The sequence below is a fragment of the Ornithorhynchus anatinus genome, chromosome 3, assembly GCF_004115215.2.
Source record: "Ornithorhynchus anatinus isolate Pmale09 chromosome 3, mOrnAna1.pri.v4, whole genome shotgun sequence".
Lineage (NCBI taxonomy): Eukaryota > Metazoa > Chordata > Mammalia > Monotremata > Ornithorhynchidae > Ornithorhynchus > Ornithorhynchus anatinus.
In genome coordinates, this window is record NC_041730.1 from 140,094,542 (window position 1) to 140,166,630 (window position 72,089).

At 47.8% G+C, this 72,089-nt stretch overlaps 1 protein-coding gene across 1 annotated transcript; it reads left to right on the plus strand.

The window, feature by feature from the left end:
• The first annotated feature begins 9,547 nt into the window (after nucleotides 1–9,547).
• CLRN3 (clarin 3) lies at nucleotides 9,548–32,487 on the plus strand. The gene is made up of 3 exons (XM_029059068.2): nucleotides 9,548–9,971; nucleotides 29,660–29,839; nucleotides 32,038–32,487. Exons 1-3 carry the CDS (start codon nucleotides 9,743–9,745, stop codon nucleotides 32,307–32,309), a joined length of 681 nt encoding a protein of 226 aa, XP_028914901.1. The 5' UTR covers nucleotides 9,548–9,742; the 3' UTR covers nucleotides 32,310–32,487.
• The last annotated feature ends 39,602 nt before the right edge of the window (nucleotides 32,488–72,089 follow it).

A 72,089-nucleotide genomic window follows, 5' to 3' on the forward strand; every position in this document is an offset into this window, starting at 1 on the left:
TACTATGTGCCGAGCACTGTTCTAAGCGCTGGGGTAGACACAGGGGAATCAGGTTGTCCCACGTGAGGCTCACAGTCTTCATCCCCACTTTTCAGATGAGGTCACTGAGGCCCAGAAAAGTGAAGTGATTTGCCCAAAGTCACACAGCTGACAAGTCTAGAGGAGGGACAGACATTAATATTAAGCTCATCCTGGTCAGGGAATGTGTCCCCTAACTCTGTTGCATTGTACTTTCCCAAGCGCTTCGTACAGGGTCCCGCACACAGTAAGCACTCAATAAAGAGCCCTGATTGATTGATAAAGGCTTTAAGAAACTTAATGACTGTGGGAAAACCCTGATAAATTCAGGCTAATCTTCCTACCAAATGATACCAAAGCACTTAATGTTGGTATTTGTTAAGCGCTTACTATGTGCCGAGCACTGTAAAACTACCCGTCAGGAAGGATGCATGGTATATATTTATTTAATGTTGGTATTTGTTAAGTGCTTACTATGTGCAGAGCACTGTTCTAAGCGCTGGGGTAGACACAGGGGAATCAGGTGGTCCCACATGGGCCTCACAGTCTTAATCCCCATTTTGCAGATGAGGTAACTGAGGCACAGAGAAGTTAAATGACTTGCTCACAGTCACACAGCTGACAAGTGGCAGAGCTGGGATTCGAACTCATGACCTCTGACTCCAAAGCCCGTGCTCTTTCCACTGAGCCACGTTGCTTCTCTATTTAGCAGTATATATATATATATGTACATCCTGGGTACGAATGTATTTTTACTATAACCGCAATTAAAATAGCAATATTGCCCTTTTTTTCTCTCGCTCTGTGCTAATTGTTGGTGTGTGTCTATCAATCAACCACAGTGGTATTCACTACAACTCAAGGACACCCAGGTGGTTAATGGAGGAAGCCTCCAGCCTTTCACACAACGCAAGTGTCGGAATAATAACGTTGGTATTCATTAAGCGCTTACTATGTGCCGAGCACTGTTCTAAGCGCTGGGGTAGACACAGGGAAATCAGGTTGTCCCACATGGGGCTCACAGTCTTAATCCCCATTTTACAGATGAGGGAACTGAGGCACCGAGAAGTAAAGTGACTTGCCCAAAGTCACACAGCTGACAAGTGGCAGAGCCGGGGTTTGAACCCATGACCTAAACTGACCACATCCCATCGGTAACAGAGGGGCAGGGTCGGGGGGCGGTGAGGCTCGGGATTCCAGGGTTCTGGAGCTCCGATTCTAGCGGGAGGCCCGGCAAGGCCGGGAAAATGAAGCAGTTTCTAATTTGAGGAGAGGGCAACCCGCCCTCTTGATAGAACAGTTTCCGATCTTCGGGGCAGGGAAGGGGGAAAATTCAAAAAATAAAAAGAGCATCGCCCACCTGACAGAGGATCGTGGGATTTCAGAGGGTGGTTGTATCCGCCTCCTCCTTTTGTGCCTAGGATCCCTCTGGAAAGTGAACAGTGCATACTCTGTGTAGGCTGAATAATAATAATAATGTTGGTATTTGTTAAGCGCTTACTATGTGCCGAGCACCGTTCTAAGCGCTGGGGGAGATACAGGGTCATCAGGTCGTCCCACGTGAGGCTCACAGTTACTCCCCATTTTACAGATGAGGGAACTGAGGCACGGAGAAGTGAAGCGACTCGGCCACGGTCACACAGCTGACAAGTGGCAGAGCGGGGAGTCGAACTCATGACCTCTGACTCCGAAGCCCGGGCTCTTTCCACTGAGCCACGCTGCTTCGAACAGAGTCAGAATCAGTGCTTCGAAGTGACTCGGGGTCTACCGAGTGCTGGGAAGTACACTGCACTGTACTGATCGCTCGAGAAATACAACAGTAGCTCAGAACGTGGTCCCTGTCCCCAAAGAGCTTATGCTTTGCTATCTGCTGGGAGCAGAGAGCTGAACTGGGTGTCTACTAGCTACACAGCACTGTGCTGAGCACCAAACTATCTGTTGCTGAATTGTACATTCGAAGCGTACAGTGCTCTGCACATAGTAAGCGCTCAATAAATACTATTGAATGAATGAATGAATGAATGAATGAATGGGCATCTCTGGGTGAGGAGAGCTGAACTGGATGTCTACTCTATGCAGAGCACTGGACTGGGAGTCTTCTAGATGTAGGAAGCTGTGTTGAGCATCTACCGGAAGCAGCGTGGCTCAGTGGAAAGAGCCCGGGCTTGGGAGTCAGAAGTCATGGGTTCGTATCCCGACCCTGCCCCTTGTCGGCTGTGTGACTGTGGGCAAGTCACTTTACTTCTCTGGGCCTCAGTTCCCTCATCTGGAAAATGGGGATGAAGACTGTGAGCCTCACGTGGGACAGCCTCATTCCCCTGTATCTACCCAGCGCTTAGAACAGTGCTCTGCACGTAGTAAGCGCTTAACAAATACCAACATTATTATTATTATAGGGAGAAGCAGCTTGGCCTAGTGGAAAGAGCCCGGGCCTGGGAGTCGGAGCTGCTAGTCTGCTGCGCGACCCTGGGCGAGTCATTTCACTTCTCTGGGCCTCAGTTTCCTCATCTGTCAAATGAGGATGAAGACTGTGACCCCCGTGCGAGACAGGGATTGCGTCCAACCACATTAGCCTGTAGCTAAAAGGCACTTAAGACAGTCCTGGCAAGTTGTAAGCCCTTAATAAATACCATTAAAATAAGGCTGTCCCCATTACGTACTGTACTAAACATAGAGGAGAGTTCCACAGAGTAAAAGAGAAGCAGCGTGGCTTAGCGGAAAGAGCATGGTCTTAGGAGTCAAAGTCATGGGTTCTAATCCTGGCTCCCCCACCTGTCAGCTGTGTGACTTTGGGCAAGTCACTTAACTTCTCGGTGCTTCAGTTGCCTCATCTGTAAAAAAAAATGGAGATTAAGATTGTGAGCCCCATGAGGGACAACCTCATTCCCCTCTAACTACCCCAGCGCTTAGAACAGTGCTCGGCACATAGTAAGCGCTTAACAAATACCAACATTATTACTAAAAGCACCATCCCCACCCTCAAGTAGCTTACCGTGAAATGTCTTTAAAACACTTATATTCATCTCTTAGTTGACTTCTGGAAACTAAGTTTCAGGGATCTGATGAATTCCTCCGGGATAAAACGAGCAGAACCTTTTCTTAGTCATTGCTCTTTAGTGAGAACGATCCTAACGAGCTCAATTATCCTCATCTGAGGACTGGAGAGGCGTCTCCCCCTGGATCCAGAGAGAGAAGGCAAGGGAGAAGGGGTTGGCAACTGACACACCTGTGCCCACAAAACTAGAGAAGCAGCATGGCTCAGTGGAAAGAGCCCGGGCTTGGGAGTCAGAGGTCATGGGTTCAAATCCAGGCTCTGCCACTTGTCAGCTGTGTGACTGTGGGCAAGTCATTTCACTTCTCTGTGCCTCAGTTCCCTCATCTGTAAAATGGGGATGAAGACTGTGAGCCTCACATGGGACAACCTCATTCCCCTGTATCTACCCCAGCGCTTGGAACAGTGCTCTGCACGTAGTAAGCGCTTAACAAATACCAACATTATTATTAACTTCCACAAACGGTGTGCAAACCTGAGCCAGCTGGACCCACAAGACCAGAACCCAGGATGGGAAATGGGGAGATTAGACCGTAAGCTCGTCGTGGGCCCGGAACCCATCTGCCGTATCGTCCTCTCCCAAGCACTTAGTATGTCGCTCAGCACAGAATAAGCGCTCAGTAAATGTCCTTGATTAATCGATTAAGATGGGACGCTCAGAGAGGACATAAGCCATGGAAATCAAGGGGCTCCCTTAGATACAACTGTGTTAGACTGGGTTCAACCCAATTTGCTTGTTTCCACCCCAGCGCTTTCTACAGTGTCTGGCAACGAGAAGCAGCGTGGCTCAGTGGAAAAGAGCCTGGGCTTTGGAGTCAGAGGTCATGAGTTTGACTCCCCGCTCTGCCACTTGTCAGCTGTGTGACTGTGGGCAAGTCACTTAACTTCTCTGTGCTTCAGTTACCTCATCTGTAAAATGGGGATGAACTGTGAGCCTCACGTGGGACAACCTGATTACCCTGTATCTACCCCAGTGCTTAGAACAGTGCTCTGCACATAGTAAGCGCTTAACAAATACCAACATCATTATTATTATTATTAGTGGGAAGAGCCCAGGCTTGAGAGTCAAGATGTGGGTTCTAATCCTGGCTCCGCCACTTGTCTGCTGTGTGACCTCGGGCAAGCTGCTTAACTTCTCTGTGTCTCAATATCCTCGTCTGGAAAATGGGGATTGAGACTGTGAACCCCACATGAGAAAATCTGATTATCTTGTATCTATCCCAGTGCTTGGCACATAGTGAACACCATAAATGCCATAATAATAATACAGCTATTTATAACTATTTACAACTGTTTATTGTCGTAGCATCCTTTCCCAAGTGATTATGAGCCCGTCATTGGGCAGGGATTGTTTCTATCTGTTGCCGAATTGTCCATTCCAAGTGCTTTGTACAGTGCTCTGCACATAGTAAGCGCTCAATAAATACTATTGGATGAATGAATGAATGAATGAATGAGTAGTACAGTGCTCTGCACAGAGTAAGCACTCAATAAATACAATTGCAAGAATGAATGAAGACAACGGGTAGTAACCCAAGCTAGCCAACACAAATAAATAAAGAAGCAGAAGAATCAGAGGACCTGGGTTTTCATCCAGGCTCTGCTACCGGCTTGTTTTCTTTCAATAGTATTTATTGAGCGCTTACTATGTGCAGAGCACTGTACTAAACGCTTGGAATGTACAATTCGGCAACAGATAGAGAGAATCCCTGCCCATTGACGGGTTTACAGTCTAATCGGGGGAGACAGACGAACAAAAACAAGACATCAATCACCATAAATAGAATTAAGGGAATGTACATCTCACTAACAAAATAAATAGGGTAATAAAAATATATACAAATGAGCACAGTGCTGAGGGGAGGGGAAGAAAGGGAGAAGGAGCAGAGGGAGCTTCCTGGGAGCAATTGTGTGACCTTGGGCAGATCCTAACCTTTCTGAGCCTCAGTTTCTTTAACTGTAAACCCCATGTGGGACAGGGACTTTGTCCAACCTGATAAAACCTGTATCTACTCCAGTGGTTGGAACAGTGCTTGACACATGGTAAGGGCTTAACAAATACCGTAAAAAAAGTAATCGGTGCTTTGATTAGCCCAGTGCTCATTTGAGTGCTAAGGGGGCTGATGGGATGATCTGATTGAGGAGGTGAGGATCAATCAGGGAAGACCTTCGGGAGGAAGCATTTTTCAACATGAGCTGTAAGTGCTCTGAGCTGCAAATGCAGGGGCTTGGATAACTTCCCTCCTTCAGAAGGTCTTTCCTTTCCAGATGGAGAAGCAGCGTGGCTCGGTGGAAAGAGCCCGGGCTTGGGAGTCAGAGGTCATGGGTTCGAATCCCAGCTCTGCCACTTGTCAGCTGTGTGACTGTGGGCAAGTCACTTTACTTCTCTGTGCCTCAGTTACCTCATCTGTAAAATGAGGAATAACTGTGAGCCTCATGTGGGACAAACTGATGACCCTGTATCTACCCCAGCGCTTAGGATGGTGCTCTGCACATAGTAAGCACTTAACACATACCAACCTTATTATTATTATTATTATTGTTATCTGCTCCAACTGTGTGGAGCAGCGAGATTTGGTGGAAGGCCTCCAGGGCCAGGAGTCAGAGGACCTGGGTTCTAATTCCGGCCCTGCCACTTTTCATTTCTTCTTTTTTTTTAATGATAAAGCTACGTTCTAAGCGCTGGGGCAGATGTAAGTCAGTCAGGCGGGATGCAGTCCCTGTCCCACATAGGGCTCATGGGCCAAGTTAATAGCAATAATAATTATGGTAATTGTAAGTACTTATTTTGTGCCAGGCACTGTACTAAATGCTGGGGTTGATAGAAGCTAATTGGGTTGCACAGAGTCTCTGCCCGACGTGGGACTCACAGTCTCGATCCTCATTGTGCAGATGAGGTAAATGAGGCCCAGAGAAGTGAGGTGACTTGCCCAAGGTCACACAGCAGACAAGTGGCAGAGCCCATGATCTTTCTAGTAGACCATGCTGCATTCATTTGCCTGCTGGGTGAACTGGTCCAGGTCCCTTGACTTTGCAAGTATAATGGGGATTTAATACCTGTTGTCCCTTTGAGCCCAACATGAGATAAGGACTGTATGCAACCTGATATTCTTGCATATAATAATAATAATCTATCCGAGTGCTCAGTACGGTGCTTGGCACGCAGTAAGCTCTTAACAAATACCACAATCATCATTATTACTATTATTATTGTTACTGATGGTCTTCAGCATTTCCACACCAACTATATACTGAGAAGGGGTATATCTACAGAGAAACAGCATAGCTTAGTAGAAAGAGCCGGGGCTCGATAGTCAGAGGTGGTGGGTTCTAATCCTGACTCCACCGCTTGTCAGATGTGTGACTTGGGGCAAGTCACTTCACTTCTCTGTGCCTCAGTTACCGCATCTGTAAAATGGGGATGAAGACTGTGAGCTCCACGTGGGACAACCCGATAAACCCTCTATCTATTCCAGCGCTGAGAACAGTGCTCGGCACATAGAAAGCGATTAACAAATACAGTCATTATTATATACTGCTGTAGTCAGCTCCTCCAGGAGCCTTATGTAACACACTTTAGCCACCCAATAATTCAAGCACTAACTCACATTCCTGTCCCTGTTCCTTCTTTCCCTTCTAGTAATTTATTTTCTGCCTGTCTCCCCTGCCAGACTGATCCCTGAAGGGCAGGGATCGTGTCTACCAACTCGAATTGCCCTCCTCCAAGCATTTAGTGTGGTGCTCTGCACTCAGTAGACTAGACTGGAAGCTCCTCTAGGACAGGGATCGTGTCTACCAGTTCTACTGTGCTCTCCCAAGCGCTCAGCACTGCGCTCTGCATTCAGTTAGACTGTAAGGGGCTAAAGGACAGGAATCATGTCTACTAGCTCCACTGTACTCTTTGAAGTGCTCTGGACAGCGCTCTGCACGCCGCAGGGCTCGATCAATACTGTTGATTGATCGGCTTGCATTAGGTGAGAGGTTCAGGGGTGAGACCCAGAGAAGAGAAGCCATCCCTGGGGTTGCTATGGAGACCACGGGCGTGTTTTCCAGGCCGGAGCGGCACGTCCGTGAGGGTTTCGCGTCCCTAACCGTGATATTCTGGGACCCGCCTGGCCGCCCGTCTCACGTGCTAGAGATTTAGTCTCCTCCTGTGACCCAAATAGCAGTGTCTCCTGCCCTGGGGGTTAATTAATATCAAAGCCATCCGAAGCAGGCCCCCTTAATCACTCTGGGAGATACACTCGACCCGAGCAGATGTGTGCGCGTGTGCGACTGTGGGTGTGGGGATGGGCGGGTGGGTGTGCGGCACAGGGGATTATCCATCTAAGTAAAGAGTCATTTCTCTTCCCGCGGACACGAATTAGAACATCAGCCCTTTACGTGGCAATTAAGAGCCCTCACTGTCTTTTCCCCACTGGGCAGCGGGCTCTTCCTGCTTTTCCCTGAAGCCTGGGAAATGCGGCATGGAAGGACGGGGAATTCGGAAAACCGGATTCCGGGCCCGGCTCCATCTATGGCCTGTTGGTGGACTTTGGGCAGGACAGGAAATCTCTCTGGGCCTCAGCAGCGTGGCCTAGTGGATAGAGCCCGGGCCTGGGAGTCAGAATGACCTGGGTTCTAATTCCACCACTTGTCTCCTGAGTGACCTTGGGCAAGTCACTTCTCTGAGCCTCAATTACCTCATAAGGAAAATGAGGATTAAGACCATGAGCCCCATGTGGGACAGGGACTGTAGCCAACTTGATGACCTTGTATCTACCCCAGTGCTTAATTCAGTGCCTGGCACCATGTTAGCACTTCCCAAATACCACAATTATAGTTATTATTATTATCTGTAAAGTGGAGATAAGAGACAGGCTCTCCCTCCCTCTTAGACTGAAAGCTCCATTCGCAAGGACTTGGACTGTGTCCAATCCGATTATCTCAGCCTCACCCCAGGACTCTCGGTTACCACTTGACAGTTAGCAAGTACTTCTATTGTCTTCTCCCAAGAGCTTAGTACAGTGCTTTGCACACGGAAAGTGCTCTATAAATACCATTGAATGATTGATTAATAAACACCAGAAATATCTTCTTCAGAGTGGAAACTCCTTGTGGGCAGGGAGGCACTTGCACCCAGGGTCACTCAATATATGCTGTTAAAAACTACTGGACTGGATTAGCCTGTATTATTCAATACTGTAAAGCACTAGGTTTTCCAGATGAGGTACCTGAGGCATAAAGAAGTGAAGTGACTCACCCAAGGTCACACAGCAGGTAAGTAGCGGAACTGGGATTCAGAACCCAGGTCCTGTGGACACCCAGACCCATGGCTAAATGGCAAGAGTACGAACTTGGGAGTCAGAGGACGTGGGTTCTAATCCCGGCTCAACCACTTGTCTGCTGTGTGACCTTGGGCAAGTCACTTCACTTTTCTGTGCCTCAGTTGCCTCACCTGTAAAATAATAATAATAATGTTGGTATTTGTTAAGCGCTTACTATGTGCAGAGGACTGTTCTAAGCACTGGGGTAGATACAGGGTAATCAGATTGTCCCACATAAGGCTCACAGTTAATCCCCATTTAACAGATGAGGTAACTGAGGCCCAGAGAAGTGAAGTGACTTGCCCACAGTCACACAGCTGACAAGTGGCAGGCCGGGTTTCGAACCCATGACCTCTGGCTCCCAAGCCCGGGCTCTTTCCACTGAGCCACGCTGCTTCTCTAATGGGGCTTAAGACCGTGAACCCCCATGTGGGACAGGGGTGGTGTCCAAACTGAATACTTTATATTTACTCCAGAGCATAGAACAGTGCTTGGCACATAGTAAGCACTTGACAAGTACCACAATTATATTATTATTATCCGCTAGGCTGTGCTGCTTCATCTTTGAGAGTGGATTTATTCATTCATTCAATCATATTGTGCGCTCACTGTGTGCAGAGCACTGTACTAAGCACTTGGAAAGTACAATTCGGCAACAGAGACAATCCCTATCCACCAATGGACTCACAGTCTAGAAGGGGGAGACAGACAACAAAACAAGTAGACAGGTTTCAGTAACATCAGTATAAATAAATAGAACTCTAGATATATACACATCAATAATGAAATAAATAGAATAATAGATATGTACAAATATACACAAGGGCTGTGAGCGGGGAGGGAGGTAGAGCAGAGGGAGGGAGGTGGGGTGATGGGGAGGGGGAGCAGAGGGAAAGGGGGGCTCAGTCTGGGAAGGCCTCCTGGAGGAGGTGAGCTTTCAGGAGGGATGGTTTCAGGGGATGGTTAACGTCGGCCCTGGTGGCTTCTCAAAAGGCCCAGTCCTTTGCAGCTGGGTGCTCTGCACGGGCTCCGAGCAGGTGATCCTCCAGGCCGGCACAGGAATGTCACCTCACCCTCCCACCTGCCCGGAAACAGGGCCTCGTCTGTCCCTCCTCTGTCCGTGACCATAGCAACGCCCGTCCGCCCGACCAAAGTCCAGACTCTCCCCGCCTTCATGGCCAGGCCGGGGGGTTCAGCGTTCAGGGTTCAGGGCGGCCACCAGCCCGCCGGGTCGGAGGACGCGCAGCTCGCCGGAGGCCCAAGGCCCGAGGGTCGAGGTGACACCGTAGGCCCGGGAGCCCGGACACAGCGAAGGAGCGGGAAGCGCAGGGGTCGGGCAGCCGTCCCGCGGCCCTGAGACGGCACGATGCCGTCGGTGGAGAAGAAGCTGTTGTTCTTGTCGGCCTTTCTCACCAGCTTGGCCGCCTTAGTCGTGGTCTGCTCCGTGCTCGGGACCCAGGCCTGGGTCACCAGCCGGATCGCCATGAGCAACTCAAACAGCAGCAGCACCATCGTCCTCACGTACGGCCTGCTCAGGGGCGTGAGCTCTCAAGAAGAGTTCAGCGGCCTCGGCCTGCCCACCCAGTACTTCGAAGGTAACAGCTGCCGCCATGGACCTCCCCAAGGGGCCGGACGGCCGGTGAGGGCGGCCCGGGACCGGGGAGGGGGCCGGATGGGGAGCTCGTGCCAAGATGGCCCATTCAGCCCCCACCTCCGGCGGGCTCGACTTCCTCAGTGAAAGAGAAACTTCCTCCCTCAGAGAAAAAGAAACATTCTGCCTCAGAGAAAGAAAAGAAAGAGAAACGAGGCCCCCTGAGGCAGAGGCGGGAGGGAAAAAGATGCGTGCAGTGGTAGCTGTCTCGGTCATCTGATGAGCAGGGAAGGTTCTTTGACTCCTTTTCTCCCGGCTTTTCAGGAAGTGAAATAATCTGGGCCCAAGTTTAAATGGAACAGCGGCCGTATCTCTCCTCTCTTCTGAAACCCTCTCCGGTCTCCCGAGGGCTCTCCACATCAAATACGATCTTTTCCCTGTCGGTTTCCAGGCTTTCTGCCAACTGTCACCCCCGTCTCTCTCTCTGTGTTCTCCTCTCTGTTGGAGCCACAGTCTTGGCTCCTCCCAGGCGCCCCCTCCTAGCCGTGCTCTCCCCTCTTCTGCCTCGATCTCCTCACTACCCTCCGACCTGGAACTCCCTCCTCCTCTCCCCTCATCAAACAGATTCCCGCTGTCCCCTTCTCCAAACCTCTCCTCCCATCCCACCTCCTCCACCGAGCCTTCCCTGATTGATCTCCCGACCCCTGAGCCGATCCCTGACCCCTTCAGTCAACTCTGACTCTTATGGACTTAATTTACACCCTCCATCACTCGTGCATCTGTGCCTGCTCGAATTATTTATTTTGACCGCATGAGTTGTAAATACTTTTTCATTTGTTTCCCCCATTAGAACATAAGCTCCTTGTGGGCAGGAGATGTATCACCTTGTTATCTGTACTTCCCAAACACCTCGTACAGTGCACCTCATCAAGAGGGCGTTTGGTAAATACTACTACTGTTACTACTGCGTGGCTCAGTGGAAAGAGCCCCAACTTGGGAGTCAGAGGTCATGGGTTCTAATTCCGTCTCTGCCACTTGTCTGCTGTGTGACCTTGGGCAAGCCACTTAACTTCTCTATGCCTCCGTTACCTTATCTGTAAATGGGGATTAAGACCGTGAGGCCCACGTGAGACAAGCTGATTATCTTCTATCCCCCCCAGTGCTTAGAACAGTGCTTTGCCCATAGTAAGCACTTAACAAATACCATCATCATTATCATACTAGTGCTGTTACTCCCCTCTCAGGGTCGCACCTGCAGAGTTTCCCGTCCTCTATCAGCCTCAGCCACGAGAAGGAGAGTCAAGCAGAGGCCTGCCCATTCCATTCCTAGCCTGGCCGGTGGCTAGTGAGTGGCAGGCCAAAACAGCGTGGCTCAGTGGAAGGAGCAAGGGCTTGGGAGTCAGAGGTCATGGGTTCTAATCCCACGCGTGTCACCTGTGTGACTTTGGGCAAGTCACTTCACCTCTCTGGCCCTCAGTTCCCTCATCTGGAAAATGGGGATTAAGACTGTGAGCCCCACATGGGACAACCTGATCACCTTGTATCCTCCCCAGTGCTTAGAACTGTGCTTTGCACATAGTAAGCGCTTAACAAATGCCATTATTCTTATTATTGTTACAAGTCAAAACTTACCCGTGCTGGGCAGCAGAGGCACGGGAGAGAATCGAGGGTGGAGACTCTAGTTTGCTGCGCGGAAGGAGGCGAAGGTCAACCACTTCTGTATTTTTACCAAGAAAACTCTCTGGATCCATTACCAGAGCAATTGCGGATGGAAAGCGGGGCATTCGGGGAGGGGTGTCCCTAGCGTGTCGCTATGGGTCAGCGGTGACTCGATGGCATAAGACAAGTGCTAACTACTATTACTACTGCTACCCCTGGCACGATCAATCCATTCATCCATCAGTGGCATATACTGATCGCTTACTATGTGCAGAGCACTGTGCTAAGTGCTCGGGAGAGTACAATGCAACAGAATTAGCAGACACATTCCCTGCCCCCAGTGAACTTGCTGCTATTACTGCTATTCATTCATTAGTTCAATCATTGATTGATTGAGCATTAGCTGTGTGCAGAGCACCGTACTAAGCGCTCCGGAGAGTACAACCTAACAATGTTATGTTGTTATGTTGTTATGTTATGCTGTTGTTGTTATGACACATTCCCTGCCCACCACGAGCTTACAGTCTGGAGGCGGGGAGACAGACATTAATAGAAATAAATAAATGACAGATATGGACATAAGTGCTGTGGGGTTGGGAGGGGGGATAAGCAAAGGAAGTGAGTCAGGGTAACGCAGAAGGGAGCAGGAGAAGAAGAAAGGGAGGCTTAGTCAGGGAAGGCCTCTTGGAGGAGATGGGCCCTCAATAAGGCTTTGAATTTGGGGAGAATCATTTTCTGTTGAATTTGAGGAGGTGAGGACATTCCTGGCTAGAGGCAGGACGAGGGCGAGGTGTCGGGCGCGAGATAGACGAGATGGAGGCCCAGGGAGAAGGCCGGCATTAGAGGAGTGAAGTGTGCAGGCTGGGTTGGAGTAGGAGGATAGCGAGGTGAGGTAGCAGGGGGCTAGGGGATGAACAACTTTAAAGCCAATGGTGAGGAGTGTTTGTCGGATGCGGTGGTGGATGGGCAACCACTGGAGGTTCTTGGGGAGGAGGGAAACGTGGCCTGAGCATTTTTATAGCAAAATGATCCGGGCAGCAGAGTGAAGTCTGGACTGGAGTGGGGAGAGACAGGAGGCAGGGAAGTCAGCGAGGAGGCTGATGCAGCAATCCAGGCGGGATCCTGCTGCTGTTACTACTGCTACTACTATTATTAATTCATGCTGATGTTTAATAATGGTGGTATTTGTTAAGCTCTTACTATATGCAAAGCACCGTTCTAAGCGGTGGGGGGGGATACAAGGTGATCAGGTTGTCCCATGTGGGGCTCAGTTTTAATCCCCGTTTTACAGATGAGGTCACTGAGGCACAGAGAAGTTGTGACGTGCCCAAAGTCACACTGCTGGCAAGCGGCGGGGCCGGGATTAGAACCCACGACCTCCGACTCCCAAACCCGGGCTCTTTCCACTGAGCCACGCTGCTTCTCCGCTGCTGGCATTTGTTAAGCACTTACTACGTGCCAAGCACTGTTCTAAGTGCTGGGGTACATACAAGGTACTTAATGGAAAGAGCACGGGCTTGGTAGTCAGAGGTCGGGGGTTCTAATCCCAGCTCCTCCACTTAGCAGCTGTGTGATTTTGGACAAGTCACTTCACTTCTCTGTGCCTCAGTTACCTCATCTGTAAAATGGGGATGAAGACTGTGAGCCCTTTGTGGGACAACCTGATTACCTTTTATCTACCCCAGTGCTTAGAACAGTGCTTGGCACATAGTAAACGCTTAACAAATACCAGCATTATTATTACTGCTATTACTGCTGCTTCTACTGCCATTAACTGTCACTACTATTATTTTACCGCTACTATTACTTCTACTCTGACTTCTTCTACCGCTCCTACTATTTATTCATTCATTCAACAGTATTTATTGAGCACTTACTATGTGCAGAGCACTGTACTAAGCGTTTGGGATGTACACAGATAGAAACAATCCCCGCCCAATGAGGGGCTCATATTTACTACTGCTACTTCCAGTGCTGCTACTATTTCCATTGTATTTGTATTTATTGAGCACTTACTCTGTGCAGAACACCGTATTAAATGCTTGGGAGAGTACACTATAACGAAGTTGGCAGACGCGTTCCCTGGCTATAGCAAACTTTCAGTCTAGAAGAGGAGAGCACCGTGAATATAAGTAAATACATTAAGGAAATGTAATATTGATGGCATTTTCTAAGCGCTTACTATGTGCCAAGCACTGTTCTAAGTGCTGGGGGAATACAAGGTGATCAGGTTGTCCCACGTGGGGCTCACAGTCTTCATCCCCATTTTCCAGATGAGGGAAATGAGGCCCAGAGAAGTGAAGTGACTTGCCCAAAGTCACACAGCTGACAAGCGGCGGAGCAGGGATTTGAACCCATGACCTCTGACTTCCCAGCCCACGCTCTTTCCACTGAGCTACGCAAATGTACATAAGCGCCGAAGGGCTGAGGGGAAGGTAAATAAAGGGAGCAGATCCAAGCACGCGGGCGACGCAGAAGGGAGTGAGAGAAGAGGAAATGAGGGCTTAATCAGGGAAGACCTCTCGGAGGAGGAGCTGTGCCTTCACTAAGACTTTGAACTCTTTTACTCCTTGCCAAGGTTAGACGTTATTAGGCCTGACTAGGGTGGCCAGGACAGCCTGGGAATCTCCCATGAGGCCCGGAGGAACAGCGGCCACTTCTCTCCTCTCCTCTAAAACCCTCTCCGGTCTCCCCGGGGCTCTCCACATCAAATACGATCTCCTCGCTGTCGGTTTCCAGGCTCTCTGCCAACTGTCACCGCCGTCTCTCTCTCTGTGTTCTCCTCTCCCGTTGGAGCCACAATCTTGGCCCTTCCCAGGCGCCCCCTCCTAGCCGTGCTCTCCCCTCTCCTGCCTCGATCTCCTCACTACCCTCCGGCCTGGAACTCCCTCCTTCTCTCCCCTCATCAGACAGATCCCCGCTCTCCCCTCCTCCAAACCTCTCCTCCTATCCCCCCTCCTCCAACGAGCCTTCCCCGATTGATCTCCCGATCTCTGAGCCACACCAGCTCTTCAGTCAACTTTGAGGTTGACTCGTCCATGTCCTGCCTGCAGAAAGGTCAGCAACAGCGTGGCTTGGTGGATAGAGTGCGGGCCTGGGAGACCGAAAGACCTGTGTGCTAATCCCGCTTCCTCACTTGTCTGCTGGGCAAGTCATTTCACTTCTCTGGGCCTCAGTGATCTCATCTGTCAAATGGGGATTAAATTTGCCCCCACTGGGACAGGGACTGTGTCCAATCTGATTAGCTTGTATCTTCCCCGGTGCTCCTGGAGGTTTGGAGGAGGGTAGAGCGGGAATCTGTCTGATGAGGGGAGAGAAGGAGGGAGTTACAGGCCGGAGGGGAGTGAGGGGATCGAGCTGCTCAGTACAGTGCCTGGTATAAAATGTTTAACAAATACCATTTAAGAAAAAATAGCATTTAAGAAACAGCAGGCTGAGAGTAAGGAGAGGTGGGAGAAGAGACCAAAATGGTCTCCTTCCTGTCTTGGTCGTCCAGACGTCCATCTGTCAGTTCTCTGAGGGCAGGGCTGGGTGGAGGTATACCACCCTGTAGACCCAGTTTCCTGGCTGGAAATTTGTCCCTCAAGAACGACGCATTTCCTCTCCTTGAGGGGTAGTCTTGCAAGGAGCCTTTCAACAGAGTTTTAAGCCCCTGGCCCTCAGTTTCTTCATCTGTAAAATGGAGATAAAATGCCTATACTCCCTGCCTCCTGGACCGTGAGCCTCCCTTGGTGCAGAGACCGTGTCCAACCCGGTTTTCTCACTTAGTTCAGTGCCTGGCACATAGTAAGTGCTTATCAGATACCACAGTTATTATCTCACATCTACCCCAGTGCTTAGAACGGTGCTTCACACATATCAAAAGTATAATCATTATTATTATCATTGTGATTAATCAATCCCAGAGGTTCATCAGCTTCTTCTCTAGACCCTCTCTCCCCAGCTTCAATCAATCAATCATTCAAATCCCAGATCCAGGGTAGACCCTCCAGGCTCCCTGCCTAGAGAAGGCTGACACCATGTCCGAGCCATGGGCTCGGCAGCCAAAGCAGTGGAGGAGGGGAGGCCGGACATTGACAGTGAAAACCTCATTCATTCATTCATTCATTCATTCATGTTCACTGAGTGTTTCCTGTGTGCACAGCATTGTACTAAGCACTGGGGAGACGACAATATGGCAATAAACAGACACTTTGCCCGCCTGCAATGAACTTGCAGTTTAGAGGGGAAGACACACATTAATAGAAATAGACCAAATTACGGATATGGACATAAGTGCTATGGGGCTGGGAGGGAGACACAGAAGGGAAAGGGAGAAGAGGAAAGGAGGTTTAGTCAGGGAAACATCGGACAGAAAGGTGTCCGGGGCTGAGAGTTGGAGCAGCTGGAGGAGGACCGAATCGTCCTTAGTGAGTGAAACTGGACAGACATCCTCACGAATCTCCAGCCAAGAGGAAATTGCTTCTCCGCCCCACAGGGAAAGTGGAGAGGGGCTTTCTGAGCAATCATTCATTCAATCAATCATATTTTTCTTATGCAGAACACTATACCAACCATTTGGGAAATAATGTTGGTATTTGTTAAGCGCTTACTATGTGCAGAGCACTGTTCTAAGCGCTGGGGGTAGATACAGGGTCATCAGAATGCCCCACGTGAGGCTCACGGTTAATCTCCATTTTACAGATGAGGGAACTGAGGCCCAGAGAAGTGAAGTGACTTGCCCACAGTCACACAGCTGACACGTGGCAGAGCTGGGATTCGAACCCATGACCTCTGACTCCCAAGCCCGGGCTCTTTCCACCGAGCCACGCTGCAAGTATAATTCGGCCATAAACAGTGACATTACCTGCCCACAATGAGCTCACGGTCTAGAGACAGGGAGACAGCACTACAAATAAATAAAACGACAGATATATCTATATATATAAGTGTTATAGGGCTGGGCAGAGGGGGAGAGCAAAGGGAGCAAGTCAGGGTGATGTGGAAGGGAGTACAAGATGAGGAAAAGTGAGCTTAGTGAGGGAGGACCTCTTGGAGGAGATGTGCCTTCAATAAGGCTTTGAAGAGGGGAAGAGTCATTGCCTGTGAGATTTGAGGAGGGAGGGCGTTCCAGGCCGGAAGCACAGCGTGGGCCAGGGGTCAGCGGCGAGACAGGCGAGATCGAGGCCCAGTTAGAAGATTAATCTGCCAAATAAAGGCCTTCACTGAGCGCTTGCCATGTGCAGAGCACTGGATTGAGCATTTCGGAGAGAAAAATAGAGTTAGTAGACCCATCCCTGACCTCAAGGAGCTTATGGTCTACTGTGTGCAAAGCACTCTACTAAGCACCTGGGAGAGAACGATAGAGTTAGTAGACATGATTCCTGCCCTCTTGGAGCTTACGTTCTGCTGTATGCAGGATCTGTACTGAGCACTTGGTAGAATACACTAGAGGTAGTAGATGGGATTCCTTCCCTCGTGAAGCTTGCGATCTACCCTGTGGAAAGCACTACACTGAGAGTTTTGCAGAGTACGACAGAGTTAGTAAGACAGACTCCCTGCCCTCAAGATTCTCACAGACTACTGTGTGTGGAGCACTTTGCCGAGCACTTAGGAGAGTACAGTAGTTAGTAGACACAATCCCTGCCCTCGAGGAGCTTACAGACCACTCTGTGCAAAACTGTGTACCAAGCACTTGGGAGAATAGAACAGGGTTAGAAGACACGATCCCTGCCCTCAAGCAATTTCTAATCTACTGTGCGCAGAACACTGGACTAAGGCAGTCAATCGTTGTATTTATTGAGCACTTACTATGTGCAGAGTGCTGTACTAAGCACTTGGGAGAGTACAATAGAACAATAAATAGACACCTTCCCTGCCCACAAGGAGCAGGTACTTGGGCAAATTCCTCAAGGAATTTACAATCTGACCAGAGATGGAACCCAAAAGGACGTACAGATGGGAGGAAGAAGATGAGAAAGATGGAATGGGAACAATAATAATAATAATAATAATGTTTAAGTGCTTATTATGTGCCAAGCACTGTTCTAAGCACTGGGGGGTTACCAGGTAATCAGGTTGTCCCACATGATGCTAACAGTCTTAATTCCCATTTTACAGGTGAGGGAACTGAGGTACAGAGAAGTTAAGTGTCTTGCCCAAAGTCACACAGCTGACAAGCGGCAGAGCCAGGATTAGAACCCATGACCTCGGACTCCCAAGCCCATGCTATTTCCATTGAGCCATGCTGCATCTCTAACAGATAAATATTTCCACAGCAGCAGAAGTAGAGGAAGGCTGGGGGAAGCTGAAGGCCCCAAAGGGCTGAGGCAGGAGAGTGGAGGGTCTGACACAACGGGGAGAAGAGAGATGAATCAGGGAGGGCCTCCTGAAGGAAGTGGGGCTCAGAGAGGCTTTGAAGAGGGGGAGAGCTGCGGTCTTGAGCTTGAAAACTTGTCTATTTTGAGATTATCGGTTTAAGGGTTTGCCCACAACCTCTCTTCGTTCTCTAAACCCATCTTGATGCAGCACCCCTAAAACAGTCAAAATTCGGAAGGTTTTCTAGAGGCTCGGAACCAGCAGGGGGAAATTAGATGTGGGTGACCTGAATGGGATTGTGATTTCCCTTTAGATTTCCCAGGATTTAAACAAAACGTACATGGATTTTAGAGTTACGCTGAAATCATTTTCCATTAAGAGATTTCTGTGGCTCATCCTCTGAACTTTAGCTCGTTGTGGAGAGGAAACCTATCTACCACCTCTGTCATACTGGACTCTCCCAAGAATTTTGTATAGTGCTCTGCAAGCAGTTAAAGGCTTAATAATAAATACCGTTAATTAATTGATAGATTGATTGGTGTTCTGAACTTCCATCTATAGAGCATTTAGAAATGGACAGTTCTATTTTGTACCAGAGAATTCTGACCCACGCACTCGGAAATGTTAGGTCTTTCTCCCTAAAGCAGCTTGACTGTAAGCCAGTCAAAGGGCAGGGACTGTCTCTATCTGTTACCAATTTGTACATTCTAAGCGCTTATTACAGTGCTCTGTACTTGTCTGCTGTGTGACCTTGGGCAAGTCACTTCACTTCTCTGTGCCTCAGTTCCCTCATCTGTAAAATGGGGATTAAGACTGTGAACCCCACCTGGGACAACCTGATTCCCCTGTGTCTACCCCAGCGCTTAGAACAGTGTTCCGCACATAGTAAGCGCTTAACAAATACCAACATCATCATCATCATCACATAGTAAGCGCTCAATAAATACTATTGAATGAATGAATGAATTTCTTGGTATGCTAGCTGAGAAGTTTTGCCCCCGTTTAATTTATAGAGGACATCCTCAACTTCAAAGCTCTCCTGAATCAATCAATCAGTGGTATTGAGTGCTTACTGTGTGCAGAGCACTGTGCCAGGCACCTGGAAGAGTGTGATAGAGTTAGTAGACCTGATCCCTGCCCTCACAGTCTACTGTGTGCAGAGCACTGTACTGAGCTCTTGGGAGAGTACAATAATAATAATAATAATGTTGGTATTTGTTAAGCACTTACTATGTGCAGAGCACTGTTCTAAGCACTGGGTAGATACAGGGTAATCAGGTTGTCCCTCGTGAGGCTCACAGTCTTCATCCCCATTTTACAGATGAGGTAACTGAGGCACAGAAAAGTGAAGTGACTTGCCCACAATAAAGTTGGTAGATGTGATCCCTGCCCTTAAAGAGTTTACAGTCTCTGGGCTTGGAAGTCAGAGGATTTGGGTTCTAATCCCGGATCCTCCACTCGTCTGCTGTGTAGCCTTGGGCAGGTCACTTCACTTCCCTGTGCCTCAGTTCCCTCATCTGTCAAATGGGGATTCAAACTGTGAGCCCCATGTGGAACAACCTGATTACCCTGTTTCTACCCCAGCACTTAGAACAGTGCTCGGCACACAGTAAATGCTTAACCAATACCATCGTCATTATTATTATTATCATTATTACCATAGAGTTAGCAGACTCGATCCCTGACTTCAAGGAGCTGACAGTCTTCTATGTGTAGAGCACTGTACTGAGCGTTTGGGAGAGCACAATAAAGTTAGTCGATGTGATTCCTGCCCTTAAAGAGTTTACAGTCTCTTGTGTGCAAAGCCCTGTTCTAAGCATTTGGTAAAGTATAGTAGAGTTGGCAGACATGATCCCTACTCTCAAGGAGCTTTTACCATCTAGAAAAGATGTTATTGAATATAATAAATGACATTTAGAAAATCTTCATAAACATTTCAATGCCCAACACCTGACCTGACATACTATTAGAGAAGGCTTCACATTTCAGTAACAGAAATTAAATGATTGAAAAATTCAGTCACCTTGCCCTCGGCGTTGGACTAGTATTTTCACAGCGAGACAGGAACCACGTACTCATTTCAAGTCCTAGAAATTTGTGATTTTGAGCGTGGGTAATAAGGCTTATCAGAAATAGACTTCAAGGAAAGTATCAACAGTGCTCTGCACAGAGTAAGTGCTCAATAAATACTATTGATGAATGAATGAATGAATTGGTGGTATTTATTGAGCGCTTAACTGTATGGGGAGCACTGTGCTAAGCGCTTGGGAGAGTATGATAAAATAGAGTTGGCAGATGCATTCCCTGTCCACCACGAGTTTATATGGAATCCAATTCTAGCCCTCTGGAGTTTTGAGAAACTCCTTTTTATGTGAAATCTGGTATTGGATTGGCCAGATGAGCTTGAATCTAGCCCCTGCATTTAGTACAGTGCTCAGCACATCCATGGCAGTGCTAACTGACAATCCCAGCACATCAAATGACCAGAAATGTGCAATCTATGACCGAGGGACTTCCTCACCATGGAGATTGTGAGGTCAAAGTCCCCAGAAACAAATTTCATGGTCATAATAAATGACTGTGAACTCATCATGGGCAGGAAATGTGTCTAACCACTCTGCCCTATTGGACTCTTCCTTGCCCCACGGTCCCCCCCCCCCCCGCCCCACAAAAAACATATTATGGTACTTGTTAAGCACTTACTATGTGCCAAGCACTGTTCTAAGTTCTAGGGTAGTTCTAGTTCTAGGTTGGACACAGTCCCTGACCCACATGGGGCTCATAGTCCAAAGGGCAAGGGAAACTCATATTTATCCTCTTTTCGTTCATTCAGTCAATTGTATTTATTGAGCACTTACTGTGTGCAGAGCACTGTACTAAGCGCTTGGAAAGTACAATTCGGCAACAGATAGAGACAATCCCTACCCAACAACGGGCTCAAATGAGGAAATTGAGATTCAAAGAAGAGAAGAGACTTATCCAAGGTCAGCAGGTGAGGAGTAGAGTCAGGGCTGGAACCCAGATCTCCTGGCTCCCAGGCCCGGGGCTTTTCCTCTGTGTTACACTGCCTTCCAAACTCACTGGAATCATTTTTTGAAACATTAGGATTTTTTATGATTATTCTTATGATCATTTTTGTTATGCACTCACTATTTGCCAAACACTATACTCAGCACTGGGGTAAATATCAGGTAATCAGGTTGGACACAGTCCCTGTACAACCTGGGGCTCACAGCCTTAATCTCCATTTCACAGATGAACTAACTGAGGCCCAGAGAAGTGAAGTGACTTGCCCCACATTGCAGAGCAGACAGGTGGTGGAGTCGAATTAGAACCCAGGTCCCCTAATTCCCGGGCCTGGGCTCTTTCCATTAGGCCACACTGCTTCTTATGATCATCTGCTGTGTGCAGAGCACTGTGGTAAGGGCTTGGAAGATCACAATAGAATTAGTAGACATGAATCCTTTCCTCAAGGAACTTACAGTCTTCTGTGTGCAGAGCTCTGTATTGAGCACCTGGGAGAGCACTTAAGGCAGTGCTCTGCACACAGAAAGTGCTCAGTAAATAAGATTGACTGAATGAATGAATGAGAGGAAAGTTTACAGTCTACTGTGTGCAGAGTAGTTTACTAAGGGCTTGTCTTGTCTTAGAGAAGCGGTGGCTTAGTGGAAAGAGAACGGGCTTGGGAATCAGAGGTCATGGGTTCTAATCCTCGCTCTGTCACTTGTCTGCTGTGTGACCTTGGGCAAGTCACTTAACCTCTCTGTGCCTCAGTTACCTCATCTGTAAAAATGGGGATTAAAAAATGTGAGCCCCACATGGACAGTCTGATTACCCTGTATCTACCCCAGCGCTTAGAACAGTGCTCAGTGCATAGTAAGCACTTAACAAATACCGTAATTATTATTATTATGCCATCCAGTCGATTCCGACCCATCGCGACTCTATGGAGACATCTCTCCCAGCAGGCCCCACCTCCCTCTGCCATCGTTCTGGTAGGGGATCCACAGAGTTTCTTGGACAAAATCCAACAGTGGTTGATCATTGCCCCGTTCGGTCCAGTAAACCTGAGTCTCCACCCTCGACTCTCTCCCGTGCCGCTGCTGCCCAGCACGGGGGAGTTTTGAGTTGTAGCCGATGGCCTGCTCGCTAGTCACTGGCCAAGCTAGGAATGGAATGGGACAGGCCTCAGCTTCACTCTCCCTCCCGTAGCCGAGACTGGTAGGAAACTGGAAACTCTCCAGGTGTCATCCTGAGAGGGGTACTAAGGGCTTGGGGGAGTCCGAAAGATTTAGTAGACATAATTCCCGTCCTCCAGGAGTTCAAAGTCTATCAAGGAAAAATGACTCTAAAATAAATGACAAATTGGGCAAGAAGGAAAAGGGGTAATAATAATAATAACGTTGGTATTTGTTAAGTGCTTACTATGTGCAGAGCACTGTTCATTCATTCATTCATTCAATAGTATTTATTGAGCGCTTACTATGTGCAGAGCACTGTACTAAGCACTTGGAATGAACAAGTCGGCAACAGATAGAGACGGTCCCTGCCGTTTGACGGGCTTACGGTCTAATGGGGGGAGACGGACAGACGAGAACGATGGCGATAGAGTCGAGGGGAAGAACGTCTCGTAGAAACGATGGCGACTAAATAGAATCGAGGCAATGTACATTTCATTAACAAAATAAATAGGGTGATGAAAATATATACGGTCGAGCGGACGAGTACAGTGCCGAGGGGATGGGAAGGGAGAGGGGGAGGAGCAGAGGGAAAAGGGGAAAAAGAGGGTTTAGCTGCGGAGAGGTAAAGGGGGGGTGGCAGAGGGAGTAGAGGGAGAAGAGGAGCTCGGTCTGGGAAGGCCTCTCGGAGGAGGTGAGTTTTAAGTAGGGTTTCGAAGAGGGAAAGAGAATCAGTTCGGCGGAGGTGAGGAGGGAGGACGTTCCGGGACCGCGGGAGGACGCGGCCCGGGGGTCAACGGCGGGACGGGCGAGACCGAGGGACGGCGAGGAGGCGGGCGGCGGAGGAGCGGAGCGTGCGGGGTGGGCGGTGGAAAGAGAGAAGGGAGGAGAGGTAGGAAGGGGCGAGGTGATGGAGAGCCTCGAAACCTAGAGTGAGAAGTTTTTGTCTGGAGCGGAGGTCGATAGGCAACCACTGGAGTTGTTTAAGAAGGGGAGTGACACGCCCAGATCGTTTCTGCAGGAAGATGAGCCAGGCGGCGGAGTGAAGAATAGACCGGAGCGGGGTGAGAGAGGAGGAAGGGAGATCAGAGAGAAGGCCGACACGGTAGTCTAGCCGGGATATAACGAGAGCCCGTAGCGGTAAGGTAGCCGTTTGGGTGGAGAGGAAAGGGTGGATCTTGGCGATATCGTAAAGGTGAAACCGGCAGGTCTCGGTAACGGATAGGACGCGTGGGGCGAACGAGAGAGACGAGTCAAGGATGACACCGAGATCGCGGGCTCGAGAGACGGGAAGGATGGTCGTGCCATCCACGGTGATAGAGAAGTCTGGGAGAGGACCTGGTTTGGGAGGGAAGATGAGGAGCTCGGTCTCGCTCACGTCGAGTTTCAGGTGGCGGGCCGACATCCAGGTGGAGACGTCCCGGAGGCGGGAGGAGATGCGAGCCCGAAGGGAGGGGGAGAGGACAGGGGCAGAGATGTAGATCACTGTTCTAAGCGCTGGGGTAGATACAGGGTTATCAGGTTGTCCCATGAGAGGCTCACAGTCTTAATCCCCATTTGACAGATGAGGTAACTCAGGCACAGAGAAGTTAGGTGACCTGCCCACAGTCACACAACTGACAAGTGGCAGAGTTGGGATTCGAACCCAAGACCTCAGACTCCCAAGCCCTTGCTCTTTCCACTGAGCCCCGCTGCCTCTCTGAGCCCCGCTGCTTGAGTTGAATATTATGGAATTGGATGTGTAAGTTATACTCTCTCAAACTGCACAGAGTAAACCCTCAATAAATACGATGGATATACAGAAATGTAGCAGGCAGTTGTAAATATACAAGTGTATATACAGTCCTCTAGACAGTGAGCTTATTGTGGGAAAGAAATGTCACTGTTTATCATTGTATTGTACTTTCCCAAGCGCTTAGTACAGTGCTCTGCACACAATAAGTGCTCCATAAATACAATTGAATGAATGAACTCTTGTTATACTGTACCCTCCTAATTCTTAGTGATCTGCACATAGTAAATGCTCAGTAAATGCAATGGATTGATTAAAGACGGTGTAAAGGTGCTGAAGGAGCAGTGAGATCATTGAGAAAATCTTTCCTTCATCCAGAACACACATTTGAAAGGGATTTTGGTCTTCCGGGGGGATGTTAGGTCTATCCTGGAGGAGTTATAGATTTCTGCTTTCTCAGAGGGAACGTTACGGCCATCACAACTTCAGCCACACAGTGCTCAGAGTGGGAAAGTCCCGTGAGAGGCAGCTGGGGCTAGACCAAAGAGCATGAGGCTGGAAACTTGGAGACCTGGGTTGTAGTCCTCAATCTGTTCCTTTCTTTTTTTCTAATGGTATTTGTTAAGCATTTACTATGTGCTGAGCACTGTAGTAAACTCTGGGGTGGAATCAAGATGATCGTGTTGGACACAGTCCCCGTCCCACATGGGGCTCCCAGATGCAAGATGATTAAGTTGCCTGCTGGGTGACCTTAGGCAAGTCACTTAACCACCCCGGGCCTCAGGAACCTCTTCTGTAAAATGGGGAGCGTGGCCTGGTGGGTAGAGCCTGGGCCTGGGAGTCAGAAGATATGGGTTCTAATCCCGGCCCCGCCACTTGTCTGCCACGTGACCTTGGGTAAGTCATTTTGCTACTGTGGGCTTCACTTACCTCATCTGTAAAATGGGGATTAAGAGTGTGTGCTCCATGTGGGACAGGGACTGTGTCCAACCTGGTTACCTTGTATCTACCCCAGCGTTTAGAACACTGTCTGGCACATAGTAAGCACTTAACAAATACCACAATAATCATTATTATTATAATATCTTTTAGAGTGTGAATCCCTGAGGGGATAGGGGCTCTATCTTGAGTGATTAGCCTGTAACTACCCCAGTGCTCAGGACAGAAATTTGTCCCCGAGTAAGGGTTGAATAGGCATATACTAATCATACTATTCACTTTTAACAGAATATCTAAATGTGGTAAAAGGATTGAGAAGCAGTGTGGCCTAATGGAAAGAGCCCAGACCTGGGAGTCAGATGACCTGGGTTCTAATCCCCGCTCCATCACTTACTTGCTGGGTGACCTTGGACATGTCATCTCACTTCTCTGGGCCTCAGTTCCCTCTAATGCAAAATGGGGATTTAGACTTTGAGCCCTATGTGGGACAAGGATTGTATCCCACTCGATTATCTTGTACCTACCCCAGCGCTTAATACAGTGCCTGGCACATAGCAGCGCTTAACAAATACCGTTAAAAAAAAAGAGATTTCCTGCCCTTTTGACCCCAGACCTTTTCTGAGGGTGAACTCATGAGTGCGTGGGAGATGGAAAAGTTCAGTGGGAGAGCCACAGTCCTGATCACACACAAAGGTCGTCCCTTGTCACGTCACGTATGATGTCTGCAAAATCAGGCACTGTTTTCACTTTCTTCTCCTTATCTGTCTTTTCCTGAGAAGCTTTGCTCAGAGAGCCACTTTTCCTTGACCGCAGTGCACCATGCTGGTCTGCCCTGACTCCCTGACTCCCAGCATTAATAATGATAATAACAACGATGGTATTTGTTAGGCACTTACTATGTGGCAGGCACTGTTCTAAGCACTGGGATAGATACAATGTAATCAGGTTGCCCCACGTGGGGCTCACAGTCTTAATCCCCATTTTCCAGATGAGGTAACTGAGGCACAGAGAAGTTAAGCGGCTTGCCCAAGGTCACACAGCGGACAAGTGGCAGAGGCAGGATTAGAACCCCCGTCTTCTGACTTCCAAGCCTGTGCTCTTTCCACTAAGGCACGCAATGAACTTGGATCTTTAACCTTTAAGTAAATAATATTAATTCCATCCTTAGCACTAAAGCACTTCTATGCATATCCATAATTTATTTTAGTGTTTGTCTTACCTCAGTGGAAAGAGCCTGGGCTTCGGAGTCAGAGGTCACTGGGTTCGAATCCCAGCTCTGCCACTCGTCAGCTGTGTGACTGTGGGCAAGTCACTTCACTTCTCTGTGCCTCAGTTACCTCATCTGTAAAATGGGGATTAACTCTGAGCCTCACGTGGGACAATTTGATTACCCTGTATCGACCCCTAGTGCTTAGAACAGTGCTCTGCACATAGTAAGTGTTTAACAAATACCAACATTATATTATTAAGCTCCTGGTGGGCAGGGAATGTGTCTACCAGCTCTATAGTATTATATTCTCCCAAGCACTTAGTACAGTGCTCTGCACATGCTAAGCATGAAATAAACGTCATTAACTGATGAACAGTAGCGAACAAGTGAAGTAAGTTAGGACTTCAACTGGGGTGCAGAATTGTCTGAGGCTCTGTTCTCCCATATCCTGAAAATGCTCCCTCTGCCCTTGTTGCAGTGTGACAAAAGCGGGGACCTGGGTTCAAAATCCCTCTCCGAAACCTCCCTGGTGTGTGACCTTGGGCCAGTCACTTCACTTCTCTGGGCTTCGGTTTCCTCATCTGCAAATTGGGGATAAGATCTCTGCTCTCCCTCCCTCTCATATTGTGAACCTGTGTGAGACAGGGGGTGTGCATATCTGCTGATCTTGTATCTACTCAAGTGCTTAGTACACTGCTTAGCACTTATGAATGACTTTACAAATGTTATTATTATAATTATTTCAATCTCCCAATGTCAGCTCTCCCCCGAGGAGCTGTTTGAGTCTTCTGTTGCCTCTCATTCTCCTCCTGAGTCCAACCCAGCACAGCTGAGTGCAGGTGAGCATCACGTCAATCCCAGTTCCAGCTTCCAAATTCCTCGTTCCCGGTTCCACTTCCTAATTTTGGTTCCTTGTTCCCACATCTTGTCCCTAATCCTTTATCCCTCATCCCTTATCGTATTCAAATACGATTGAATCCCTGAACTGCTGCCCGGTGCCATCAATCAAACAGTCACTCTATCAATGCTATTTATTGAGCACTTACTGTGTGCAGAGCACTGTACTAAACTCTTAGGCTTCAGGCTTAGTACAGTGCTCTGCACACAGTAAACCCTCAATAAATATGACCGATTGATAACTGTGAGAACGTGTCGCCGAATTGTACTTTCCAAGTGCTTAGTACAGTGCTCTGCACACAGTAAGCATTCAATAAATATGACTGAATGAAAGAATGAATTCTCTGCCCACAAGGATCTTACAGTCTAGAGGGGGAGACCAACATTGAAATAAAGTAGAGATGGGTATGTAATAATAATAATAATAATAATGCTGGTATTTGTTAAGCGCTTACTATGTGCAGAGCACTGTTCTATGTGCTGGGGTAGATACAGGGTAATTAGGTTGTCCCACATGAGGCTCACAGTTAATACCCATTTTTTTACAGATGAGGTAACTGAGGTACCGAGAAGTTAAGTGACTTGCCCACAGTCACACAGCTGCCAAGTGGCAGAGCCGGAATTCGAACCCATGACCTCTGACTCCCAAGCCCGAGCTCCTTCCACTGAGCCACGCTGCTTCTCTGTACATAAGAGTTGTTCTCTGTACAACTCTTATGGGGCTCGGCGAGGAGTGGATATAAAAATACTAAACTCCTTGTGGGCAGGGAACATGTCTACCAAATCTGTGCTCTGCACAGAGTAAGGGCTCAATAAATACTGTTGATTAATTAATTAAGAGATCAAGTACAGTACTGGATGCCCCAATCTGGATGCTGTGAGTCTGGATGCCCTGGCTCTGAACACTGCGGGGCTGGACCCTGCAGCTCTGGACATCACAGGTCTGAATGCCATCCACCCTGCTGCTCTGGGTGTGGATGCTACAGGCCTGGATGCCCTGGGTCTGAACACTATGGGTTGGACACCCCTGGTCTGGACCCTGCAGGTCTGGATGCCCTGGGTCTGAATTCTATTCTGATTCTATTTATTTGCTATTGTTTTAATGAGATATTCTTCCCCTTGACTCTATTTATTGCCACTGTTCTTGCCTGTCCGTCTCCCCCGATTAGACCGTGAGCCCGTCAGAGGGCAGGGACTGTCTCTGTTACCGATTTGTACATTCCAAGCGCTTAGTACAGTGCTCTGCACATAGTAAGCGCTCAATAAATACTACTGAATGAATGCCCCTGTCTGGACACCTCGGGTCTGGACGCTGTAAGTCTGGATGCCCTGGATCTGGACACTATTCATTCATTCAATCATTCATTCATTCAATAGTATTGAATCAACACTACAGGGCTGGGCACTGCAAGTCTGGATGCTCTGGCTCTGGATACCACAGCTTGGGGTGCCCTATTCTGGACGTCACGGGTCTGAACACTGCAGGTCTGAATGCCGTGCATCAGGCTACCTGGGCAATGCAGATCTGGATGCCCGTGTCTGAATTCCCCAGTCTGGATGCCACGGGTCCGGACACTGCAGGTCAGAACGTCACAGGTCTGGATGCTGTGGGTCTGGGTAATAATAATAATAATGGTATTTGCTAAGCATTATGTGTCAAGCACTGTTCTAAATGCTAGGGTAGATACAATATCATCAGGTTGGACACAGTCCCTGTTCCACATGGGGCTCACAGTCTTCATTCCCGCTTTACAGATAAAGGAACTGAGGTCCAGAAAAGTGAAGTTGCATGCCCAAGGTCACCCAGCAGACCAGTGGAGGAGATTAGATTAGAACGTAGGTCCTTCTCACCCCCAGGCTCCTTCTGACCCCCAGGCCCACCCTCTACTTAGTAGACCATGCTGTTTCCCAATCTGGGATGCCCCTCTCTGGATGCCGCAGATCTGGACACCACTGGCCTGGAAGCTGGGGGTCTGGATGATGCAGGCTTGGAAGTGGCTGCTCTGGATTCTCACACTGCGGAGAAGCAGTGTGGCTCAGTGAAAAGAGTGTGGGCTTTGGAATCAGAGGTCATGGGTTCGACTCCCGGCTCTGCCACTTGTCAGCTGTGTGACTGTGGGCAAGTCACTTCACTTCTCTGTGCCTCAGTTACCTCATCTGTAAAATGGGGATTATCTGTGAGCCTCACGTGGGACAAACTGATTACCCTGTATCTGCCCCAGCGCTTAGAACAGTGCTCTGCACATAGTAAGCGCTTAACAAATACCAGCATTAATATTATTATTATTGGATACCCCGGCTGTGGATTATAATTAATAATATTAATCATGGTACTTGTTGTGAGCCCCATGTGAGACAGGGACTGTGTCTGATCTGATAACCTTATACTTACCCCAGCACTTAGAACAGTGCTTGGCAGATAGTAAGCGCTTAACAAATACTATTACTATTATCGCCTACTGTGTGCCAAGCACTATCCCAAGTGCTGGGGTAGATACAACTCAATCAGGTTGGACACAGTCCTTGTCCCACATGGGCCTCACGGTCTTAATCCCCATCTGAAGCCCAGAGAAGTGAAGTGACTTGCCCAAGGTCACACAGCAGACACGTGGCGGAGCCGGGATTGGAACTCAGGTCATTCCGACTCCCCAGCCTGGGGTCTATCCACTAAGCGAGGCTGCTTCTCACCCAGCGGCTGCGGAAGGCCGGGCCTGGATCTGCAGCATGAGCAGCATTGTCCGGTGGGCTGCCCGGTGGTTCTCTGTGTGTTTCCATTTCAGTGATCTCCCAGCTGAAGGGGTCGGATCTCCACACCATCCACTCCTTGGTCATCCTGTTCCTGGTCCTCGCCATGCTCTGCTCCCTCCTCAGCGCCGGGCTCAACTTATACAACACCATCAGCAACCCCGCGCAGACCTTTCTGGGACCGTCCGGAGTGTACGCCTCCAATGCCTTCAATGGTCAGGATGAGCTGGGGGAGCGGGGTCGGGGGGGTCAGGGCTGGGATCGTCCGCTTCTCTTCTCTGTCCTCCAAACCGTGCAGATCCCTCTAGACTGTAAGCTCGTTGTGGGCCGTGAGTGTGTCAGTTTATTATTACATTGTCCTCGCCCAAGCGCTTCGTACAGTGCTCTGCACACAATAAGTGCTCAATAAATCTGACTGAAAAAATGAATTCCTCACCCACCTACCAGAGCCAACCACTGGGGTAGAGTTCAGACACTCTCTTGGAGTCCAAGGTCTTAATAATAATGTTGGAATTTGTTAAGCGCTTACTATGTGCAGAGCACTGTTCTAAGCGCTGGGGTAGACACAAGGAAATCAGGTCGTCCCACGTGGGGCTCACAGTCTTAATCCCCATTTTCCAGATGAGGTAACTGAGGCCCAGAGAAGTGAAGTGACTTGTCCACAGTCACACAGCTAAGTGGCAGAGCAGGATTCGAACCCATGACCTCTGACTCCAAAGCCCATGCTCTTTTCACTGAGCCATGCTGCTTCTCTTAAATAATAATTGTGTGTTTGTTAAGTGCTTACTATATGCCAAGCACTGTAATAATAATGATAATGATAATAATAATGATGGTATTTGTTAAGCACTTACTATGTGCTAGGCACTGTACTAAGCGCTGGGGTGGATAAAACCAAATCGTGTTGACAACAGTTACTGGCCCATATGGGGCACACAGTCTCAATCCTCATTTTACAGATGAGGTGAATAAAAGTTGAGGAGGGTGGATATTAGCTGGGGTGTTTAGTCAGTGCTTACTTTGGGCCCGACACTGTGTTAAGCACTGGGGTAGATACAAGATGATCAGATAGGTCCGAAGCCCTGAGCCACATGGAGCTCAGAGTCTAAGAGCTAAGGGAAGGCCGCTATCTTATCCCCATTGATCTTTTGAGGAAACCGAGGCCCAGAGAGATGAAATGACCCACCCAAGGGAACACAGACGCCCAGTGGCAGAGCTGGGATCTGAACCCAGGCCTTCCTGGATCTCTATTCTGTGGTCTATCCACTAGACCTTACCGCCGGTGTCGTAGCTCGGTGTCAGAGGGCGGCTACGGCCTCGAGAATGGGCAGATGTCATTTCTCCAACTCCTAGAGATCCCACCTGGGAAGCCAGCAAAACAACTGCCTGAGGAAGAAGCTGCTTTCCCAGGAATAAGAATCACACAATTAAGGGAGAAAAGCAGGGTTGCCTAAAGAGTAGAGCCCAGGCCTGGCAGTCAGAAAGCCCTGGCTTCAAATCCCAGCTCCACCACTTGTCTGCTGTGCGACCTTAGGCATGTCGTTTCATTTCTCCAAGCCTCAATTCCCTCTTCTGAAAAATGTGGATTAAGACTGTGAGCCCCGTGTGGGACAGGGACTGTGTCCAAACTGATTAGCTTGAATCTATCCAAGAGCTTAGTACAGTGCCTGGCACACAGCCTTTAACAAATGCCATACAATAAAAGAGAGACTGATGTTCACTGAGATATCCACACAGTTCTTAGAAAGTTCAAAATTAGTTAAGAGCCTTAAAGGGCTCTTGGTGTGGATACTAGGGGATCAGTCCAGACACAGTCCCTGCTCCAAACTGGGCTTATAGCCAAGTAGGAGGGAGAACAGGCATCGAATCCCCATTTTTAACAGTTGAGGAAACTTAGGCCCTGAGAAGTTAAATGACTTGCCCAAGGTCACCCTTCCTCTCATGGTCGCACCTGGAGAGTTTCCAATGCTCTACCAGTCTCGAGGGAGGGAGAGTCAAGCCGAGGCCTGTCCATTCCATTCCTAGCGTGGGCAGTGGTTAGTGAGTGACAGGTCATCTGCTACAAGTCAAAACTCACCCGTGCTGGGCAGCAGCGGCACGGGAGAGAGTCGAGGACAGAGACTCAGGTTTACTGCGGGGAAGGAGGTAAACAACTTCCGGATGTTTACCAAGAAAATTCTCTGTATCCACTACCAGAACAATTGCAGATGGAGGTGGGGAGGGATCCGTCCATGGCGTCACTATGGGTCGGAGACGACTCGACGGCATAAGACAAGACAGAGTCACCCAACAGACGAATGGAGGATCCGGGACTAGATCCCAGGTCCCTCCACTCCCAGGCCCGGGTTCATCCCCCGGGGCAATGCCGCTTCTGGTCTGCCTATCACATCCTTCTGTATTTCTTCTTTTTCAGTGTTCTTTATCATTCTGTCCATGATACTCTTCGCGGTGAACATGCAAATCAACAACTTGTCTGTGGCCCTGGTCAAAAAGATTTACCAACACTGGAGTTATAGAGAAGCGACTCACAGGTACGGCTATTCCTACTGGCTGATGCTGCTTGTCCTGCTGCTGGATGGAGCCACTACTGGCATCATCGTGGCTTTCCAGCACATGAGATATAAAAAGAGGCAACAGCAGAAGAGACCCATGGAATACGCTCCAAAGGACGGGATGTTGTTCTGAAGAGTCAGTGACCCAGCACCTCCCGTTTCCGTAGGCCAAGAAGAACTCGTCCCTCCCCCCCACAACCTGCCCTCCACCTTTCCCTCCACCCTTCCCTCCATCTTCCCCTCCATCCCTTCCCACATCGCTCCCTCCCTCCATCCCTCTGATCTCAATGTACATCATCCTTCCCAAAGCCTGATGCTGATTTCTCTGGAACGGATTCTGCGCGCTCCAGGTTATCTTGAAATGTTGGCTCTGAGGCAGGCTCCTGGGGTCCCCTTCGATAGGCAGGCTCAGTACCGGTTCCGCCGAGATGAACTGAACATCCAATAGCGGGGTGGGCGGGATGTTTCCCGGCAAAGTTCACGGCCAACCGGCCACTAGGTGTTCGTCCCTTTGGCAGCTGGGTAAGGGAGGAAAATGGCCCACAGCTCAGGCCTCCCATGTTGGGAGTCGCCGTCAGAGCGGAGAACTGAAGAAACGGACAGAGGGCGGATGAAGCCCGAATCCGAGGTGTCAGCGGAGCAGGCTGGGCCGGACCAGCTTGGACCCCAGCTCTGAGAACCGGGTGGAGTCTCCTGGAACAAACTTCCCATGGAAAGTCGTGGACCTGTGGGTGGGCTGCCCGGTCAGACGGAGCCAAGGGTCGGTGGCCAGAGGGTTGAAAGAGGAGGAGGGGGCATCTTCAGCTACAGGAATCAGATTCCTTTCCCATTAGGGACCTCCAAGCGGCTAGTGGGAGTTTGAATGTCCCAAAGTCCACTGACCACATGTCAATCATTGTGGAGGGAAATTCCAAAGTTACCTCATCAGAGCGGAAGCCCCTCAAGGGCAGGAACTGTATCTTTTCTCCAATCAGTTCCAGGCACCGCACTCCTCGTCCAAGTCCTCCCTCCGGCCTGGAACTGCCCTCCCCCTTCGTATCGGACAGACCACAGCTCTCCTCACCTTTCAAAGCCCTCTTAAAATCGCATGTCCTCCAGGGAGTCTTCCCTGACAATTCCTTAATAAGAATGTTGGTATTTGTTAAGCGCTTACTATGTGCCAAGCACTGTTCTAAGCGCTGGGGTAGACACAAGGGAATTAGGTTTTCCCACGTGGGGCTCACAGTCTTAATCCCCATTTTACAGATGAGATAACTGAGGCACAGAGAAGTGAAGTGACTTGCCCAAGGTCGCACAGCTGACAAGTGGCAGAGCCGGGATTCGAACCCACAACCTCTGACTCTCAAGCCCTGGCTCTTTCCATTGAGCCACGCTGCTTCCCCTTTCTCCCGTGTAGCCTGTGGGCTTGAATCCAAACCCTTTAAGCATTCAGATACTCACTCTACCCTGTCCACTGTAATCCCTTGGGTACAAGTCCTTCTATCAGTTAACTCACCTACCTGTAATTTATTTTAATGTATTCTCCTCTAGATTGTAAGCTCCTTGAGAGCAGGGATCTTGTCTGTTAATTCTAGTGTATTGTCCTCTCCCAAGCACTTACTATAGTGCTCTGCACACTGTAACACTCAATAAATATCACCAGTTGATTGAATGTATGCAATAGTTGCTCAATAAATTCTAACGATTGAACACCACCTCTCTTTTAGCATCTGAACTTCCTTCGAGTTCAGACGTTTAGTGCTGCAAGTATCTTTGTGTGTTTCTGACTCCGTCTGCTTCTGCTCAGATTTTCCTTGGGCTCTATTCCCCCAATTCATTTATTCATTCAATCGTATTTATTGAGCGCTTGCTGTGTGCCCAGCACTGTGCTAAGCACTTGGAAAGTACAATTCGGCAACACACAAGAGACAATCCCTACCCAACAACGGGCTCACAGTCTAGAAGGGGGGAGACAGAAAACAAAACAAGTAGAAAGGCATCAAGAGCCTCAAAATAGATAAATAGAATTATATACACATCATTCATAAAATAAATAGAATAATAAATAGGTATAAATATACACAAGTGCCGTGGGGTGGGGAGTGTGGTTGAGCAGAGGGAGGGAGAAGGGGCGATGGGGAGGGGAGGAGGAGAAGAGGGAAAGGGAGGGCTCAGTCTGGGTAGGCCTCCTGGAGGAGGTGAGCTTTCAGTAGGGCTTCGAAGGGGGGAAGTGAGCTAGTTTGGCAGATGTGAGGAAGGAGGGCATTCCAGGCCAGAGGTAGGACGTGGGCCAGAGATCCAAGTGAGAACGAGGCACAGTGAGGAGGTTAGTGGCAGAGGAGCGGACTGTGCGAGCTGGGCTGTGGAAGGAGAGAAAGGATGTGAGGTAGGAGGGGGCAATGGGATGGACAGCTTTGAAGTCAATAGTGAGGAGTTTTTGCTTGATATGAAGGTTGATAGGCAACCACTGGAGGTTTTTGAGGAGGGGAGTGACATGCCCAGAGTGTTTCTGTAGAAAGATAATCCGAGCAGCAGAGTGAAGAATAGACTGAAGCAGGGAGAGACAGGAGATTGGGAGGTCAGAAAGGAGGCTGATGCAGTCATCCAGTTGGGATAGGATGAGTGACTGTACTAACCTGTTATTGGTTTGGATGGAGAGGAAAGGGCAGATCTTGGCAATGTTGTGAAGGTGAGATCGACAGGTTTTGGTGACAGATTGGATGTGTGGGGTGAACGAGAGAGCGGAGTCAAGGATGACACCGAGGTTGCGGGCTTGTGAGACAGGAAGGATGGTAGTCTCGTCCACAGTGACGGGAAAGTCAAGGAGAGGACAGGTTTTGAGGGGGAAGATAAGGAGCTCAGTCTTGGACATGTTGAGTTTGAGGTGGTGGGTGGAGAAGCACGTGGAGACGTCTTGAAGGGAGGAGGAGATATGAGCCTGGAGGGAGGGGGAGAGAACAGGGGAGGAGATGTAGATTTGGGTGTCATCTGCATTGAGATGATAGTTGAAGCCGTGGGAGCAAATGAGTTCACCAAGGGAGTGAGTATAGATGGAAAACAGATGAGGACCAAGAACTGACCATTGAGGAACCCTTACAGTTAGGGGATGAGAGGAGGAGGCGGAGCCCATGAAGGAGACTGAGAATGAAAGGCCAGAGAAAGGAGAGAATCGGGAGAGGACAGAGTCAGGGAAGCCAAGGTTGGATACTGTGTCGAGGAGGAGGGGATGGTCCGACGGAGTCAAAGGCAGCTGAGAGTTCGAGGAGGATTTGGATAGAGTAGGAGCCATTGGATTTGGCAAGAAGGAGTCATTAGTGACTTCTGAGAGGGCAGTTTCAGTGGGGCTGGGGGGACGAAAGCTGGATTGGAAGGGGTTCAGGAGAGAGTTGGAATTGAGGAATTCGAGGCAGCGAGCGTAGACGACTTGCTCCAGGAGTCTGGAAAGGAAAGGTTGGAAGGAGACACGACGATAACTGGAGGGGGCAGTGGGGTCAAGGGAGGGTTTTTTTAGGATGGGGGAAACATGGGCATGTTTGAAGGGAGAAGGGAAGAAGCTGTTGGAGAGTGAGCGGTTGAAGATGGAAGTTCAGAAGGAGAGGAGGGAGGGGTTAGAGTTTTTACAAAGTGGGAGAAAAGGTGGTCTGAAGCTCATGTGGTGGGGGTGGCACTTGGGAGGAGGGAGGAGATCTCCTCTGAAGATACTGCTGGGAAGGATGGGAAAGTGGAAGAGGGGGTCAGGGTAGGGGTTGGGGGGCGAGGGGGGACTTTGGGGAGCTCAGACCTGATGGTGTTAATTTTCCTAATGAAGTAGATGGCCAGATGGTTGGGGATGAGGGATGGGGAGGGGGAGGGACACGGGGCCCGAGGAGGGAGTTTAATGTCCGGAACAGCTGACGAGGGTGATGGACGTGGGTATCAATAAGGGAAGAGAAATAATTTCCCTATTCCACCCCAGCCTGGAGCGAGAGCTCCTGGAGAACAGGTCTTCATCTCCGCTTCCCTTGGGTCTTCCCCAACAGGTTTTTAAGGTAAAGCCTTTGCTCCGGATCAATAATCTGTATTTCCTGGTTAACAGTTAAAAATATTTCTGGATCTGCTATTTGATTTTGGGAGGTGAGGGCATTTTTGGTAATAATTTTAATAATAATTACATTTATGGCATTTGTTAAATGCTTACCCTGCATCAGGTACTATTCTAAGAGCTGGGGCGGATAAAAGTTAATCAGGTCAGACACAGTCCCTGTCCCATGTGGGGCTCACAGTCTAAGGGGGAGAGTGGACAGGTACTGTATCCTCATTTTACAGATGAGGAAGGTGAAGCCCAAAGAAGTTAGGTGACTTGCCCAAGGTCACACAGGAAGCAGGAAGCGGAGCTGGGGTTAGAACCCAGGACCCTCTGACTCTCAGGCCCGGGCTCTTTCCACTAGGCCATGCTGTTTCCCATAGAGCTGAGGTCATTTTGGTAAGAAGGGGTGCCTTCAGCTAAACTCTCTGGGCAATTGTTGTTGTCTTATGCTGTAGAATAGTGTCAGACCCTCAGTGACGCCATGGACATATCTATCCCAGAACGCCCTACTTCCACCTGCAATTGTTCTAGTAGTGGATCCAGAGAGTTTTCTTGGTAAAAATTCGGAAGTGGTTTACTGTTGCCTCCTTCCGCGCAGTAAACGAGTCTCTGCCCTCGACTCTCTCCCGTGCCGTTGCTGCCCAGCACGGGTGACTTTTGACTTGTAGCAGATGGCCTTCCGCTCGCTAGCCCCTGCCCAAAGTAGGAATGGAATGGACAGGCCTCGGCTTGAGTCTCCCTCCTGTAGTTGAGACTGGTGTAGTCCTGGAAACTCTCCAAGTACGACCCTGAGAGACCTCTGGGCAATACTGAGATTAAAAGATATATGTGGGACACACTAAAAATCACCCTTAGAGTGGCCAGAATTTATTACATAATTATAGGATTGGTATGAAGCACTCACTAAGAGCTAAGCCCCGGGAGAGATACAATCGAAGGGCAACGGATACAGTCTGTCTCACAGGGGGCTCCCAGGCTAAGAGGGAGAGAGAATAGCTGTCGTCTCTCCACTCAACAGAGGACGAAACTGAGGCACAGAGATATTAAGTGCGTCGCCTGTGATCACACAGCGGGCTCAAGGCAGTGCTGGGATTAGAACCCAGGTCTCCCAGCTGGCTCCCAGCCCTGGGCTCTTTCACTGGCCCATCCCACCTCCAGCACGTGATTGTTTCCGTTCGAGGTGGGTTAAAGAGATGTGTTCTCTCACTCTGGAAAAAAATGTTTTCATTTTATGTCGGTTTCCCTCTGCGAGGATGGACACTCCTCATGTCCTCCTCATGTCAAGCGCTTAGTACAGTGCTCTGCACAGAGTAAGCACTCAATAAATACAATTGAATGAATGTCCTCTGTTTCTTTGAGAAGCAATGTGGCCTAGTGGAAAGAATCCAGGCTTGGGAATCAAAATAAGAGTTCTGATCTTGGTTCTGTTACTTGCCCGCTGTGTGACCTTAAGCAAATCGATTTATTTCTCTGTGCCTTAGTTGTCTAATCTGTAAAATTGAAATTAAATATCTGTTCTCTCTCCCATTTAGAATGTGAGCGTCATGTAGGACAGGGACTGATTATCTAGTATCTACCCCAGTGCTTAGTATAGTTCTTGACAAGGTAGGCACTTAACAAATACTATTATCGTTATTATTATGATGATTATTAATCATAATAAAGTCTCTTACAGCACAAAATTAGCCAAAAATCCTCATTAGATAATGAAGATCTTCAAATACCCCATTGAATAATCAGAGCAATCTAATAATAATAGCAATGTTGGTATTTGTTAAGCACTTACTATGCACCAAGCATTGTTCTAAGGGCTGGGGAAGATACAGGGTGATCAGGGTGATCAGGTAGAGAAGCAGCGTGGCTCAGTGGAAAGAGCACGGGCTTTGGAGTCAGAGGTCATGGGTTCGAATTCCGGCTCGGCCACTTGCCAGCTGTGTGACTGTGGGCAAGTCACTTCACTTCTCGGTGCCTCAGTTACCTCATCTGTAAAATGGGGATGAAGACTGTGAGCCCCACGTGGGACAACCTGATGACCCCGTATCTCCCCCAGCGCTTAGAACAGTGCTCGGCACATAGTAAGCGCTTAACAAATACCAACATTATTACATTATTAGGTTGTCCCATGAGAGGCTCACAGTCTTCATCCCCATTTTACAGAAGAGGTAACTGAGGCACAGAGAAGTTAAGTGACTTGCCCCAAATCACACAGCTGAGAAGTGGCCGAACAGGGATTCGAGCCCATGACCTCTGACTCCCAAGCCCGGGCTCTTTCCACTGAGCCACGCTACCAAGTGTTTGTTTTGAATCATATCACATGCCTTTTGAACTCCCGTGGGGCTCCTAGGGCTTAAAGCCTTCTTATATCCTGTCCACCTTATTTAATTTTCACCACACCAGTGAATCAATCAATCATATTTATTGAGCACTTACTATGTGCAGAGCACTGTACTAAGCACTTGGAAAGTACAATACAACAATAAACAGACACATTCCCTGCCCATAGTGAGTTTATAGTCTAGAGTGAGGAGATATATCAATACAGATCAATAAGTGACAGATATGGACATAAGTGCTGTGGGGCTGGGACGGGGGATGAATAAAGGGAGCAAGTCAGGGCAACGTAGAAGCGAGTAGGAGAAGAGGAAAGGAGGGATCAGTCAGGGAAGGCCTCTTGGAGGAGATGTGCTTTAAATAAGACTTTGAAGGTGGAGAGAGTCATTGCCTTCCGGATACAAGAAGGAAGGGCGTTCCAGGCCAGAGGCAGGACGTGGGCGAGAGGTGAGTGACGAGTAGATGAGATCGAAGTACCGTGAGAAGGTTAGCACTAAAGGAGTGAAGTAGGCTGGCTGGATTGGAGTAGGAGAAGAGCGAGGTGAGGTAGGAGGGGGAGAGAGGATCGACTGCTTTAAAACTGACGGCGAGGAGTTTCTTTTCGACACACAAAAGGTGGATGGGCAACCACTGCATGTTTTTGAGAAGAGAAGATTTTTGTCGAAAAATGATCCGGGCAGCAGAGTGAAATATGGACTGGAGTGGGGAGAGAGACAGGAGGCTGGGAGGTCAGCGAGGAGGCTGATACAGTAGTCGAGGTCGGATAGAATAAGTGATCGTATTAACGTAGTAGCAGTTTGGATGGAGAGGAAAGGGCGGATTTTAGCAATGTTGTGAAAGTGGAACCGACAGGGTTGAGTGATGCATTGACTAGGTGGGTTGAATGAAGGAGAGGAGTCAAGGATAACGCCAAGGATAACACCGAGGTTAAGGGCGTTATCCCATCATCCATCACCTATCTGAGAAGCAGCGTGGCTCAGTGGAAAGACCCCGGGCTTGGGAGTCAGAGGTCACGGGTTCGAACTCTGGTTCTGCCACTTGTCAGCTGTTTGACTGTGGGCAAGTCACTTAACTTCTCTGTGCCTCAGTTACCTCATCTGTAAAATGGGGATTAACTGTGAGCCTCACGTGGGACAACCTGATGACCCTGTATCTACCCCAGCGCTTAGAACAGTGCTCTGTACATAGTAAGCACTTAACAAATACCAACACTATTATTATTTTTACCTAACACACCCTCTTCTCTCCTATCCAGGTAGACAGACCTATTTGCCCTCCACTTGACATACCTTACTCCCAGAATTCAGTTTGGGAAGCAGTCTGACCTAGTGGAAAGAATCGGGCCTGGCAGGCAGAGGACTTGGGTTCTAATCCCCACTCTGCCACTTTCCTGCTGTGCGACCTCGGGCAAATCATTTCACTCTTCTCTGACTAAATTTCCTCATCTGTAAGATAGGGATTCAATCCCCATTCTCCTTCCTACATAGACTGTGAGACCCATCTGAAACAAAGACTGTGTCCAACCTGATTATCTTGTATCTCTCCTCATGCTTGGTACAGTGCTGGGCACAGAGTAAGCGCTTAACAAACGTTCCCCCATTTAGACTGTGAGCCCTTCATTGGGCAGGGATTGTCTCTATCTGTTGCCCAATAGTACATTCCAAGCGCTTAGTACAGTGCTCTGCACATAGTAAGCACTCAATAAATACTATTGAATGAAAGAATGAATGAACAAATACCACAATTATTGTTTTTTTTCTTAGAGCCCAGGAGTGATTATGATTAAAAGGTGCTCTGCGTATTCCAAGCAGTCAAGTGTTGTGGCCCACTTTTGCTCTGGCAGAGTGGAGGGTGTCCCTACCATGAGAAAAAAATAGTATTTGTTAAGTACTTACTATATACCAAGCCTTGTACTAAGCACTGGGGTAGATGCAAGCAAATTGGGTTGGCACAGGGTTGACACATCCCACATGGGGCTCACAGTGTCAATCCCCATTTTAGAGATGAGGCCACTGAGGCCCAAAGAAATGAAGTGACTTGCCCAAGGTCACACAGCCGTCTCTTGGCAGAGCCAGAATTAGAACTCATGCCCTTCTGACTCCCAGGCCTGTGCTCTATCCACTAGTTCATGCTGCTTCTCTTTAGATGTCTTATATATGAGAAGGGTGTGAGGTGGCTCAGTGGAAAGAGCATGGGCTTTGGAGTCAGAGGTCATGAGTTCGAATCTCAGCTCTGCCACTTGTCAGCTATGTGACTGTGGGCAAGTCACTTAACTTCTCTGTGCCTCAGTTACCTCATCTGTAAAATGGGGATTAAGACTGTGAGCCCCATGTGGGACAACCTGATTCCCCCGTGTCTACCCCAGCGCTTAGAACAGTGCTCTGTACATAGTAAGCGCTTAACAAATACCGACATTATTATTATTATTATTAAGTGCATTCTAGACCCAGCTGGGATTTCAGGCCCAGATCTTTGATTGAAACTGCAGATTGAACCCAAATTAATGCCAGTCTCCAGTGTAGAGTTAACCTCTGTTAACAAAATCTTCCTAAAATCTCCCCTGCTCCACTACAGTCCCTCCCTCCTCCTGCCCCTCTTCACTCTCTATCTTTCCCAGCAGGATCTCAAGAGGTGATCTCCTGTCTTCTCTCAAAATCCATCCCTTCCACCTGCACTTCTGACCCTATCTCTTTGCCCCTTATCAAAACACTTGCCCTCTCCCTTCTTTCTTCCCTGACCACCATCTTCAGCTGTTCACTTTGGTTATGGCATCTGTTAAGCGCTTACTACGTCCCAGGCACCGTACTGAGTGTTGGGGTAGATACAAGATCATCAGGTTGGACGCACTCTCCAATTGCTTCTTCCTCACTGTTTTCAAACACGCCCATGTCTCTCTTATCCTAAAAAAATCCTCCTTCGATCCCACTGCTCCCTTCAGTTATCGCCCCATCTCCCTCCTACCATTCTTCTCCATCCTCATTCTCAGTCTCCTTCGCGGGCTCCTCCTCTGCCTCCCATCCCTTAACTGTGGTAACCCCTCAAGGTTCAGTTCTGGGACCCCTTCTATTCTCCACCTACACCCACTCCCTCGGAGAATTCATTTCTTCCCGTGGTTTCAACTATCATCTCTATGGGGATGATTTCCAAATCTCTATCTCCAGCACCGATCCCCCTCCTCTGCAGTCTCACATTTCCTCCTGCCTTCAGGACATCTCTACCTGGATGTCTGGCCAACAATCAAACTTAACATGTACAAAACAGAGCTAATGGTCTTCACACCCAAACCCTGTCCTCCCCTGACTTTCTCAACACTTCAGATTGCACCATCTTCCCTGTTTCACAGGGACATAACTTTGGCATTTTCCTCCACTCATCTCTCTCATATAGCCCACACATTCATTTTGCCACCAGATCCTATCGATTCAAGCTTCACAGCTTTTCTAAAAACCATTCTTTCCTCCAACAGATCTGCTACTACCCTGAGCCAATCACCCTCTCCTGCCTCGGCTACTGCATCAGCCTCCTTGCTGGCGTCCCCGCCTCCTGTCTCTCCCCACTCCAGTCTACAATTCATACTGCTGCCCGGATCATTTTGCTACAGAAACGTTCAGTCCACATTTTCCCACTCCTCAAGAACCTCCCGTGGTTATCCATCCACCTCCGCATCAAACAGAAAATCCTCACCATCGGCTTTAATGCGCTCAATCGCCTCACCCCCTACTATCTTACCTCCCCGATTTCATTCATTCATTCGATCTTATTTATTGAACACTTATCGTGTGTAGAGTACTGTACTAAGTGCTTGAGAAAGTACTCTACAACAATAATCAGACACATTCTCTGCCCACAACGAGCTTACGATCTAAAAGGGGAAGACAGACAACAATACAAATAAATAAATGACACATACATACTTAAGTCCCGGGGGTGGGAGGAGGAAGAACAAAGGGAGCAAGTCAGGGCAACGCAGAAGTGGGAGATGAGGAAAGGGGGGCTTAGTCTGGGAAGGCCTCTTGAAGGAGGAGTGCTTTCAATAAGATTTTGAAGATAGAGAGAGTCATTGTCAGATTTGAGGAGGTAGCATGTTCCAGGCCAGAGGCAGGATGTGGGCGAGAGTTCAGCAGCAAGATAGATGAGATGGAGGCCGGGTGAGAAGGTTATCGGCACCAGAAGGCGAGGCATGTGGGCTGGGTTGTAGAAAGAGAGTAGCAAGGTGAGGTAGGAGGAGGTAAGGCAGTGGACTGCTTTAAAGCCAATGGTGAGAAGTTTTTGTCTGATGCGGAGGTGGATGCGCAACCACTGGAGTTTTTTGAGGACAGGGGCGACATGCCCTCAATGTTTTTGTAGAAAAAGGAACAGGGCAGCAGAGTGAAATATGGACTGGGGTTGGGAGAGACAGGAGGCTGGGAGGTCAGCAAAGAGGCTGATGCGGTATTCCAGCAGGATAGGATGAGTGATTATATTAACAGGGTAACAGTTTGGATGGAGAGGAAAGGGTGGATTTCCTACTACAGCCCAGCCCACATATTTCACTTCTTTAATTTCAAACTACTCACTGTACCTTGATCTCTTCTATCTGGCCGCCGACCTCTCGCCCACGTCCTGCCTGTTGCCTGGAACACCCTCCAGCTTCATATCTGACAGGCAATCACTCTTCCCACCTTCAAATTCTTATTAAAACATATCTCTTCCGAAAGGCCTTCACTAAGCCCTCATTCCCTTTATCTGTCCTTCCTTCTGCATCGCCTATGCACTTAGATCCGTAACTCTTGAGCGCTTTGATTTTTCAGTGTAACCTCATGGCACTTATCTATTTATCCACTTGAAATTTGTTTTAACGTTCAGCCCCTCCTCTATCTGTAAGCTTCTTGAGAGCAGGGATCGTTCCTACCATCTCCATAGTACTGCACTCTCCCAAGTGTTTAGTACAGCTGCTCTGCATGCAGTGATAATTTATTATTTTTATCATTATTGTTATTAGTATTCTGACATACCTTACCCAAGAGTTAATTCAGTGCCCAGCACCCCGTGGACACTCAATAAAAATTTGCACTACAACTAGTCTAGAAATTTAAAATCTAAAACAGATTCTGGTGATATGGAAAAACTCACACATAGAACTGACACTGATAACTCTACAAAACACAGACAAATTTGTTAGTGCGATAAAATGGATTTTTGTTAAGTAGAAGCTTTAGGGCAAGGTTTGTTTTTAAATGGAAGGGGAAAGGGTATTTTTCTTTCTAGGAATTACTAGATTTGTTTTCCTTTGGGGGACGTGTCGCCTTGATCTTATAATATGTTACACGTAACTTAAATTGTATTTGTGAAAACAAAACATTTTCTGTCCTAAACTGGGCACCGATCCATGTTTCACTCTCAGGAAGATGAATAGCTAACTGCAAAGAATACAGTAGTTATTCTCATAATGCACTAAAATCTAATCAATACCCCAAAACTGTTCATTAAAATACATGCCTGCAGATTATTAGGAGCCCATTGTGTGCAGTGAATTGGGCTGGGCATCTACAGTGTGTAGAGTGCTGTACTGAGCACTTACTCTGTGCAGAGCACTGTACTAGATACTTGGGCTGTACAGAGTGCTATACTCCATGACTACTGGGTACAGAGTGCTGTGCTGCATGCCTATTGTGTACAGAGTGCTGTGCTGGACACCTCCTGTGTACAGAGTGCTGTACCAGACACCTCCTGTATCATGGCCTAGAAGAAAGAGCCTGGGCTTGGGAATCAGAAGAACCTGGGTTCTAGTCCTGCCTCTGCCACTCATCTGCTCCATGACCTTGGATAAGTCACTTGACTTCTCTGGGCCTCCTTTCCCTCATCTGTAGAATGGGGATTAAGAACGTGAGCCCCATGTGGGACGTGGACTGTGGCCAAGCTGATTACCTTGTATCTCCCCCAGGGCTTACAACAGTGCTGGGAACATTAAGAAATACACACACACACACACACACACATAAAGTGTGCTGTGCTGGGCTCCTCCAGTGTTCAGAGTGCAGTGTTGGACTCCTCTTCTGCCCAGAGTGCTGTGCTGGACTCCTCCTGTGGCCCCCCAGGAGCTCCAAGTTTTCTCTGCCCCTCTCCCACCCCAACCCATTGGGTTTTCAATTTGTCCCCAGTGACTGGGCCCACGGTTTCCAGAATGCACCGGGAGTTAGGTCTCCGTTTATGGCCCTGCCCCATGAGGAAGGGCCGTCCACCTCCCTCCACCCCCGGCTGGCACAGCCCCCCGTGCAGGGCCAAACAATAAGGTCACCCTTAGGCCGGGCAGGCGGCGGGGACGTGGACACTTGGGCCACCCCCAGCCTCCATCCTCCCCGGCCAGGGCAGGGAAAACCACCCGAGGACTGGACCTGATCACCCGTCCACTGCCCAGCACCCCGAGCCTGCCCGACCCTGGACCGGACCTTGGACTTTGCATTCATTCATTTATTCCTTTATTCAATCGTATTTACCACTGATGGATCGAATGATTCGAATCCCGGCTCTGCCACTTGTCAGCTGTGTGACTGTGGGCAAGTCACTTAACTTCTCTGTGCCTCAGTTACCTCATCTGTAAAATGGGGATAAACTGTGAGCCTCACGTGGGACAACCTGATGATCCTGTATCTACCCCAGCGCTTAGAACAGTGCTCGGCACATAGTAAGCGCTTAACAAATACCAACATTATTATTGAAGCTCTCTGTGGGCAAAGAATGTGTCTCGTCCTTCTGTAGGCCCTTCCTATTTTATGAGCACTTCCTGTGTGCAGAGCACTGTACTAAGTGCTTGAGCGAGGACTGAGCAATAGGATAGATCGACACAATCCCTGCCTGCAAGAAGTTTACACTCTATAGGGGGAGAGAGGCAATCATCAAGCAATTGAGAAATCCATCCATCAGTGGCATTTATTGAGGACTTACTGTAAGCAGACCACTCTACTAAGCGCTTGATAGAGCATAATACAGCCCAGCCTGCACATTTTGCTTCTCTGCCACCACTCACTTCCTCAATGGGCCTCATTCTCGCCTGTCCCTCCATCGACTCCTGACCCCCGTCCTACCAGTGACCTGGAATGCCCTCCCTCCTCACATCCGCCAAACTAACTCTCTTTTCCCCTTCAAAGCCCTACTGAGAGCTCACCTCCTCCAAGAGGCCTTCCCAGACTGAGCTTCCCCTTTTCCCTCCGCTCCCCCTCCCCTCCCGGTCACCCCGTCTCCCTCTCTCTGCTCTACCCTCTTCCCCGCCCCGCAGCACTTGTGTATATTTGTACATATTTATTATTCTATTTTCTTAATGATGTGTATTTGCCTATAATTCTATTTATCTGTTTTGATGCTATTGATGTCTGTCTACTTGTTTTGTTTTGTTGTCCGTCTCCCCCTTCTAGACTGTGAGCCTGTTGTCAGGTAGGGATTGTTTCTATCTGTTGCCCAATCGTACTTTCCAAGCACTTAGTACAGTGCTCTGCACACAGTAAGCGCTCAATAAATACAACTGAATGAATGAAGGAATGAAGGAAAGACACAGTCCCTGCCAGCAAGGAGCTTATACTCTAAAGGGGAAGAGAGATAATAATCAAGCAATCAAGAAATCAAACCATCAGTGGTACTTACTGAGTGCTCGCTTTGTGCAGAGCACTATACTAAGCACTGGGTAGAGTATAAGAATTGGTAGACAGTCTCCCTGCTCACAATGAGCTCACAGTCTGGAAGGGGAGACAGGCATTAATCTAAATAAATAAACTCAGGATATGGACAGAAATGCTACGGGATTAAGGATGGGGTGAATAAGGGTGCAAATAGGGGAAATCGTAGACTATAAATACAGCTTTGAGAAACAGCAAGACCTAGTGGAAAGAGCCCAGGCCTGGGAGTCAGAAGACCTGGGTTCTAATCCCACCTCTGCCACTCGTCTGCTGTGTAATAGGCAAGTCACTTCACTTCTCTGTGTCTCAGTTACCTCATCTGAAAAATGGGGACTAAGACTATGAGCCCTATGTGGGACAGGGCCTGTGTCCAACCTGATTAGCTTGTATCTTCCCCAGCACCTAGAACAGTGCTTGGCACATAGTAATCACTTAGCACATGCCATTATTATTAGTAGTAGCAGTATTTATTACATGTCTGTAATTTATTATATCCATAATTTATTTATTTATTTATATTAATGTCTACCCACCCCCAGACTGTAAGCTTGTTGTAAGCAGGGAATGTGTCTGATTATTGTTATACTGTACTCTCCCAAGAGCTTAGTACAGTGTTTTACCCACAGTAAGTGCTCAGTAAGTATGACTGAATGAAAGAATGAATAACTGATCTAGTAAGTGCTTAACAAATGTCATTAAAAGAAGTATAAGGATATGAACATAAATGTTGTGGGACTGGAGTGGACTGAAGTGAGTACCAAGATGCTTAAGGAGTACACAGCTGCTTTTTGTTTTTTACGGCACTTATTAAGCACTTACTATGTGCCAGCCACTGTACTAAGCAATGGGGCAGATACAAGCTAATCAGGTTGGATACAATCCATGTCCCACATAGGGCTCACAGTGTAGGAGCTGAGATTAGAACCTGGGACCTTTGATTTTCAGGCCCGGGCTCTAACCATTAGGACACACTGCTTTTCCACTACAAGTTGATGCAGTAGGGAGGACGGAGAGGGGGAATAAGGGGACTTAGTCTGGGAAGACGTCTTGGAGGAGATGGGATTTAAAGAGGGGTTTGAAGGTGGGAGAGTGATTGTCTATGGGCAAGAGGTCGGCGGAGAGATAGGTGAGATCAAGGTTCAGTGAGCAGGTTGGCATTGGAGGAGTGAAGTGTGCAGGCTGGGTTGCCATAGGAGAACAGTGAGATGAGGTAGTCAGTCAGTCAATCATATTTATTGAGCGCTTTTTATGTAGGGCAATATACTAAATGCTTGGGAGAGTACAATATAACAATATAACAGACACACTCCCTGCCCACAACGACTTTACAGTCTAAAGGGGGGAGATGGTAGTATAAATTTAAAAAATGACAGATATGGACATAAGTGCTGTGGGGCTGAGGGGGTGATGAATAAAGGGAGCAAGTCAAGAAGACACAGAGGGAATGGGAGGAGAGGAAAGGAGGGCTTAGTCCGGGAAGGCCTCTTGGAGGAGATGTGCCGTCCATAAGGCTTTGAAGCGGGGGAGAGTCATTGTCTGTGGGATATGAGGAGGGAGGGTGCTTCAGGTCAGAGGCAAGACATGGGCAAGAGTTTGGTGGCCAGTTAGATGAGATCGAGGCAAGTCACTTAACTTCTCTGTGCCTCAGTTACCTCATCTGGAAAATGGGGATTAAGACTGTGAGCCCCACATGGGTCAACCCGATCACCTTGTATCCCCTCAGCACTTAGAATAGTGTTTTGCACGTAGTAAGCGCTTAACAAATACCACCATTATTATTAATGAGGTACAGTGAGAAGGTTGGTATTAGAGGAGCAAAGTGGGTGAGCTGGTTGGAGTAGGAGAGCAGAGAAGTGAGGTAGGAGGGGGTATGGTGTTTGAGGGCTTTAAACCCGATGGTAAGGAGTTTCTGTTTGATATGGATGTGGACGGGCAACCATTGGAAGTTTATTTTTATTTTGTTTCTTTTGTTTTTTCTCGAGGAGTTTCTTGAAGAGGAGGAGGAAGCGAAGGAGGAGGAGGAGGAAGAAGAAGAGGAGGAGGAAGAGGAGACTGTAGACTCATCCCTCTAGACTGTAAACTAACTATGGACAGGGAATGTGTCTGTTTATTGTTGTATTTTCCTCTGAGAAGCAGTTAGTACAGTGCTCTGTACACAATAAGCACTCAATAAATACAATTGAATGAGTAAATGAAGGAAGGAGGAGGAAGAGGAAGAGGAAGAAATGGAGGACAAGGAAGAGGAGGAGGAGAAGGAGGAGAGTAAAGAGAAGGAGGACGAGGAGGGGGAGCAGAGGAGGAAGAGGAGAGGGAGAACGAGAAGGAGGTGGAGGGGAAGGAGGAGAAAGGGGAAGAGAATGAGGAGATGGAGGAGGAGGAGAAGAAGGAAACGGAGAAGAAGAGGAGGAGGAAAAAGAAAAGGAGAAGAAGAGAAGGGAGGGAAGAGGAAAAGGAGGAGGGGGGAGGAGGACAAGGAGAAGGATGAGGAGGAGGATGAGGAAGAGGGAGAGGGAGAGGAGAACAAGGAGGAGGAAGAGGAGGAGAAGGAGAAGCAGGAGGAGAGAGAGAAGGAAGATAAGAAGGAGAAAAAGAATGGTATTTGTTAAGCATTTACTACGTATCCAACACTGTTTTAAGCATTGGGCGGATACAAGTTAATCAGATCAGACACAGGCCCTATCCCATACGGGGGTGAGGTATTGAATCCTCATTTCACAGTTGAGGAAACTGAGCTCCAAAGGAAGGGAAGTGACTAGCCCAAGGTCATACAGCAGACAGCCGGTGAAGCCAGAATTAGAGCCCAAGTCGTCTGATTTCCAGGCCTGGGCTCTTTCCACTAGGCCTCGCTGCAGCATAGCCAGGGAGTTCAGTTCATCCCTGTCCTTCCTGGGCATTGCATCGGGCCTTTCTTGGCTTGTCCCCACTTGCCCTTTGGCTCCCGAACAATTGGCCTGCAGCAGTAGTAGCGGTGTTCGCCACAGAGCCTCAGGGCACCAAGCCCCGGAATAAAGTGAGCGGCCAAACCGGTCACCTCAGGGCCCAGAAATGAGGTTTGCTCAAGGCAGGGAAGGAAACAACGAGAATTTCTGCTGGGGTTTCGAGAGTTTTGCTTTCCACAAGTCTGTGCCTTTAGTGAGAATCCACAAGGAGGCAGCACACGCCCTTGGTCTGGATCACCAAGATGGACAGAAAAGACAGTTTCAAGAGTCACTCATTTATTCGTTTACTCATTCACTCGTATATATTGAGTTCTTACTGTGTGCAGAGCACTGTAGTAACTGCTTGGAAAGAAAAATACAGCAACAAAGAGAGGCAATCCCTTCCCACAACGAGCTTAAAGTCTAGAGTGAGGAGACAGACATCAAAACAAATAAAAAGTCATCAATGTAAAAAAATAGAATTATAGATATAGACATAATAATAATAATAAAAATGGCACTTGTTAAGCGCTTACTTTGTGCAAAGCACTGTTCTAAGCACTGGAGAGGATACAAGGTGATCAGGTTGTCCCAGGTGGGGCTCACAGTCTTAATCCCCATTTTCCAGATGAGGCAACTGAGGCCCAAAGAAGTGAAGCAACTTGCCCAAAGTCACACAGCTGACAAGCGGCAGAGCTGGGATTTGAACCCATGGTCTCTGACTCCCAAGCCCGGGCTCTTTCCACTGAGCCATGCTGCTTCTCAAAGAGAAGTGCTATGGGATGGTTTGGGGGAGAGCAAAGGGAGCTAGTTGAGGTGACAGGGAAGGGAAGGGATGCTGAGGAAAAGGGGGGCGTAATCTGGAAGGCCTCTTGGAGGAGAAGGGGGGAAGAGTCATTGTTTGGTGAATATAATAATAATAACGTTGGCATTTGTTAAGCGCTTACTATGTGCAGAGCACTGTTCTAAGTGCTGGGGAAGATACAGGGTAATCAGGTTGTCCCATGTGAGGCTCACAGTCTTCATCCCCATTTTACAGATGAGGGAACTGAGGGCCAGAGAAGTGAAGTGCCTTGCCCACAGTCAGCTGACAAGGGGCAGAGTCAGAATTCGAACCCATGACCTCTGACTCCCAAGCCCGGGCTCTTTCCACTGAGCCATGCTGCTTCTCTGATATGAGGAGGGAGGGCGTTCTAGGCCAGAGGCAGGACGTAGGCCAGGCGTCAGAGGCGAAACAGGCGAGATCGAGGCACTCACTTTCTCTACCTTAACCAATCAGTGCTATTTATTGAGAGCTTACTGTGAGCAGAACACTGTACGAAGCACTTGGGAGAGTACAATACAACAGAGTTTGTAGACGTGATCCCTATCCACAAAGATCTTTAATAATAATAACAATAATAATTGTGGGGTTTGTTAAGCACTTACTATGTGCTATGCATTCTAGTGAGCACTGGGGTAGATACAGGCAAATCAGGTTAGACACAGTCCCCGTCCTATTTGAGGTTCACAGTCTCAATCCCCATTTTATGGATGAGGTAACTGAGGCCCAGAGAAGGGAAGTGACTTGCCCAAGGTCTAAAAGCAGACAAGTAGTTTAGTCAGGATTAGAACACATGACCTTCTGCTTCCCAGGCCTGGGCTCAATCCACTACACCATGCTGCTTGTGGGCAGGGAATATGTCTATAAATTGTTCTATTGTACTCTCCCAAGTGCTTAGTACTGTGCTCTGCATACAGTAAGTGCTCGATAAATATGAATGAATGAATGAATGAATGAATGAATGAATGAACAAAATCAGAGAATTTTAGAATTATACCCAAGACTCAGTTCCCTCCGCTACTGGTAACCCCGTCCCCAACTACTCCTGGCAAAAATAAAGAGGAAGCAGCAGGGCCTAGTGGGGCTTAGTGGAAAGAGTACGGGTTTGGGAGTCAGAGGACATGGGTTCTAATCCTGATTCCCCCACTTGTCCGTTGTGTGACCTTGGACAAGTCACTTTACTTCTCTGTGTCTCAGTTATGTCATCTGGAAAATGGGGATTAAGACTGTGAGCCGCGTGTGGGACAACCTGATTACCTTGCTTCCACCCCAGCGCTCAGAACAGAGCTTGGCACATAGTAAGCGCTTAACAAATACCATCATCATTATTATTATTAATGCATGAGCCTGGAAGTCAGAGGACCTGGGTTCTAATCTCGCCTTCTTCACTTAACTTCTCTGAGCCTCGTTTACATCATCTGTAAAGGGGGGATTCAATACCAAACAATCAACCTATCAACTGTATATATTGAGCGCTTACTGTGTGCAGAACACTGTACTAAGCTGTCAGAAGAGTACAATAAAATGGAGTAAGCAGACACGTTTTTTGACCCCAACGAACTTCTAGTCTAAAGGGGGAGACAGACATAAATAGAAATGAATAAATGACGGATGTGGACGTAAGTGCTGTGAGGGAGAGGGGAAGAAAGGAGACAAATCTAAGGGCGATACTTTTTCCCATTCCTACTTAGACTATGAGCCCCATTTGGGATAGAGACTGTCCGCCCTCACGCTCTGTAAGCAGTGTGGCTCAGTGGAAAGAGCCTGGGCTTCGGAGTCAGAGGTCATGAGTTCGACTCCCGGCTCTGCCACTTGTCAGCTGTGTGACTGTGGGCGAGTCACTTAACTTCTCTGTGCCTCAGTTACCTCATCTGTAAAATGGGGATTGACTGTGAGCAAGTCACTTAACTGCTCTGTGCCTCAGTTACCTCATCTGTAAAATGGGGTTTGACTGTGAGCCCCATGTGGGACAACCTGATGACCTTCTATCTCCCCCAGTGCTTAATAATAATGTTGGTATTTGTTAAGCGCTTACTATGTGCAGAGCTCTGTTCTAAGCGCTGGGGTAGACACAGGGGAATCAGGTTGTCCCACGTGGGGCTCACGGTCAATCCCCATTTTACAGATGAGGTAACTGAGACCCAGAGAAGTGAAGTGACTTGCCCACAGTCACACAGCTGACAAGTGGCAGAGCCGGGAGTCGAACCCTCGACCTCTGACTCCAAAGCCCGTGCTCTTTCTCGGCACATAGTAAGCACTTAACAAATACCATCGGCATGGTTATTATTTGTTAGTATTTGGTATTATTATTATCATTGCTGCAGCCCCACAGAGTGACTGATCAGGATTCCCTCCCCGGTCCAAATTGAGGCCCGCTGCTTCTGCGAGAGTCCCCCCGCCTCAGCCTCAGAATCCATTACTGTCAATTAAAGAGACGAGTCTTTCCAGCCGTGGGGACTGCCAAATTGAGACGTCCAAGCCAACCGCTTCATTGGGTTCTAAGAGAAAGCAGTCGCGTTAAGAAATCGCCGACCCTCGCTTGCTTTCCGTAACCGGTGTCAACTCTGCGCTGATTACCAAGGGCTCCTGCTGTTCTGAAGCTGTGACGGACTCCGGACCTGTCACTGTCCTCTCCTCATTTCTTTGGTCCCGAAACCGTCCTCGGAGGAGGGACGCTCCAAGCTGCTCAGCATCCTCTTCCCTCAATTAGCCTGAGCTCTCTCCACTTCTTGTTGGTAAAATAAACAACTACATAAGAAGCGACGTGGCTCAGTGGAAAGAGCCCGGGCTTGGGAGTCAGAGGTCATGGGTTCTAATTCCGCCTCCACCGCTCGTCAGCTGTGTGACTTTGGGCAAGCCACTTAACTTCTCTGGGCCTTGGTTACCTCATCCGTAAAGTGGGGGTGAAGACTGTGAGTCCCAGGCGGCCTTAATTCTATTCAGTCGCCATCGTTTTTACGAGATGTTCTTCCCCTCCACTCTATTTATCGCCATCGTTCTCGTCTGCCCGTCTCCCCCGATTAGACCGTAAGCCCGTCAAACGGCAGGGACCGTCTCTATCTGTTGCCGACTTGTTCATTCCAAGCGCTTAGTACAGTGCTCTGCACATAGTAAGCGCTCAATAAATACTATTGAATGAATGAATGAATGAACGCGGGACAACCTGATCACCTTGTATCCCCCCAGCGCTTAGAACAGTGCTTTGCATATAGTAAGCGCTTAACAAATACCAACATTATTATTATTATTATTCCCTCTATTGCACTAAATGGTGCCATCCTCCTGTGTCTGTGTGCATGCACGTGCGCGTGCATGCACGTGCACAGATGTAAATGCAGTGGATAGGGCACAGATCTGGGAGTCAAGAGGTCACGGGTTCTAATCTCTGCTCCACCACTTGTCTGCTCTGTGACCTTAGGCAAGTCACTTCACTTTTCTGGGCCTCAGTTCCCTCATCTATAAAGTGGGGATTAAGACCGTGAGCCCCGTGTGGGACAGGGATTGGGTCCAACCTGATTACTTAGTATCTACCCCAGCACTTAGTACAGTGCCTGGCACATAGTAAGCACTTCACAAATGTTACAAGAAAGGAGTCTACCCAGTGGAAAGGGAAGAGAGGCAGAGAAGCAGCATGGCCTAGTGGATAGAGCAAGGGCTTTGAGACAGAAGGTCATGGGTTCTAATACTGCTCCACCACTTGTCTACTGTGTGACCTTGGGCAAATCACTTCACTTCTCTGGTCCTCAGTTCCCTCATCTGTAGAGAAGCAAAGTGGCTCAGTGGAAAGAGCACGGGCTTGGGAGTCAGAGGTTATGGGTTCGAATCCCGGCTCTACCACTTGTCAGCTGTGTAACTGTGGGCAAGTCACTTAATTTCTCTGTGCCTCAGTTACCCCATCTGTAAAATGGGGGTTAAGACTGTGAGCCCCACGTGGGACAACATGATTCCCTTGTGTCTACCCCTAGCCCAGCGCTTAGAACAGTGCTCTGCACATAGTAAGCGCTTAACAAATACCAACATTATTAAAATGGAGGTCGAGACCGTGAGTCCCACACGGCACAGAGACTGTCCAACTCAATTTGCTTGTCTCCACCCCAGCACTTAGTACAGTCCCTGGCACATAGTAAGCACTTAACAAATATTCATTCATTCATTCAATAGTATTTATTACCATCATTACTCTCATTATTGTTATTTCTACTATTATTTTTAGGCAGGGTATCCATTAATAACACCCTCCTCGGCTGAGAGGAAATTTTTTTTCAAGTTTAGGAGAGCTAGCTTCCTTTTGCAGAAGTTGAGGAACAGCTGCTTTTGTTTCGTTCCCTCTGGGTGGGATTTTACCCCTTCCTTTTGTGGGGTTCCACAGCCTGAGGGAGGGGGGCTCTTTCAGTCTCTTTCATGCTCTTTGCCGCATGATGAGACAGCAGCTGACCGCTGGCAATCTGGACGATTATCTCGCCCATCATCTGACCCCAGGTCTTCCCACTGGAGACGCTTGGAGGGTGGAGAATCAGTCCCGCCTGGTGGAAAGAACAAGGGCCCGAGAGTCAGAGGATCTGGGTTTGAATTCTGACTCCATCACCTGCCTGCAATTCTGCCTCCATCACCTGCCTCCTGTGTGACCGTGGGTAAATCACACAGCAAATGCTCAGTAAATACGATTAAATGAATGAATGAATGAATGAATGAATGAATGAATGAATGAAAGTCACAACTTCTTTGGGTCTCAGTTTCCTCATCTGTAAAATGGGGATTCAATCTCTCTCCTCACTCACCCCTTAATTATAATAATAATAATTATGGTATTTGTTAAGCCCTTACTTTGTGCCTAACTGCTGGGGTAGTTATAAGGTAATCAGGTTGTCCCACGTGGGGCTTCTAGTCTTAATCCCCATTTTACAGATGAGATAACTGAGGCACAGAGAAGTTAAGTGGCTTGCCCAAGGTCACACAGCAGACAAGTGGAAGAGCCGGGTTTAGAACCCATGACCTCTGATTCTCAATCCCGGGCTCTTTTCACTAAGATGCTTCTTCCGTTAGAATGTGAGCCCCATGTCGGGCAGGGACTGTGTTCCACCTGATTAATTTGTGTCTACCCCAGTGCTTATAACAATGCTTGGCATATACTAAGTGCTTATTAAATACTATTATTGTTATTGTTAGAGATAGCAGTACTCAATAAAAATCACAATTGTGATTATTATTAGACGCTGGCCATCAAAGAGATTCATTCCGAGACTTTGGGGATCTTGATAAAGAATTTCTCAGTTTTCAATCAGTCAGTCAATCGTATTTATTCATTCATTCATTCATTCATTCATTCAATTGTATTGATTGAGTGTTTACTGTGTGCAGAGCATAGTACTAAGCATTTGGGAGAGTACAATAGAACAATAAGCTGACACATTCCCTGCCCACAATGAGCTTACAGTCTGGAGGGGGAGACAGACATTAATAGAAATAAATAAATTACAGATAAGTACTTTGCAAAAAGGAAACAGACAAAGGTTCAGGATTTTTTCGTGGTTTTGTTTGGTTTTTTTTTAATGGCATTTGTTAGCCTCAAGGGGACAGGGGGTCTGTTTGAAGTCTGGGTCCAGAGTGGGTTTCTGGTTGAAGGGCAGAACTTCACTTAGAGTCGCTTTCCTCACTTAGCATGAAGACAGGTCAAATTTTGCTAACTGAGCTCTCATCATCAGAGCACTGACTGAGTGCAGAGCACTTTACTGAGCACCTGCACCACGCAGAGCACTGCACTGGGTGCTGCAGAGTGTTAAAGGAGCTGATCTCAGGTTCCTCCTTGCTCCGCATGACCATCATCAATGACCGACCTCCTCAATCATCCTGTAGATTTCGAAAGTGACCTACCCTCAGGGGTCAGAGAGAGGAGAGTCTGGTCTGGGGAAAGGGGGTCACACCGAGTCCTGTGAACCCCAAAACCCCATTGACCTGGGAATTCCAGGAACAGAGATAGTGACTGCACACTCTACTAGACTCTCCTATGCTCGTAGCCCAGTGTTCTTCACATCACAAAGCAGGGAAGCAGCGTGGCCTAGTGATAGAGCCCGGGCCTGGGAGTCAGAACGGACCTGGGTTCTCTACAATATCGCCAAGATCCGCCCTTTCCTCTCCACCCAAACAGCTACCTTACTGTTACAGGCTCTCGTTATATCCCGGCTAGACTACCGCGTTGGCCTTCTCTCTGACCTCCCTTCCTCCTCTCTCGCCCCGCTCCGGTCTATTCTTCACTCCGCTGCCCGGCTCATCTTCCCGCAGAGACGATCTGGGCATGTCACTCCCCTTCTTAAACAACTCCAGTGGTTGCCTATCGACCTCCGCTTCAAACAAAAACTCCTCACTCTAGGCTTCGAGGCTCTCCGTCACCTTGCCCCTTCCTACCTCTCCTCCCTTCTCTCTTTCCACCGCCCACCCCGCACGCTCCGCTCCTCCGCCGCCCACCTCCTCACCGTCCCTCGGTCTCGCCCGTCCTGCCGTCGACCCCCGGGCCGCGTCCTCCCGCGGTCCCGGAACGCCCTCCCTCCTCACCTCCGCCAAACTGATTCTCTTCCCCTCTTCGAAACCCTACTTAAAACTCACCTCCTCCGAGAGGCCTTCCCAGACCGAGCTCCTCTTCTCCCTCTACTCCCTCTGCCACCCCCCTTTACCTCTCTGCAGCTAAACCCTCTTTTTCCCCTCTGCTCCTCCACCTCTCCCTTCCCATCCCCACGGCACCGCACTCGTCCGCTCAACTGTATATATTTCCGTTACCCTATTTATTTTGTTAATGAATTGTACATCGCCTCGATTCTATTTAGTCGCCATCGGTTTTTACGAGATGTTCTTCCCCTCGACTCTATTTATCGCCATCGTTCTCGTCTGTCCGTCTCCCCCGATCAGACCGTAAGCCCGTCAAACGGCAGGGACCGTCTCTATCTGTTGCCGACTTGTTCATCCCAAGCGCTTAGTACAGTGCTCTGCACATAGTAAGCGCTCAATAAATACTATTGAATGAATGAATGAATGAATAATCCCTGCTCTGCCACTTGTCTGTTGTGTGACCTTGGGAAGTCACCACTTCTCTGTGCCTTACTTCCCACATCCGTAAAATGGAGATTAAGCCTGGGAGACCTAGGTAGGGCAGGGGCTCTGTCCGACCTGATTACCTCGTATCTACCCCAGCGAATAGAACAGAGTCTGGCACGTAATAAACACCTAACAAGCACTATCATCATCATTATTATTATAGTAGGCTGTAACCTCTTTGAGAGCAAAGGATCATGACTACTAACTCTTTTGTACTCTCCCAAGTGCTTAGCACAGTGCTCTGCACAAAATCCCTGAGGATAGGGATCATGTCTTCTAACGCTCTTGTACTCTCCCAAACCCTTAGTACAGTGCTCTGCACAGTCCAAGCAATCAATCAATGTTATTAATTAATTAATGCACACATGCCTAAAATTGAGTCTTACTACTAATATACAAATTGGAGAGAAGTAGCATAGCCTACTGAATGGAGCAGGGAATCAGATTATTTCATTCATTTATTGTCATATTTATTGAGGGCTTACTACGTGCAGAGAACTGTACTAGGATCTAGGCTCTAATTCTGGCTCTGCCACAGTCTGCTGTGTGACCTTGGGTAAGTCACTTCACTTCTCTGGGCCTCAGTTACCTCATCTGTAAAACAGGGATTAAGTCTGTGAGCAGCCCCGTGTGGGACAGGGATTGGGTCCACCCCAAATATCTCATATCTACTCCAGCACTTAGAACAATATGTGGTGCATATTAAGCACTTAACAAATACCATGATTGTTATCATTATTAAGATTATTAAAATACACATGCACACATGTGCAGAGAGGGGCACAGATGAGGTCAACGGGGAGGGTGCCATCAAGGAAAAGAATATTAACTCAGTTTTTCCTTCACCATCCCTTCGGTCACCCTAATAATGCCCGGGGCAAATGGGGGAAAACCCAAAGGGTCTCAGCCACGTCCTGGAGCCAGGGTGGGGAACCCGGATTACAACAAATCCCTTCTCCCCCCCACCCTCGAGTAGACAGCAAGGGAAATTGATCCCGCAAGGGCAGAGGATTTTAAAATTCCAAGAGGTTGGAAATCTAATCATAAGATACAGTCATTTAAAATTGCTTTCTGGTTGTGAAGGTTTCCCCATTTTTAATAAAACTGCGACGTCGAGTCCAGAGAGAACATTTCCGATTAGGCAGCTGAAAGTGCAGGGACTGGGCAGTATTTATTGCCAAAGCTCACAATCCCTTCCCAAACAAGCAGCGGTATTTATTGAGCACTTAGAGTGTATGGAGCACTGTACTAAACCTTTGGGAGAGTACAGTTCAACACAGTTAATAATAATGATAACAATAACTGTGGCATTTGTTAAGCACTTATTATTTGCCAGGCAGTGTACAAAGCACTGGGATGGATACAAGCAAATCGGGTTGCACATACATAGTCCCTGTCCCACGAGGGGCTCACTATCTCCATCCCCATTTTACAGACGAGGTAAATGAGGCACAGAGAAGTGACAGAGTTGATAAACGTGCATTCCTTGCCCATAAGAAGCACTTAGTCCGTAATTTATTTATTTATATGAATGTCTGTTTCCCCCTCTAATCTGGAAGCCTGTTGTGGGCAGAGAACATGTCTACCATCTCAATTTTTTATTATATTGTATTCGCCCATAACTGACAGACCACCACTATCTCCACTTTCAAAACCTTATTAAAATCACATCTCTTCCAAAATTCCTCATTTCCCTGATTTTCCCTCTCTTCTGTATTGCCTATGCAACCCATCGTTATTCTCAACCCATCAACACTCTTGTCCTTATCCCTAATTTATTTCAATGTCTGTCTCCCTTTCTAGCCTCTAAGTTCCTTTTGAGCAGGGAACATGTCTACCAACTCTTTCGTATTGTATTATCCTAAGTTCTTAGTACAGTGTTCTGCACTCAGTAAGCACTCAAAAAAGAAGTGGTGTGGCCAAGCGGAAAGAGCACAGGTCTGGGAATCAAAGGACCTGGGTTTTAGTCCCAGCTCATCCACTTGTCTGCTGGGTGACTTTGGGCAAGTCGTTTCACTTCTCTGGGCCTCAGTTCCCGCATCTGTAAAATGTGGATTAATACTGTGTATAATAATAATAATGATGGTATTTGTTAAGCACTTACTATGTGCCCAGGATAGTTCTAAGTGCTGAGGTAGATACAAGGTAATCAGGTTGTCCCACGTGGGGCTCACAGTCTTAATCCCCATTTTACAGATGAGGCAACTGAGGCACAGAGAAGTGAAGTGACTTGCCCAAAATCACACACCTGATAAGTGGCAGAGCCAGGATTAGAGCCCACGACCTCTGATGATGATGATGGTATTTGTTAAGCGCTTATTGTGAGCCGAGCACTGCTCTAAGCACTGGGGTAGATACAAGGTAATTAGGTTGTCCCACGTGGGGCTCACAGTCTTCATCCCCTTTTACAGATGAGGTCACTGAGGCACCGAGAAGTTAAGTGACTTGCCCAAAGTCACACAGCTGACAAGTGGCGGATCCGGGATTAGAACCCATGACCTCTGACTCCCTACCCCGTGGTCTTTCCACTCAGCCACACTGTTTCTCTATGTAAACCCTATGTAGGATGGAGACTATGTCCAACTTGATTCATCTGTACCTACTCCAGCGCTTAGAACAGTGCTTGGTCTTGTAACTGCTTAATCAATATCATTTAAAAAGAAGAAATACCATCGATTGATTGATAAAAGTAGGTTTCTGCTCCTCCGGGAAGTTCTTCCATTTCAGCGGGGTGTGGGTGACAGATCCCTGGAGGGCCTCATCTGGAGAGTTAGAAAAATGATTGCCAACTACACTGCTTAATCAGCCAGGCTTTCCGGAGCGACAATCATTCCAAAGTGAACTGAGTTCATTCATTCATTCATTCGTATTTATTGAGAGCTCACAATGTGTAGAGCACTGTACTAAGCGCTTGGAATGTACAATTCGGCAACAGATAGAGACAATCCCTGCCCAGTAACAGGCTCACAGTCTAGTTGACATCAACCTGCATCCGCGCTTTCCTCTCCATCCAAACTGTTATCACGTTAATACGATCACTCATCCCATCCCGCCGGGATTACCACATCAGCCTCCTTGCTGACCTCCCTGCCTCCTGTCTCTCTCTACTCCAGTCCATACTTTACTCTGCAGACCGGATTGTTTTTCTACAGAAACTTGCAGGTCATGTCACCCTGCTCCTCAAGAACCTCCAGTGGTTGCCCATCTACATCTGCATCAAACAGAAACTCCTCACCAATGACCTTAAAGCAGTCTACCATCTTGCCCCCTCCTACCTCACCTTACTATTCTCCTTCTTCAAACCAGCCCGCCCACTTTGTTCCTCTAATGCCAACCTTCTCCCTGTACCTCCATCTTGTCTATCTCGCCGTTCACGGCCTGGAGTGTCCTCCATCTTCTTATCTGACAGACAGTGACTCTCCTCCCTGCTTCAAAGCCTTACTGAAGGTCCATCTCCTCCAAGAGGCCTTCCCTGACTAAGCCCTCCTTTCTTCTTCTCCCACTCCCTCCCACATTGCCCTGACTTGCTCCTTTTATACATCCCCCCTCCCAGTCCCACACTACTTATGTCCAGATTTGTACTTTTATTTATTTATATTAATGTCTGTCTCCCCCTCTAGACTGTGAGATCATTGTGAGCAGACATTAAGATAAATAAATAAAATTACAGATCTGGACATCAGTGGTGTGGGGTTGGGAGGGGGGATGAATGTGCTCCGTTTATAGTTGTATCGTACTCTCCCAAGTGCTTAGTACAGTGCTCTGCACACAGTAAGTGCTTAGTAAATATGATCAACTGACTGATTGACTTGGTACAGTTTCCCCCACACAGTATGCCCTCAATAAATGCTATCGATTATTGACTGGAAGTCGCACCCCCAACCGAAAATTCATCTCCACGACTCAAAGCTAAAAGCTGTGTTAGGATGCTCTCACTGACCAACTGTGCAGCCATAGACAAGGAAATAAGGAGCCAGATCAGCAGTAGACAAAGAAATAATAATAATAATTATGGAATTTGTTAAACACTTATTCTGTGTCAGGTACTGTACTAAGTGCTGGAGGAATACAAGCAAATCGGGTTGAATTCGGTCCCTGTCCCATGTGGGGCTCACAGTCTCAATCTCCATTTGACAGATGAGAGAACCGAGGCCCAGAGAAGTGAAGCAACGTGGCCAAGGTCACCCAGCAGACAAGTGGCAGAGCCAGAAATAGAACCCAGGACCTTCTGACTCGCAGACCCAGGCTATATCCGCTACACCTTGCTGTTTCTGGTATAATGAGCCGAATCAAATCCGACATATATCGTTAGGGTGGGGAGCTGAGAGGTTAGTCAGGGAGGGCCTCTTGGGGGAGATGGGATTTTAATAAGGATTTGAAGCTGGGGAGAGTGGAGGTCTGTCCGATATGAAGGGGGAAGGAGTTGCAGGCCGGGGGTGGAAGTGGGAGAGGGGTCAGCGGCAAGATAGACGAGATCGAGGAACAGTGATAGGTTGGCGCTAGAGGAGCAGAACGGGTGGACCGGGCTGTAGTAAGAGAGTAACAGTTCATTCATTCAATAGTATTTATTGAGCGCTTACTATGTGCAATGATCAGTAGGGTGATGGAGCTAATTAAACTGATCGACTCTCTTACCTAGCAGGAATCTTTTAAGATTAAACAAAGAGTGGGAAAGTACATCGGAAGAAGAAATAATTGTGGTATTTATTAAACTCTTACTATACGCCAGGCACTGTACTAAACTCTGGAGTAGATACAACGTCATCAGGTCCTACATGGGGCTCACAGACTAAGTGGGAGGGAAAATAGGGATTTAATCCCCATTTTGCAGAAAAGGGAACTGAGGCCCAGAGCAGTGAAGTGACCTGCTCAAAGTCACATAATAGACAAACAGCGGAGCTGAGATTAGAACCCAAGTCCTCTGGCTCCCAGGTCCGTACTCTTTCAACCCAAACCCGCTGCTTCTCTTAAAAACACTGCACATAATCACCGTGATATTCTTATTAGGGAACAGAATACGTGATCTCCATTTTCTTACGTGTTGGGAGAAGGATATATTTTCTCTCCGATTTTCTCAGGTTCTTGACACATTAATGGGGAGCTGAGATTTGAACTGCTCCCATTTTTCACTTAGCGATGTAGTCAATGGGAAGGTTTTGAAGACTGAACGGTGAGAAATTGGGAGTCCGATTGAATCGATCTCACCGTGGGATGCTGGGCAGACATCAGGGAAATGGCAAGAACATGAGTGTAAGAATTTGACCACGTTACAATTTTGATATTCCTCATTATGGCCTGTTTGGACCAACCAAGCGGGATGAGTTTTGAGAGGAGCCGCTCCAGTTGCATGATAATAAGTGCTCCCTTGTGAATTTTTCCAACTCAATCAACCAATCAATAGTATTAATTGACATTTGCTCGTTGCGGAGCACTGTACTAAGCACTTGGGAGAGTCCAGTGCAAGAAGACTTGGTTTCCTAAATGATCAATCATTCAATTATATTTATTGAGTGCTTACTCTGTGCAGAACACTGTACAAAACGCTTGGGAGAATATACTTTTTATTGGTCAGGAACGTGTCTGCTTATCCCGATGTATAGAGCCCGGGCCTGGGAGTCACAAGGTCATGGGTTCTAATGCCGCCTCTGCCACTTGTCTGCTGTGTGGCCTTAGGCAAGTCACTTTGCTTCTCTTGACTCAGTTCCCTCATCTGTAAAATGGGGATTGAGACTGTGAGCCCCAAATGGGTCAGGAACTGTGTCCAACCTGACTTTCTCAATTCTAGCCAGTGCTTGGGACAGTGCCTGGCACATAGTAAGAGCTTAACAAACACCACAGTTATTATTAAGAAGAAGCAGTGTGGCTCAGTGGAAAGAGCCCGGGCTTGGGGGTCAGAGGACACGGGTTCTAATCCTGGCTCTGCCGCTTGTCGGCTGTGTGACCTTGGGCAAGTCACTTCACTTCTCTGTGCCTCAGTTGCCTCATCTGTAACATGGGGATTAAAACTGTGAGCCCGCTGTGGGACAACCTGATTACCTTGTATCTCTCCCAGCACTTAGAACAGTGCTTGGCACATAGTAAGCGTTTAACAAATACCAACATTAGTAGTAGTAGTATGTATTGTAGTCAGTCATATTTATTGAGCATTTCCTGTGACCAGAGCACTGTACTAAGTGTTTGGAAGAGAACAATAAAACAATAAACAGACACATTCCCTGCCCACAGCGAGCTTACAGCCTATTGTGCCCCACTAAGTGTTCAGGACAATGCTCTGCACATAGAAAGTGCTTAATAAATACTATTGATTGATTATAATACAACAGAATTAACCCATTCCCTGCCCACGATGAGCTTACAGTCTATTGTACTCTCCCAAGCACTTAGTACAGTGCTCTGCATATAGTAAGTGCTTAATAAATGCCATTGATTGATTGATTATTGTACCACAGAATTAGCAGACACGTTCCCTGCCCCAAACGAGCTTACAGGCTAGAGCTTACAGCTTTCCACCAGGCCACGTGGCTTCCCTGTGAGGGTTTTCGTTCACAAAGGGAGCCAGCTTGAAAGTGAGCAGCACCTCCACAGGACCCAGAATCGCGGCCAAAACCAGCTCCGAAACACAGCTTGACCTTGAGGCTTTGAGCGTGGAGGATCCGGCCTCCCAAGCCATTTTGTAATTGACATATCCTGATTGGATTTTCGGAGCCAAGCCACTTCCAGCGGCCTTCCGTCCATCCAGGAGGCTGTCACAGATCAAGGAGAGGCCTGGGCTGTGCTCTGTTCCCTGGGCTTTCTGTGTTCAATCATTCATTCATACGATCGTATTTACTGAGCGCTTACTGTGTGCAGAGCACTGGACTAAGCACCTGGAAAGTACAATTCGGCAGCAGATAGAGATAATCCTTCCCCACAACGGGCAATTCGGCAACAGATAAAGACAACTCCTACCTACAACGAGCTCACGGTCTAGAAGCGGGGAGACAGACATCAAAACGAAACAAAGCAACCCAGACCTTTCATTCATTCATTCAATCGTATTTATTGAGCACTTACCGTGTGCAGAGCACTGTACTAAGCGCTTGGAAAGTACAATTTGGCAACAGAGACAATCCCTACCCAACAAGGGGCTCACAGTTTAGAAGGAGGGATAATGTGTTGAGGAGAAAGGAAAGAGAAGGGGCCTGAGAGTCAGAAGGTCATGGGTTCTAATCCCGGCTCTGCTACTTCTCTGCTCTGTGACCTTGGGCAAGTCACTTCACTTAGTAATAATAATATCACAATTATTGTTATTATTACCTGCCCTCCCTCTTAGTCTCTGAACCCTGTGTGCATCGGGAACTGTATCCAGCGCATAGCAAGTCCTTGAGAGTAATAATTATAATAATAATGGTATTTGTTAAGCACTTACTCTGTGCCAGGCACTGTACTAAGTGCTGGGGTGGGTACAAGTAAATCGGGTTGGACACAGTCCCCTGTCCCACGTGGGGCTCACAGTCTCAATCCCCATTTTACAGATGAGGTAAGTGAAGCCCAGAGAAGTGAAATGACTTGCCCGAGGTCACACAGCAGACAAGTGGCAGAGACGGGATTAGAACCCATGATCTTCTGACTCCCAGGCCTGTCATTTCACTTGTCACTTTTCTGTGCCTCAGTTACTTCATCTGTAAAATGGAGAATGAGACTGTGAGCTCCTTGTGGGACAGGGACTGTGTTCAACCCGATCTGCTTGTATCCACCCCAGCATTTAGTACAGTATCTAGCACATATTAAGAGCTTAACAAATGCCACAATAATTATTATTATTCTTATTAAGCCACCTCTCTCGTTATCTTAGCCTTTTTTCTCCTTCGTCTTCCATGTCCTTCCAGTGGCTTAACTCAGGAAGTCGATTTTGGGGACACGAGGATTCCCAACCCTAAACCTTTGACTGACAAGGAGATGGGGACGAAATCCCCTTGGATGATCTGCTGACAGAGATGGAGTTGAGGAGATAGCCCGTTTCTTCCACCACCCACAGATTCTAAACCCGAACTGTCGCATTTATGAAGTAGCGGCATGGCCCAGTGGAAAGAGCCCAGGCCTGGATTCTAGTTCCGCCTCTGCCACTCGCCTGCTGTGAGATCTTGAGCAAGTCACTTCACTTTTCTATGCCTCAGTTACCTCAACTGTAAAATGGTGATTAAATGTTACTCCTTCCCACCGAGGCTGCATGAGGGGCAGGGATTGTGTCCAACCTGATTAACTTGCATCTAAACACTTAGAACAGTGCTTGATGCATAGTAAGCTCTTAAAAAATGTAATAGCAATAATAGCAGTAAGTCCTAAGTAATAAATAATGAGTGGGAAGCAGTGTGGTCTCATGGATAGAGAATGGGCCTGGGAGTCTAAAGGGCCTGGGTTCTAATCCCAACTCTGCCACTTGTCTGCTGCGTGATGCTGGGCAAGTCACTTGACTTTTCTGGGCCTCTAAATTACCTCATCTGTAAAATGGAGATTAAGACCGCGAGCCCTATCTGGGACAGGGACGGTGCCCAACCCAATTATCTTGCACTGACTCCAGCACTTAACACAGTGCCTCGCATACAGTAAGAGCATAACAGGGAAGCAGCGTGGAACAGTGGATAGAGCAAAGGCCTCGGAGTCAGAAGATCACGGGTTCTAAACCCAGCTCTGCCACTTGTATGACTTGTGATCTTGGGCAAGTCACTTTACTTCTCTGTGCCTCAATTGTCTCATCTGTAAAATGGGGATTGAGACCATAAACCCCACCTGGGACAGGGACTGTGCCTGACCTGATTTGCTTGTATCCACCCCAGTGCCCAGTACAGTGCCTGGCACATAGTAAGCACTTATCAAATACCATTTTTATTAAATTTTTATTATAACAAATACTGTTAAAAGGGTGCTTAGTGTTGATGGTATTTGTTAAGAACTTACTAGGTGCCAAGCACTGTTCTAAGCACTGGGGAGGATTCAAGGTGATCAGGTTGTCCCATATGGGGCTCACAGTCTTAATCCCCCTTTTGCAGATGAGATAATTGAGGCACAAAGAAGTTAAGTGACTTGCCCAAAGTCACACAGCTGACACATGGCAGTCCAGGATTAGAACCCACGACCTCAGACTCCCAAGCCCAGGCTCTTTCCACTAAGCCGCACTGCTTGACATAGACCACTCTGATTACTCTTACAACATTACAGAGATGAGCAGACAACACACATAAATAGCTTCTAAATAGGAGAAAGTTTACATTGGGACCTGGATTGCTACACCTTTAAAAACTGAATTATTTACAAGTTATTGGTGGTTTTATTAAAGGCCACAGTTATTGTTTTGCTCCTTAAGGAAGAGGCAATAAGAGATAATAGCAGTTGTCCCTCTGCTCCTAATATTTGTGAATCATTTTTATCTGTCTCTCCCCTTGAGGTCAGGGCACACCAATCGTTCAATCAGTGGTATTTATTGAGTGCTTTCTGTGTGTCAAGCAGTGTACTAAGTGCTTGGGAGAATGATAATTACGATAATATTTGTTAAGCACTTACTTTGTGCCAGGCACTGTTCTAAGCATTGAGGTGGGTACAAGCAAATCAGTTTGGACACGGTCCCCTGTCCCACATGGGGCTCACATTCTCAATCCCCATTTTACAGATGAGGGAATTGAGGTACAGAGAAACAAAGTGACTTGCCCAAGGTCACACAACAGAGAAGCGATGGAGCGGAGATTAGAACCCAGGTCCTTCTGACTGCCAGGCCCATGCTCTCTTGGCTAGGTCGAACTGCTTCCTCGTTGTGCATAGGGAACCTATCTACCATCTCTTTTGTACTGTCCTATTCCAAACACTTAGTACACTGCTCTGCACATTGTAAGCACTCAATAAACACCATTGATTCATTGATTGATACTATTGTATTGCATCTATCTCCCCCAATTAGACTGTAAGCCCGTCAAAGGACAGGGACTGTCTCTTATCTGTTGCCGATTTGTACATTCCAAGCACTTAGTAAGCGCTCAATAAATACTATTGAATGAATGAATCTACCTTAGTGCTTGGCCCAGTGCATAGCACATAATAATAATAATAATAATAATGGTGTTCCTTAAGTGCTTAATAAAGAGCTCAATGATAATCACTATTGGATGTGCAAATTGATTGTCAAATTCACTTAGCTGTCAAACTAAGCTTTGGGTAACTTTAAGTTGGAAAATTTTGATCATGCGAGTGCAAAATCAAAACACCTTTTTCCTTTTTCATTTTCTCATTAGTATAAATTGATTAAGACATAAGAAATGCAATGGAATGCTCACTCATTGATTAAGGCGACGGTAACCAGTCCAAAATCAATACCTCAGAGAAAATATTCAAGATCCAGGAAATCTTTTGCAATATTCCTCCAGAATATTCCTTTGCGGATCTCCAGGCTCGAGTCAAGGCAGATAATGGAATTCACCTTGCAGCGATGCTGCTTGCCATCATTTTGTAAAGCATTCTAATTCTCTGGGACTATTATCAATCCTTCACCATCAGCACCACGTATCCTCAGCACTGAGATATATATATATTCACCCGATTGTGCTTGTGGTGATTTATTCAGCTATTTCATCCTCACGAAGTCACTCTACGCCCTGTTAGATCTTTGCGCCGGGCTTATCTGCTGATTCCCAGGACCGTGCTCTTTTCTTTAAGGCATTTGTTAAGCGCTTATTATGTGCCTGACGCTATACTAAGCGCTGGGATAGATACAAGCTAATAACCACAATAATAATGTTGGTATTTGTTAAGCGCTTACTATGTGCACAGCACTGTTCTAAGCGCTGCGGTAGATACAGGGTAATCAGGTTGTCCCATGTGAGGCTCTCAGTCTTAATCGCCACTTTACAGATGAGGTAACTGAGGCACCGAGAAGTGAAGTGACTTGCCCTCGGTCACACAGCTGACAAGTGGCAGAGCTGGGATTCGAACCCATGTCCTCTGACTCCCAAGCCCGGGCTCTTTCCACTGAGCATCACTAATAAGGTTGGACACAGTCCTTGGCCCTTATGGGGTTCATTGCCTATTCAGCATGGCATAGTGGATAGAACCAGGGCCTGGGAGTCAGAAGGTTGTGGGTTCTAATCCCAGCTTTGCTGCTTGTCTGCTGGGGGGCCTTGGGCAAGTCAATGAACTTCTCTATGGATTAGTTCCCTCATCTGTAAAATGGGGATTAAGATTGTGAGCCCCACGTAGGTCAGGGTCTGTGCCCAACCCTATCTGCTTGTATCCACCCCAGCACTTAGTACAGTGACTGGCACAGAGTAAGTGCTTAACAAATACCATCATTTATTATTTATTTATTTTAATCCTCCTTTCACAGATGAGATAACTGAGGGACAGAGAGGTTAAGTGACTTGTCCAAGGTCACCCAGCAGACAAGCGGCAGAGCTGGGATTAGAACTCAGGTCCTCTGACTCCCAGGCCCGGGCTCCATTCACCTTTCTTGCCTTATGCCGTCAAGTCGTTTCCAACCCATAGCGACGCCACGGACACATCTCTCCCGGAAGGCCCCGTTCTCCATCTGCAATCGTTCTGGGAGTGGATCCACAGGGTTTTCTTGGTAAAAATCTGGCATTAGTTCATTCATTCATTCAATAGTATTTATTGAGTGCTTACTATGTGCAGAGCACTGGACTAAGCGCTTGGAACGAACAAGTCGGCAACAGATAGAGACAGTCCCTGCCCTTTGACGGGCGCACGGTCTAATCGGGGGGAGACGGACAAGAACAATGGCAATAAATAGAGTCAAGGGGAAGAACATCTCGTAAGAACAATGGCAACTAAATAGAATCAAGAATTAATTGATTCTTATTCTAATTAATAATTACTAATTCTAATTAATAGAATTAGTTGACCATCACCGCCTTCCACCTGGAAAACCCGAGTCTCTGCCCTCAATTCTCTCCCATGAAGCTGCTGCCCAGCACGGGGGAGTTTTGACTAGGCCACATTGATTCTCAATTCCCACCTATGCCTAATTTCCGCCCGTGTATTCTCTCTCAGTGCTTAGTCCCGTGCTCTGCACACAGCAAGCGCTTAATCAATACTTTCCCTACTAGTGCTCACAAAGCCAACCTATTGAGGAATGGGGGGCCTCTCCAGCGAATAACGACATTCGGATGAAGACTCACTTGCTCTCCGTGGCTCAGAATAACGTGTGTCCCTCCCCTAGCTGAGTGGAAGTTCCTTGCGGACAGGGAATGAGCCTTGAGTTTGTCCTTCCGAACTGCATAGTACAATCACTAGCACTTAGTGGGTGCTCAAAAAGAGTTCTTCCCTCCAGGAACGAGTGGTCAGAGAAAGAGCAAGAATCCCTCTAGACTCTACGTTCCCTGCTGTAGGCAGGGAACGTTGGGTCAGATATACCAGTGTTTAGAACAGTGCTTGGTACGTAGTAAGTGCTTAACAAACACCATCATTATTATTATTGCTGAATTGTCCTCTCCCAAGTGCTTAGTAGAGTGCTCCACACATAGTAAGTGCTCAATAAATATGACTAACTGAACGAATCAACTGGAACATAACTAATATATACACTATATTTCTATTCCACGGTTAGAAGTAGTGTGGCCTAGTGGATAGACCACGGGCCTGGGCATCAAAGTAGTCGGGGGGGGACCTTGAGAAAGTCACTTAACTTTTCTGTACCTCAGTTTCTCTCATCGGCAAAATGGGGATTCAATACCTGGTCGTCTCTCCCCTGCTTAGATTGTGAGCCCCAAGTAGGACCTGATTATCCTGAGGGAAATATTTTCTGAAGCGTGATTTACAAGAGGTAATTCATCTCGGGTGAGATGGCACTCGCTTCCCAGAAAGCATTCTGTTCCCTGGATGATTCTGTCCCGGGAAAATCGCCTTGCTCTTCTGGGTCAGGAATAAATCAATCGGTGACATTTATTGAGCATTTGCATAGCGCAGAACACTGTACTAAGTACTCGGGAGAGTAGGTAAATTTCTTCCTCTTGGATTGTGGCACAGCCCTTCAAATTTGGTTTTCTTCTTTTGGCAGTAAGCCCCAGTTGCACAGGACTAGTTGCGTAGTTGCATAGTCCTAATAATAATAGTAATAATTCTGGTATTTGTTAAGCGCTTACTATGTGCCAAGAACTGTTCTAAGCTCTAGGGTTAATACAAGGTAATCAGGTTGTTCTATGTGGGGCTCACGGTCTTAATCCCCATTTCACAGATGAGGGAACTGAAGTTGAGAAAAGTTAATAATAATAATAGCATTTGTTTAGTGCTTACTATGTGCAAAGCACTGTTCTAAGCGGTGGGGGGGATAGAAGGTTATCAGGTTGTCCCACCTGGGACTCACAGTCTTAATCCCCATTTTCCAGATGAAGTAACTGAGGTCCAGAGAAGTTGTAACTTGCCCAAGGTCACACAGGAGACAAGTGGCGGAACCGAGATTAGAACCCACATCCTCTGACTCCCAAGCCCGGGGTCTTTCCACTAAGCCACGCTGCTTCTCTAGTTACCATAGAGGGCGGGAGAACAGGTGCTAGCACCATTTTACAAGTGAGGAAACAAGGAATTTAAATGACTTGCTCAAGGTCACGCAAAGGTCCCGTGCTCTGTTCCCTGGGCCATCCTAATGCAGCGCAGTGTTAAGCAGTTGAGTCCAGGGATTTCCCCATCATTCAAAGCCCTAGTGAGAGTTCACCTCCTCCAAGAGGGTCCAGGGGTTCCCCATCATTCAAAGCCCTACTGAGAGCTCACCTCCTCCAAGAGACCTTCCCAGACTGAGCTTCCCCTTTTCCTTCTGCTCTCTCTGCTCCCTCTCTGCCCCCTCCATCTCTTCCCCTCAGCTAAGCCCCCTTTTCCCTCCTTTCCCTCTGCTCCTCCCCCTCTCCCTTCCCCTCCCCTCAGCACTGTGCTCATTTGGATATATTTTTATTACCTTATTTATTTTGTTAATGAGATGTCCATCCCCTTGATTCTATTTATTGTTATTGTTTTTGTCTGTCTGTCTCCCCCAATTAGACTGTAAGCCCGTCAATGGGCAAGGATTGTCTCTATCTGTTACCCATTTGTCCATTCCAAGCGCTTAGTACAGTGCTCTGCATATAGTAAGCGCTCAATAAATACTATTGAATGAATGAATGAATGCTGGTTGGCTGTGGAGAGGGATCCGTTTCCCCATAGGTACATGTGTCATTTCTTAGCTTTGGTTCAAGGCTCAGGCCAGTAGGTTGTTCGGAACAGTCATTCTTCCCTCTTTCAAAGCCCTACTGAAGACACACCTCCTCCAAGCGACCTTCCCAGACTAAGCCCCCTTTTCCTCAACTTCCCTTCCCTCTGCATCACCTCGACTCACTCCCTTTGCTCTTCCCCCCGCTCTCCCCACCTTACAGCACTTATGTATATATCTATAATTCTATTTATTTATACTGGAGCTTGTTTTCCTGTTTCGACGTCTGTCTCCCCAGCCTCTAGACTGTGAGCCTGTTGTGGGCAGGGATTGTCTCTCTTTACTGCTATATTGTACTTTCCAAGCACTTAGTACAGTACTCTGCACACAGTAAGCGCTCAATAAATTTGACTTCATTTATTCATTCATGCATTCATTCATTCAATAGTATGAATGAAGCCCTGCAGGTATATAAAAATGACATTAAATCTCTCCCTGCCTATCACTTTTCCATCTGCCCCTTCCCTCCCGGATCCTCTCCCATCCACCTCTGCATCGAACCGGAAAATCCTTATCATGGATGGAAGGCACTAGGTCAGATCCGACGCTCGACTGCAACTCAGACCCCATGCTTCACTCCTCTTACTACACTAAGCCCTTGGGAGAGATTAAAATCGTAATAAACAGACCCATTCCCTGCACAAACCATACCCTTACACTCTGCCATTTCCCATATCTGTAACTTATTCCTTCATTCATTCAACTGTATTTTTTGAGAGCTTCCTGTGTGCAGAGCACTGTACTAAACGCTTGGGAGACTACACTACAAGAATAAACAGATATAGTCCCTGCCCACAGCGAGTTACGGTCTAGAGAAGAGCTTACAGTCTAGAGACAAGC

Coding starts and splice junctions, on each gene's coding strand:
- CLRN3 (XM_029059068.2), top strand. CDS start 9,743: ATGCCGTCGGTGGAGAAGAAGCTGTTGTTCTTGTCGGCCTTTCTCACC. Junction 9,972..29,659: donor GCCCACCCAGTACTTCGAAG/GTAACAGCTGCC, acceptor TTTCCATTTCAG/TGATCTCCCAGCTGAAGGGG. Junction 29,840..32,037: donor CGCCTCCAATGCCTTCAATG/GTCAGGATGAGC, acceptor CTTCTTTTTCAG/TGTTCTTTATCATTCTGTCC.